At 45.1% G+C, this 72,089-nt stretch overlaps 1 protein-coding gene across 1 annotated transcript; it reads left to right on the forward strand.

Moving 5' to 3' along the window:
* The first annotated feature begins 24,324 nt into the window (after positions 1 to 24,324).
* NT5C1B (5'-nucleotidase, cytosolic IB) lies at positions 24,325 to 59,232 on the forward strand. Its single transcript, XM_088468153.1, has 6 exons — positions 24,325 to 24,596; positions 24,682 to 24,849; positions 45,740 to 45,869; positions 50,820 to 50,942; positions 54,744 to 54,928; positions 56,380 to 59,232. The coding sequence occupies exons 1-6, from the start codon at positions 24,456 to 24,458 to the stop codon at positions 56,842 to 56,844; spliced, it is 1,212 nt and encodes a 403-aa protein (XP_088324279.1). The 5' UTR covers positions 24,325 to 24,455; the 3' UTR covers positions 56,845 to 59,232.
* The last annotated feature ends 12,857 nt before the right edge of the window (positions 59,233 to 72,089 follow it).

Consider the following 72,089-nt stretch of genomic DNA (forward strand, 5'->3'; position numbering starts at 1 on the left):
CTGGTGACTACGACAGGCCTTAAAGCATTTATTGAACTCCAGGAAAAGTGGTCAATACCTCAGTCTGACTTCTCTAAGTATCCACAGGTTCACCATTTCCTGTCCTCCGCGAGTAGACTGAAAATTTCCAGTAGAGATCTCACTGCATTTGAAAAACTTTGTATCTCACCAACTCACCCCTCCCACACAATTTGTGCCATATACCAGATACTCTTAACCAACCCTTCCCCTTCCATACCTCCTTGGGCAAAAAAATGGGAATTAGATTTGGGTATTTCCCTCACAGAGCAAGAATGGCAAACTGTATTTCTCAAGACACACTGTAGCTCGGCTTGCACAACCATCAAGGAAACTCAATATAAGATTTTAATGAGATGGTAAAGGCACCCTACTCTACTCCATGCCAAGTTCCCAACAAAATCCGGCTCTTGCTGGAGATGCCTCAAAGCCCCAGGATCATTACGGTATATATGGTGGGATTGTCCCCAGTTATCTAAATTCTGGTCAGATATCTCCATCTCACAACAAATTTTAGGCACTCCTGTCCCTATTGATCCAGCATTCTGGTTACTTAACTATTCACATTCTTCATTGGGATGCTACAAGAAATCCTTACTGCGCCTTTTAAGTAATGCAGCTAGGGCCGTCATTCCAACTTTTTGGAACTCCTGCAAACCACCCACCCATATAGATTGGTTCCAGAGACTCGATTACTATATGTCAATGGAGGACCTTTTAATTCTTTCCACCAATAGACCTTCAACTTTCACTAATACCTGGTTTCCATGGCTAGAGTACAAAACCTCTGAGGGGTATAAAAACTATATGTATCCAACCGTTCTTATCCTTTGAATAGGTAACATAACCTTACTACTCCTAACAACATCGTATTTGAAGTTTTAAAGACACCCATGAGGTTTACTGTAAGAATGACAGATCCACTTTGAAAGGTGATGTCATTGGTGACTGTAACAAAGTAAACACACAAAATCTCCCAGAAAGCAGCTGTAAGCCAGAAAAAGAAACCTAATTAAAACTGCACTGCCTCCTATATACAAAATAATGCAGAAGTCTTAGTTATACAAGACAACAGCATCCCGATGCTCAGGATCCTGACAAGGGTCGGGTAAGTATAGTAACCCTCCCCCCTTCTACCCCTAAACCTAACGCTCTGTTCCTACATCCAAACACTAGCCCTCCCCCCACCCCATCCTAACCTTCCCCGTTAATCTCTAAACCTAACCCTCCCCCCTTAGTGCCTAATCCTAACCCAACTCCCAGTGGTGCCTAACTCTAACCCACCCCTGGGGGTACCTAACCCTAACCACCCCCTTCCCTAGCCTAACCCTAACCTCCCCCCCATGAGGACTAAACCCGCAGCTAAGTCTTAACTAGCCCCGCTATACTTACGTTCGGCATCCCAGCTGTCGGGATTCCGGCGTCGGTATACATCCTGTTGGCATTCCGGTGCTGGTATTCAGGCTGGAAGTGGCATTCCGCATACTTGCCAAAATTCAACTCCCTCCTTCCGGGAGGGAGCTGAATGTCTGCATACAGCGGGGGCGTGGCCGGGTGATGATAAATTAATGGCATTGTGAAGCAGGGGGCGGGGTCCATGATGACGTGATTCAGCGCGAATCACATCACTGCACCCATCAATACTGCGGGGGGGCGCGGCGGGAGGCTTGCCTGCCATATCGGGGTTCCGGGAGCGGCCAAATCGGGAGGGTAGGCAAGCCTGGCATTCCGGTGCCGGGATGCCAGTTGTAGGTATATTAACTACATCTCGTTTTGAAATTGAGAGCGAACGTAAAAGGCATTCTGAAGTCTTCAAATAAGCAGGCACTGTAATGACAGGCACTCATTGGGCCTGGTTCCGAGATTGGAATAAGCAACTGTGCACTTTGGTAAAACCATGTTGCAGTGCAGGTGGGGCAGATTTAATATGTGCAGAGCGATTTAGGAGGCCCATACATCAGCAATCACAATTGAAAAAAAACAATTGACAGATTCTGAATTTTTTTCCCCCCAATTTAACATTTCTCCAATCCACCAATATGTGCCTACACATTGCCAATATTTTTCAGTGATTAGAAGGTAACTTTTACCAAAGATCTGATCTGCCAACCATGAAAGGCTCATCATTTTACTTATAATGGTCTGCAAAATGGCTGATTGGTACCATTCACTAGCAATCTACAGGCCAGATTTGTCGGTGAAATCCAACATGTTGGACAACCTGATTTACCGGTTACGATCACTTTTTGGACAGAATCGGCAGTCAGTGAACCCCATACACAATCATCTGCAAAATCACTATTCTTGATTTGACTTGAAGAATTTTAATTATTTGGACGAAACGCGTCAATGCTATTGTCACTTATTAGTCCAACAAGAGGGAGAACCTTGCGTGTATTCCCTGACAACTTTAAAGTGCACATCATTAGCAGCCTATTGAACGGTGGCTGCAGGGATACTTACATTGATCACAGTCCACCCTAGTTGTAAGACTTGTGTTTGCTTGTAATTGTGCATTATGCTTTCCAAAACAAAAGCCTCTAAGGATCCTTAGTTATTATCTCTGGCCAAGGACTACAAGTGATTGACAGCTGTGGAATTCTATTTACATTGCTAAACTTACTATGCATAAGAACCTTGTCAGAGGCTAGAACCATGGCTGGTTCTCTGCGTCCATGACATGGGCATTCCTGGGTGTCAACTGGCCTGCCTTGTTGCTGACAACCGTTTGTGAGAGGGTCATGGTAGATTTGGGAGCGTAAGTTCTTTGCTCTTCTGAGTCACGTGTATGGTGAAGGGACACATGCAGGGGCGGATTGGGCCTCCGGGAAACCAGGCCCGTTCCCACTGGGCCGGTCCCCTTAGTGGCGGGCGGCTAGCCAGCACTTGCCCACCCCCCGCTGCCGCGATCGGAGCTACTTCTGCAGCACATGCGCAAATGCTGCTGAAAAAAAAGGCTGATGAGGGAGCCGCAGCAGCTCCTCCCACAAGCATTTGCAGAGCCTGTAACTCATCACCACTGATGGCTCCGCCTCCATTCAGCCCCTCTGCGGCCCGGCCCAGCTCCCCACATCCAGGCAGCAGCCTGCACACAGTGACGTTGCGCGACTGAGACAAGCAGCGGGCAGACAGAGGAGCTGTAAGTAAGTGGTGGCGGCGACTGCACAGGGGAAATGGGGGGTCAAGGTTAAGAGAAACACTGGGGCTGTTGGGAATGAGCCTGACACACGGGCTGGGGCACACAGGGGCTGCTGAGACACACATGGGCTGGGGGGAATGAGACAGACACAATGGAGCTCACACACACTGGGGCGGAGGAAATGAGGCTGACACACTGGGGCTGGGGGAAATGAGGCTGACACACTGGGGCTGGGGGAAATGAGGCTGACACACACTGGGGCTGGGGGAAATGAGGCTGACACACACACTGGGGATGAGACACACACTGGCGCTGGGGAATGGGGCTGAGACACACACTGGGACTGGGGAGAACGAGGCTGACACACACTGGGATTGGGGAATGGGGTTGAGACACACTGGGGCTGGGGGAATGAGGCTGAGAGCTACAGGTGGGCCTGGGTATGGAGAGGCGCAGGGGGTCCTGAGAGACATGGAGGCCTGGAGATGGAGAGACACAGAGAGCCTGGAGAACCACAGGGGGGCCTGAGGATGGAGAGACATGAGGGGGTCTGGAGTAACACTGGGGCCTGGAAAGACACAGTAATAGTTTGATCAGGGAAATTCATATTTTGCCCTGCACAAACACTTCTGTTACTATACATTATCTGGTTATGATGATGCAACCCAGAAGTTAGGACAAACGGGGCCCTAACCAGTACTAGAAAGTGTGTGTGTGTGCGTGTGTAAAGCACTGCGGAATATGTGTGCGCTATATAAATGACTGGTAAAAAAAATGGTATATAGTGACAAAAACATTGGAAAAGTTGTCAAGGGGAGATATAAATTATCCAGGATTTTAGCTTCTGTCTGGTAGACAGGAGTTGATTAGCAGCCTTGATTGCCAGACCACCTGTGAGAGGCTGATAAAGGGTGTGTCAGTGTCTGTAGTCAGTCTCTCACTGCCAAGGGAACAGGTCAGGGGCCTGTTGAGAGACACTGTGTTTACTGAATCTAAGAGCTGCCCTAAAGACTTCTGTTTTGTGAGAGGTCCCTCTATTCTGAGACAAAGTATCATTTTGTTTAATTACAACCGGACAGGCCAGGATATACTTTTGCTTATTTTTGTGCTGCTAATAAAACTACTGTAGCTCCCGTTACCCCAGAAGAGATGACAATTACTCTGATATAGCCCCCCCCATCCTCAAAGATCTTGTGTTTGGGCCAGGAATAATTATATTTGTCTTCTAGACCATTGTACATGCAGTGAAAGTGAAAGCATTGTGTTTCTACGTCATGTGTTAGAGCATACCCAACAGGGAAACAGCAAAGACCTAAACCAGTGTGAAACTAAACTCCTACTATTCTTTCAAACCATATATCTACATTAGATCTTCGCATTCCTGTAATCATGAAAATAACCAATTACATTTTGGGTAATTTTATGCGATTATGGTAATTGTGGGAAAGCTGTAGCAAAATTCTAAAACAAGTGTATCTCCATTAATTTTGCCTATTTTTCCATGCATTTTGCAAATTAAATTAATATATATTTAGTCATATAGGCTACCAACAGAAATTCCTATCTGGTCCTCCTACAACCACAAAAAAAAATAAAAAATAGAACAATTATTCCCAGTGAACCCGGCACATTGCTAATTCATGAAAATTGGTCTGCTCATTGCGGTACAAAAAAAAGTAATTACAGCGCTAACGATGTCATAAAAGACTAGTAAAAATAAATTCAAGAAATTCAGATCCTAATGTTTTCTTGTAACCAAATTACCCTTCTCTTTGACTCTTGCAGCCAGGAATGAGAACACAGTAAAACCTGCTTAAATTAAACAAATATAGCATATGACAATGTTTATATGAATCATACATAGAACAGTTCTATTCTATTTCACACATTGTGTTTACAAAAATATTATTTAAATACAGTAGGTGCTTAATGAATTTTATTTCAACTTCTTTTTTTTTTTTTTTTACTTTTAGGTATGACATGAGCCAGAGCCTAAACTTAAACTCTTATGATGAAAGCTTTCTTAAAGGAGGGGAAAAGAAGGAGTAATGATGTAGAAAGAGGGGGAAAAAAAGATTATTTTACATACATCAGCGAAGGACAAAGTAATAAAGGTCGGGTCTGGAACTTTTCTCTCTTTGACGATGGACTTATCAGCAATTGTCATTGAAACAAATCTGGAAATTACATAATTGCCAAAAAAACTGCAGCTATTTAGCTTGGCAGTCTCAGAGGTAGAGGTGATTTATTTTTTAAAGCATTGAGCTTTGTAAAGATGAAGGCTTGTTTAATGGTAGAATGGCTATGGAAACAAGCAGTGGTCCACATCTGAAAGGCTATATGTAACTAAATTGTCATTATGGTGGTAACGCAAATAAACCTTAGTGGCGCATACTGTTTTCATTTACACGGCTGCTTGTTCTTCAGCTGTCATATCGGGGGCTCTCCGCTTACTTCCAAAACTTCTCTCTCCATAATGAATGTTTTTACTATGATTTACTCACTAAAAAACTTTTTCACCTCCTTTATACATGTTGCAACTATTCCAGCATGTCATGATACTGTAGCTTATATTTTCAAGTTAAGATTGTTTGGGGAATTGGATCATTAAGCCTGAAGTGTTTGTTGTATTATGTATCATTTGGCCTATGAAGCCAAGCAATTACAGAGAATGAGCTGAATGATGATTATATGAAATTAAGGGGAATAAGGTATGTGAAATCGTTCCACGTAAAAATCAATCTGATTTTCCTTGTTATTATTATTTTTTTTTTGCATCGTTCCTACTAGAGATATTTATGAGCTCTTCACGTTGAGATTCTAAATATGCAGTGTAGTAAATTTGGCCGTGTTTTTTAAGGCACCCCAACTAAAATGTAAAAAAAAAAAAAAATGTTTTTAAATCTTCGTAGAACCACTTCCCAGCTTTCCTTTCCCACAAAACTGACCACATGTCAGACAGTTTGGTCATTTTTAACAACCTTGCACAGAAATTGCTTAGGCAGCCAAAACAACCTATAATTCCGAACTAAATCTTTGAGCAATTTAATTTTTTTATTTTTTATTAGACGTGCTGGGAAATCAGACTGACAGGTGACGGCAGCCTGCAGTCTGCGTGGAGCAGTTGTGCAGGAACGTACCTGTCTCTCACATCACCTGAGGCAGCTAATGATTACTTGTTGCTCCCCCTTTTTTCTACACAATCCGGTCTTTACTTAGCTCATGCTGGAAATATTTTCCCCCTTAGGGCCGGATTCAATTATCCACGAAAAAACGTGTTTTTTTACGCAGGTGTGAACTTTTTGCACAAAAAATGTGTATCGTGCAATCCTATTGCCAAATCCTATTGTGTGAAAACTCCATAGACAAAAACCGGCAAACTGTTTTCACCATCTCAGAGCAGGTGAAAACTCCCTGTTTTTGGCTAAAAATGTGGGGACTTGGGAGCTCATTCAGACCCGAATGCTAAGCTGCGCTCTCTCACAGCTAAAAGGGGCCGAGTTTGCAAATTCCGCGATCGCAGTGTCTGATGTAAGGACGCCCTCTATGTCAGAGTGAAGGCACGGCGGTATAAAGACGCCCACTTTTCTCTCTTAGCACACATCATCTCCAGGAAGTGCATGAACATCGAGAGCCATCAGAGCTGCACGCAGACCTTGAGGTAGACCCTACCCCACCACAAGCACCGCGATCACTGTAGGCTGAAATACAACGAAGTGACGTGTACTATGTCGCATCTTTGCTAATTATGCACACCCATAAAACTCCGTTTTGACGGCCAGACACGCCTGCGTTTGCAGCACCACTATCCCATTCACAAGCTCCTTCCACCGTTACCACCCACAGACGGGGCTGTCACTCAAAACAGCGTTCAGTCTGTGTACTACGAGCGCACGATCCCCGGACGCAGTGACTGATTCGCGCATGCGTACTTTGACGCATACGCAAACATACGATAATCGCCCATAGCGCGCGTCTGCAGCTTAGCGAACGGGTCTGAATCGGGCCCTTGGTTCAGAACCATTTATATCCCCCCCCAGTGACTAAGTAGGCAAAAATAACAATTTATTTAACTTAATTCCCCCTAATAATCACATGTAATTTTTGGGGTCAAAATGTAAAAAGTGTTGGAGAATGGGTTTAAAGTACTGGGTCAGGTATTTTGATGGGTCGTATGGATGGGACAGGTGCTTTTTTAAACATTGCAGGTGGCTGCAGCAGGTGTATTCTTAAATATTTTTAAAAGTGGACTTTTAAGACACAAAAACATACATTTAATGTACCCCCAATTTAACTGCAGCAACAATTTTCTCCAAAAAATATTGTTTTAGCATTTTTACACACAGGTGGGACACCCCCAGGTAGTTGCACGTGTGGGTTTGGGCCGCACGCCGGGACCTGCAGGCAGCCACCTGCAGCCCGGTCTTGAGAGCCATCAGCCTAATGTGACACCGGTCACAAGCCAATCAGAGCTTGCGGACCGGCAGCCAAGCAGCAGTGGCTGCCGGTCCCCGAGCTCCAATTGGTTCGCGACCGGCGCCACATTAGAATGAGTGGCGCTGACCAATCCCTGGCATGTGGCATCTCCGTCCAGTCCCGCCCGAGCTCACCCACCACGCAGCCCTGGCAGTTAAGAGGAGGGAGCTGGCTTACTGGGAGGTCCTATTTTAATGTGAAAGTCCGATTTTAATAGTGTTTCATCTGTCAGATTTGGAGGGTATTACTGTGGCATAATGTGTAGTAAGGGGCATTACTGTGGCATAATGTGTTGCAAGGGGCATTACTGTGGCATAATGTGCTGTAAGGGGCATTAATGTGTCACAAAACCACACATCCTGTTTGTGCTCTATGTTGTTTTTTTATTTTTTAATTGTGGGGGGGGGGGTCAAATTACTGTCTTGTGCCGGGTGACAGAAATATTAGTTTCGGCCCTGCATTTGCGACGTGTGAAAAATAAAGACCGTTTTCAGTCTGTGCCCTTCCTCAGCAAGACTTCCTTCTGGTCTCCAAACCTTCATTCTTTCCCTGAAAACTCACCTCTTCAGACGGGATGTAGGTCTCAATACTGACATCGGAATCCCAACAAGGGACTTAAGATAGGTGTTGAAACACTGACGCCTATCTTATTCCCGATGCCGGAACATCGAAGGTCGCCAGCCCGAAATAGGTATGTCCGGGGCGCCCTTAGCGTTAGCTGCAGAGGGGGGGGTTAGGTTTAGGGAGTGTAGCAGGGTTAAGTTTTTGGGGGGTTAGGAACCCCTAGGGGGGAAGGGTAGGCACCACTGGGGAGGTTAGGGTTAGGCACTAAGGTTGGAGACTTAGGTTTAGGCACTAACGGAGAGTATTATGGTGCGGGGTGGGGAGGGTTAGGCTACAAAAAGGGAGTGTCAGGGTTAGGAGGTAAGGGGGAGAGTAAGTATACTTACCCAACCCCTGTCGGGATACCACCCATCGGGATGCCGCTGTCAGTATTCTGAAAGGAGGCATCCCGACAGCCGGCATTCCATACCCATTCCTCTTCAGACAGCTGATCAAATTTCAGAACACCCACATAACTTCCGTAAGCTATCCTACCCAATTACCTCCCCTCTACACATTCCACACATAACTTTACATATTTTCTCTTCTATACTCACAGATCCCGGTGACCCCAGGCCAGCATTCCTGTGTGACTGGATCATACAGCCCACCAAGTACAGTACCTCTGCAATCTGGCTGGACCAATATGCAATGTGTAGCACCTATCCTTGTCTATCAAATGCCTAGAGTGTAAGATTGCAAGCAGGACCCTCTTACCTCTCTGGCTGTCTGTATTACCCAGCCTTGTTTTATTAGTATTCTATTACTGTTTTATTGCCACCTGTAAAGAGCAACATAGTATTTGCATTATATCAGTAATTGTTTTGAAATAATAACTAAATACATACATAGGGTTGCCATATTTCAAAAAGAAAAATCTGGGACACATTTGTACGATGCAGCAATAAATGCATCAATAGAAATCAACAAAACCCAGATATGGGAAATTGTGGATTATTGCAATGCAGTTAATATGTACTTACTGACATGTGCCCGGCAGTGTAATGTCCACAGTCCATGGTACAGGAGCTGGTGTGCTCAGAAGTATTCAGCGTTGTCCTGTTGATTGGTGAGCCTTACTATGGGAGAATACAGCTAGTGGGGCATGTCTGCTGCAGTGTAATGGGGAAAACGCTTTTCTACCCAATCCCCAATGTAGTTGGTCCTCATGTTAGGGTCTCTGGTTGGTAGGTAGGAGTAGTGGTAGTGATGCCGCTGAAAGCTCCAGCCACTGCACCCCGCTCTCCCTGACCGGAGGTATGTGGTTGGGTCCTGTCCATGAGTAAGGTGAGCCCTATTTCCAATCTGGCCCATACTGCGTGTCTTTGGGAGAATGCAGAAATGTTCAGGTGTACTTGAAACATTTTGTGTAATGGTGGGGTGGGACATCCAGGTAATAATTAGACACATAAGGAGAGGACCTCTAGTCCCATTGCATCACAGTAACAAATAACAAAATGAATTAGTCTATCACTGTAAAAAAGAAAGCTTATGTGGACTATAGTTTTATTGTCAATTTTACTTTTAACATAAATGTAACATGTGAAATGTAGATTTTATATATATATGAAATGAAAAACAAAAATAATTGGTGCGCAAGTCAGTGCATCAACAATACAAAGACATATACAGTCTTTCAGTCCAGTTGAAAATGGACCTTTAAACAAATGTAAAGTCTGTATCTCTAAAGACCAGACAAATGCACTGGCCACAAATCCAAAACAGTCGGCGTCTTCCCTTCAGATGCACCCGGATCCAAACGGATAATGATTTATCTAGAATAAAGAACAAAGGAGAAGGGGCGCCACATAGTGCATTAAAACATAAAGGTGAATATTACACAACAGCTGACAATATAGTGGGTATGCGTACCACAATAAGTGGTCAAATACCACCGCAAGTAGAAAAAAAAATAAACAAAAGATCAATTGGCCAAGGTATCACCCAGACGTCTCCGGGTTGTCCGTCAGCAACGGAATTAGTCTCTCAGTGCAATGCCAAACCACGTCCCAACGCGTTTCGTCATCGACTTCGTCAGGAGGCTGGTTGGCAAGATGATCGGCATCCTCTTTAAACAAAACCTCATTCTTTCAACTCAGGTTCAGCAAATTAAAACAGGTGATCTCAATAACATTTAACACACTACTCATAGGATATACAATTTCCCACACATGTAATATGCACCTATTAAACATACAAACAGTACATCTTTACGTGTAATAACACACAATAAAAAATTTTTTTAATACATTATACAAATTCAAAAATCAAGACACATAAAACTTCAAAGCAAGAAACAAAAAACAATATACTGAGTACCGTTAATCCTTTAAGAAGGGTGTGATATCATAGCCCTCATTTAACCCTTTTGGCTGTAAGGTATTCAAAGTAATGATCCAGTATGATTCTCTTCTAGCTAACACATTCTCTCTATTGCCCCCTTTTTTCTCAATTGGGACATATTCTAGTCCCATATACTGTATATATTGTAATATGATCGGGGTAGGGGTTCCTCTCCTGGGGTAGACGGACGCCTCCTTACACACAGCAGCCAGGAAACAGCGGTAGTCGTGGGTTTTCGTGCAAGCTGGTCGGCACCAGTTTTTATTGTGTGACACCAATAATCAAACAAACAAAACATAAAAATAAACCCTAGCCCGTCTGGGCTCTAACTAGACAGGTAACTCCCTCTCTACATGTGGCAGGGCCTATTGCCTTACCACAAACATAGTACATACCAATGTCACAGTGTCACAGAATAAAACCTCAATGTCTGTTCTCCCCAGGGTGTGTGAGATACTGCATCAAAACTCTACACAGCTCTTATGAGCCACTTCCAGGTGTAATCATTAATTAACCTGGTCTCAGGCTGAAAAGCCCAACACCTGAAGTGGCCCTGTGGATGGAGCCCTCCCTTCTCTCTCACACCCACACCCCCAGGACCCATTATCCGGCTTTTACCAAAAGCCGACACTCAAATCTGCTTAGTAAAACAGACTTTTCCTGGGGGTTTAAAATACATATGACAGGAATCTGGGACACACATACATGTCATCCCCAACTTCTCCAGTGCCTCTTTATTTATATATATATATATATATATATATATGTATATATATACACACACACACACACAATTCATTCTACTTTTTGGTTGAATTATTTTTCTAATCTTGTTTATAGCACAGTAATTGCTCTCATATATAGGGCTCGATCCAATTAGCCGCCATGATCCCGTGGGTGCGAGTCATCGTGGCAATAGCCGCACTTTAAGGCAGCCTGAACTCGCATAAAAGTGCTCACAGCGAATAAAATTGTGCCAATTCAGGCTTGGAAATGGCCGCTAGGGGAGCGAGATGAGGTGCCGTTGCTGGTGTTTTAACGCCGTAGCAACTCGCACCCTTCGTGGCTAATTGGATTGACCCCATAGAGGCACCTACACACAGAATGTAATAGTAACTACTGTATGATCAGTACAAATGTATAGCTTTGCAAATGTTTGGGGTGTATAACACATTTATGAGCCCCATGCTAGGTGCAAGAGACCCAGCATAAACAGACTTCCATTCATTATAGGTACCACACAAAATAGACGGAGATATGCCTGCGCTATGTACAAAAAACTCGCCATGTACGACTGTGAACAAACATCCTTCCAACTCAACATTCAGGCCCACTACAGTATGTCAGACCTATCCTGCCAGACGGAGACACGGGCAGCACTGAACGAGGCCACAGCTGTATGCGAGCACCAAGACTTTGCTTAACTTGGAGAATAGTAGGATCCACAACAAAATATTTTTATTGGAAAGGGGGAGGTTTAGTAGAGTTTCAATAATCGAAAAAAAAAAAAAAAAGACCTTCCCACAATGCAGTCACATGGGGATGAGAGTCCGATGGACAGGGAAAAAATAATGTAAATAATCATATAATAGTAACAGGAGGCATACTTGATTACTGTATGTTGAGTAAAATCCTCTGTGTCCAGACTAATCTGTTTCATATATCAGAAAATCAGGGTTGCTTTTATAATGATAATACATAGCTGCAAAAAAAAAATTATAATAATGTTCAACGTTTTTAAGATATATTAGCTTACATCATAAAATTTAGAACAGAGACCATTAGTTTTGGCACTTTTAAACAAAACAAAACACTTGAGAATGAATGCAAGTCAAACACGACCCCAAGGAATACATTGTATCATAAATCACAATTTCTTAACTATGGGCCTGATTCTGTGTTGGGAATGAAGCAAGAAAGAGCAAGTACAGTAATTGTCCAACTTGGTAAAACCATCTTGTACCGCAGGTCGGGCAGATTTAAAATGTGCAGAGACTTATTTGTGAGAGGGGCATATCCAAACTTGAATCAAAGTTGCAGTGTAAAAATAAGTATCTCCAGCATTTGGGGGCTACATGTGTTGGCAGTGAATGCTGAGGCGAGGGTGTGTGTCTGAGTGCTTCTAGTGTATTTGTAATGAACGCAGGGGAGAAGATGTGTGCCTGGGCACTGCTGGGTTGTTTAGTCAGTGAATACAAGGAGTGTGTGTCTGGGTGCTGCTGCAGTGTTGCCAGTGAATGCAGGAGGAGGAAAATGTGTATCTGGGTGCTGCTGGGCTGTTGGCAGTGAATGACCGGGGTAGGGGTCCCTCTCCTGGCTAAAGCTGTAAATTCAAAATTCCTCCCATGCGAAGCCAGGGTGGATTGCTCGTATTAATCTAAATAGACAAAAGAGAAAACTTAATATTTTTTATTTTATGTCTTTCCCATCCTAATTATGAGTTTGACTACTGAGACAGTGAGAGTCATAGTTTTGGGTCAGCATGTGCGGTTATGACAGCCAGAAATGGGCCTTGGGATTACAACTAGCCAACCTGTGATAGGAAAATAACATTGGGGTATTACTACAGTATCAATAAATTCTGTCTGAGATTGTGTGTCTGTGTTCTACTGGGGTGTTTCAGTGAATCCAGAGGGAGGAAAGTGTGTGCCTGGGTGCTGCTAGGGTATTGGCAGTGAATGCTGGGGGGGAGGTGTTTGGGTGCTGCTAAGATGTTAGTAGTGAATGCGAGGGGGAGTGGGTCTGAGTGCTGCTGTAGTGTTGGCAGTGAATGCAAGGAGGGAGGGTGTGTGGGTGCTTCTAGGTTATTAGTAGTGAATGCAGGGGAAGGGTGTGTCTGGGTACTTCTGGGGTATTGGCAGTGAATGCCGGATGGAGAGTTTATGTCTGGGTGCTACTGGGGTGTTGGAAGTGAATGCAGGGGGAGGAGAGTGTGTGACTGAGTGTTGCTAGAGTGCTGGTAGTGAATGTAGTTTAGGAGGAGTGTGCATGAGTGTTGCTGGCACTGTGGTGTTGGTAGTGAATGTGAGTGGAGGGGGGGCACAAACAGCTATGGGCTCCTGGCATGAACTTACGCCCCTGCATCGCCTTGATTAGCCCAGCACTTATAATCAGAATATTGTACAAGCCACAGATCAACATCAGTATTTAAGTAATTGTCTTTCAGTGAAACATAATGTACTGTAGAACAGGTTTGTTCAGCTTCCCAATATAACTTATTGCATGAAGACAGTGAGCAGACCTGCTTTTAAAGAGAAGCCAAGGGAGTGTCTATAATGATGCAGCTTATTACCATGCCTATGTAATACATGCCGTATTAGGAGGTTTATTAAGGCATTGTATACATAAATAGTATAAAATAAAGTCCCTGGTAGGCGTATGTCTGTGTGTGCGGGCTAATCTCGAGAACCACTGGACGGATTTTGATGCAGTTTCACTATTCTATAGAGTATTTGTCGAGGAAGGTTTAGGTGTATGACACATTAATGTATGACAAAAGGGAGCTGAGCAGTGACCATTTTAGTGAAGTAAGTCAATGAAAAATGGAAGTCTGAGCACTTTCTAGGCTTACGCTGCGTAAACCATTCCAGATATATCACAACGTTACAGATATATCACAACGACGGACTTTACCATACCATGTACAGATTGATACTTATTGTCCAGTTTCTCCAGAAAAAATTATGTAAGCCCTGTTTACTGATACATTTAAGTTTGTCCCCTTTTTTACCGTTCCTATTTCATTTATGTGAAAAGCGACTCTTTAAATTCAAACGAATCCAATTCCCTTTTAGAGTCTGCTTTGGCGTGACAATAAAGCACAAGGACAGACACTCAAGGCAGGATGTACTAAGTTTGCAGTGTACATTCCGTCAGTCACCGCAACCTTACTAATCGCATATGTACTAACACATGCGATTAGTATCGCAAAGGACAGCTCTTGCGATAAGAGCTCCCCTTTGCGAAGCAGCCGACGCCATGTGAGGGGGTCTCCGTGGGACTCTGCCCCCTCCGAGCCCCGGGAGATTCCTGCAGGTGACCTGTGCAGGAAGTCCTGGGCTCCTCCTCCCTGCACCCAGAAGATTAGGAGCAGAAGGAGGCGGTGGACCCAGGAGGAGCACGGGCCGGCGACCAGGAGACTAAGGTGAGTGGGGGCCAGTGCTGGGCGTCTGCGGGGAGGCAAAGCCTCGGGTGCGGGATGCAGTAAGAAGCCCATAGGCTTCTATAGGGTAATGCCAGATTTTTATGGCGTTACCCTCTGCACCAATAATAGGGCGATCGGGGCTTAGTACATACAAAAATGCGGTAAAACCCCCGAAAGCAGGGTTTTTTGCTGCATTTTTCCTTTAGTACATCCCGGGCCTTAACGTGGCTGGAGTTGACCTGAGTGGAGACTGTTTTTCTGATGGACAATTTTTCGTGGCCCTTTTCCGTGTCATGTTAAATCTTTTGAAGTTAACATCAGGAGGAAAAATGATTAATGTCGTATACAAAGCAATCTTATACTGTAAGACCTCGGTAAATAAGGCTAAAGCTGTAAATTCAAAATTCCTCCCGTGCGAAGCCAGGGTGGATTGCTCGTATTAATCTAAATAGACAAAAGAGAAAACTTAATATTTTTTATTTTATGTCTTTCCCATCCTAATTATGAGTTTGACTACTGAGACAGTGAGAGTCATAGTTTTGGGTCAGCATGTGCGGTTATGACAGCCAGAAATGGGCCTTGGGATTACAACTAGCCAACCTGTGATAGGAAAATAACATTGGGGTATTACTACAGTATCAATAAATTCTGTCTGTACAGCACTGCATATCTTATGAACATCATATAAAGAGTATATGAGAGTAAATGGGATTTTGGTACCTACCGGTAAATCCTTTTCTCTGATTCCACAGGGGACACTGGAGGTGCTTACGCTGGGGTATAGAGGCGTGGATAGCTGGAGCCGGCACTTTAAATAATTTAGAAGTGTAAAGCTCCTCCCCCTCTATGCCCCATCAGCCCTCAGTTTAGAAAATGAAGACCGAGAGGAGATGGAGAACAAGCGGAGTAGAAGGGAGAGAAGAACACACAATAACTGAATCATATAGCATACGGAACAAGCCGAACAGGCAGGCTAAGAGCGCTGAGGTGGGCGTCCAGTGTCCCCTGTGGAATCAGAGAAAAGGATTTACTGGTAGGTACCAAAATCCCATTTTCTCTTTCATCCACTAGGGGACACTGGAGGTGCTTACGCTGGGGATGTCCCAAAGTTTTCCCCACGGGCGGGAGCGCTCTGCGGCGCCTGCAGAATAAGGCGGCCAAAACGGGATGCCGAAGTAGCGAATGTATCAAATTTGTAAAATCTGACAAACGTGTGAACTGAAGACCAAGTGGCCACACGGCACAATTGTGACGTGGAGGCTCCTCTACCGGCCGCCAATGACGCACCCACAGAACGTGTGGAATGAGCCGAAATGGACGAAAGAGTCCGACGGTCGGTACTAACATAAGCCTGATGAATAGTCAGCCAGATCCAACCTGTCAAAGTCTGCTTAGACGCTGGCCATCCCCTCTGAACAGCATCATTGAGGACAAAAGGCAACCCAGACTTACGGATGGACGCTGTCCTGGCAATATAGATGCGGAGAGCCCTAATCACATGCAAGGTAGAAGAACCTAGAAGATTGTGTCAGAGTCCTCCACCAACGATGGTAACACAATAGGCTGATTGATATGGAAAACCGACACAACTTTGTGAAGGAAAGCGGCTACCGTACGGAGTTCCGCCCTATCAGAATGAAACACAAGGTAAGGTGGCTTATAGGACAGAGCACCCAATTCCAAAACTCTATGAGCCGAAGCGAGAGCCAGGAGGAGGACCGTCTTCCCAGACAACCTCCTCCAAAAGGTTCAAACATGGGCGACTGAAGAAACAGAAGCACTAAGTTTAGGTCCCAGGGAGCTATTGGAGGTACAAAAGGAGGCTGCACGTGCAAGACCCCTTGAAGAAACATCTGCACCTCAGGAATGAGGGCCAATTCCTTTGAAAGAAAATGGAAAGGGCAGAAAACCTGCACCTTTAAAGGTTCCCAGGCGAAGGCCAGAATCCAGACCCGTCTGAAGGAAAAACCGAAACCGGGACAAACGAAAAGTCCTAGACGGAAGACCCCGACTGGAACACCATGAAATATACACACGCCAGATGCGATGATAATTCACAGCCGAAATTGGCTTCCTGGTGCGTAGCATGGTGGGAATAACAGTGTCTGGGATTCCATTGCGTTTTAGGATATCTGTTTCAAGAGCCACCCCATTAAACTATGAAAGGGCCCTGCTGTACAAGCTCCAGGCGCAGGGAAAGGGGCCACGGATCATCTGACAATAGGAACCGAAGGTCCGAGAACCAACTTCTCCGAGGCCAGTTCAGAGCCACGAGAATTACAGAGTCTGACTCTTGTTTCAGCCTTTTTAGAAGATAAGGAAGAAGCGGAATCGGAGGAAAAAAGGTAATCGAAGTCGTAGACCCACGGACTTGTCAGAGCATCTACTGCTTCCGCCTGCGGATCTTGAGTTCTTGACACGTATACTGGGAACTGACGATTCAATCATGATGCCATGAGGTCCACCTGAGGACATCCCCATCAACGTATCAGCGTGTTGAACACGTCTGGATGAAGCTTCCATTCCCCGGGATGGATATCCTGTCGATTTAGGTAATCTGCTTCCCAGTTGTCCACTCCAGGGATGAATAACGCCGACAGGATTATTGGTTCTCGGCCCACCGGAGGATCCGAGTTACTTCTCGCATAGCCATGCGACTCAGAGTCCCTCCTTGGCGATTGATGTAAGTGAAGGCCATTGTGTTGTCGGACTGAACTCTTACCGGATGAGCCTTTAGAAACTCTGTTGCCTTTATAAGAGCATTGTAAATCGCTCTGAGGTCCAACACCTTTATGGGCCACTTCTGTTTTAGAAGGGACCATCGACCCTGAAAATGATAATCGAGGACTACTGCTCCCCATCCTCGAAGGCTGGCATCCGTTGTTATGATGATCCAGTCCCACACTCCGAAACTTCTGCCCGCTAACAGATTGTGTCCACCAAAGAAGGGCCACTCTGGCAACCGGGCTCAGACGGATCTGTCGATGTAGAAGCAGATGGGACCCTGACCCCTGTGCTAGCAGGTCCAGCTGAAACACCCTGGAGTGGAACCGGCCAAACTGTAGTGCCTCGAAAGCAGCTACCATCATCCCCAAGAGACGCAGACAAAGAAGCATTGATACCTTCTTTGGTCAAAGGACCAGCTGAACTAACAACCGGATATCCCTGGCCTTGTCTGTTAGAAGAAAAATCCTCTGTGATTCTGTATCCAATATCATGCCCAGAAACAGAAGTTTCTGGAACGTATTGAGATTCGGCTTCTTGAAGTTGAATATCCAACTGTTTTGGATTAGAGTGTGATATGTCAGTAAGGCATGATGTAAGAGAAGAGATACCGATGGAGCCTTGAGTAACAGGTCGTCCAAATAAGGGGTTATGTTCACTCCTGATGACCGAAGGAGGGCGATCATGACTGACATGAGTCTGGTGAAGATGCAGGGAGCCGAGGATAACCCGAAAGGCAATGCCCGAAACTGATAATGATCTTTCAATATGGCGAAGTGCAGAAAGGCCTGGTGTGGTTCCCAAATGGGAACATGGAGATAGGCATCCTTGATATCCAGGATAGTAGGAACTCCCCTGGTTCCAAGCTCGCTACGACTAACTGCAGAGTCTCCATTTTTGAAACAATACATCTTCAGATACAGAATCAAGGACTCGAGGTTTAAGATGTGCCTGACCGAACCATCCGGTTGGGCACTACAAACAGGTTTGAGTAAAATCCCATACCTCGTTGATGCTCCAGACCTAACACATATGATACTATTAGAGACTGGATTGACTCCTGTAGAACCCTCTTGTCTGCAGGTACTGGCAGACTCATAGTGAAGAACTGAGGTGGAGGGGGGACCTCGAAGTCTATTTGGTACTCCAGGGAAATTAGTCTCCACGGTTCTAAAGAGGTCTGGTTCCGAACTTGTTGAAATTTCTGCAAGCGGGCTCCCACCGCAGGGGACCCCAGGTGGGACGGAAGACAGTCATGCCACCTGTTTCTCAGCTGGTTTAGGCTCCTGTCGACAAGCAACAGTGTGTGGTCGACCTCTACCTCTGCCGCTTCTTGCTTGCGTGGGAGCACCTCTGGCTCTACCACAAGGGGAATGTGGCGCACGAATGAAATGAAGGTCCCGTGTAAGATCTTCTGGGAGCTGGAGCACTAGACGGGAGGAAAGAAAACTTACCCCCCCCGTGTCCAATTTCCGGGCCAAAAAGCAAGTCACCAATGAATGGTGAACACTCCACCGCTCACTTGGATTCTGCATCTGCTTGCCAAGCGCGCAACCAGAGGGCTCTGCGGGCTGTCCCTAGAGGCTTCTCCCAGGTAAACTGCAGACTCACGTATGTGTGCTAGTAGACGTAATTCTGCTCTGGAAGGACTTGGGTCCAAACCTGTATCAACTGGTCAGCCCGGCAAACCACAGCCCTGTTAACCCAGGCGGTAACAAGGGTAAGTTGATCTTCCACTGCAGTATAGTCTTTTAGTACAGTAGCTCCTGTACTAGAAGTGCTGTTTTCTTAGAGACGGGAGATTGACGCATCTACATGAAGAGACGTTTCCCACTTTTCCAACATGGACGATGGAAAATGATAGCTAGCCGGAAACAGACGTGGAATTTTGAACCGCTTATTCGGCTGTTTCTAGGTCACAGAAAGCTGCTGTGACAACGGAAAAACAGCCGGGTACATGAACTAATTCACACTCTGGGACGCAGGAATCATATCTTTAGGTAAATTGAGTATATAACTGACTGCCAAAATTAGAGATTCCACCCCGGGAGAGGCGGACTCTAACTCCCGTTAATGGTGAGAATTGGAGGGTACAGCACCGCTGTACCCATAACCTGTACCACGGTGTCTAGAGATCTGTTTAACCCAGCCACCCAGGGAGGAAATAGTAGACGCAGATATGCGTGTACTGATACCAATATTGAGACCTGCGTGCCTCAGCTAACTGTGACGTTAAGTCCGTCATAACTCCTACCATGTCAGCGGCCCATGGAGGTGAGTTAGTAACAGCCATAGATGGCTCCATTGTTATACAAGGGTCACATAACGTGGACCCAGCAGCATACGTGTTACACTTTTGAGAAGCCTTTGTTCTGCTTGACATTGATACACACAGTCACTCAGAAGGACACACTGAAACCATAAGGCTGGTCTGGGACACAGAGGAGGAGATACACCCCACTCCCCTCCCACAGATTAGACTCCCTGCACTTTCTCACAGCCTTCTGTACCAGGGATGTAGGGCTAATGGTTGTGCAGGAGTCCAGCCTTCTGTAGCCATGCAGCTGCACTCTGCCTTCAGGAAGGAGAGAATGCAGGCATTAAGTCTTTGCAAAATATGGCAGGCACGCTGTTTGTAACAGCTCTGTGCCTGAGCAGTGTGAGAGAGACCACGCTGGGTAGCTCCGCCCCCGTCCTTATCAAGTCTGTCTGCAGTCTAAAATGGCTGCCCCGTCTAACGGAGGAGCTCATTGTGCAGGACAGACTCAGTGGAGTCTGGAGTGTTCAGCCCCGCAACGCATGCCCCCTCCGTCCCTCTGCAGCCCTTAGCGGCGAGCAGGGACTGATTTCAGCTTATCCGGCAGTATGCCCCCGCCTGGAGCAGCACAGCAGCGCTATACTGGGTGGCGAGCGGGTGGTCGGCAGGCGACGTGCGGCGGGGGGGTGCAGGTCGGAGTTCAGCCCCGCAATGCAGGCCCCCTCCGTCCCTCTGCAGCCCTTAGCAGCGAGCAGGGACTGATTACAGCCTATCCGGCTGTCTGAATGCCCCCGCCTGAAGCAGCGCAGCAGCGCTATGTACACACTGGGCGGCGGGCGGGCGGGCGGCAGGCGGCGTGCGCCGGGGAGGTGTAGGTCGGAGCGGGGAATGCGCAGCAATACTCACTGCGCTCCCCGGAGGCTCTCACAGCATGCAGCACACTTTTAGAGCTGTGCTGTGGCGATAAGGAGCTGCCAGTGCTTTTGTAAGAAGCGCTGTGCACTCCTTCCTGTTCTACTAAGAACAGGGCGCCAGGTGCCCAGACCCCACCTTTAGAGAGGTGGCAAAAGGTACCTAATACAGTGTAAAAAGATGTAGAAAATAAATAAACCTAAATAAAAGAAAATAATAAACATATATGTGCTGCTGGATCACAGCAGATTGTGACCAGCTCCATGAAGCACATTTTCTAAACTGAGGGCTGATGGGGCATAGAGGGGGAGGAGCTTCACACTTCTAAATTATTTAAAGTGCCGGCTCCAGCTATCCACGCCTCTATACACCAGCGTAAGCACCTCCAGTGTCCCCTAGTGGATGAAAGAGAAAGAATAATTTGTGAACTGGGAGTAGCGTGGTAACAAATAGGTGTTATTGCGCTCAAGGCAGGTTATATATCGGGATATGTGATTGGGAGCTGCTATCCCTGGAAAGAAGTCCAATGTTTCAATGTTTGGCGGTATACAAATTGATTAGGTGAATCAATTTCTTTACCAAGTGAGAGTAGTGGTCTTAGTGTCAGCTGAGATCTTTTATAAAGTTGAAGTTGTCTGATGCAAAAACAGCTTAGGGGGGAATTCAATTATTCCAAAAGAGTCCAAAAGTAATGGGCGCCCAACAGAGTTTTTCAATTGTTGTTCCGGCTGGTGCCTATTACTTATTGCACTTGTCACACCCAAGTGCTCAGGATTTAGCCGCATAGAGCGTCTAAACATGTCTTAACTGTTGTCCGTAGTGCCCAATAAACAATCTAATCTCACCCGAAAAGCCTCAATTAGCGAAAGTGTGCCTAGATTTCCCCCGAGACTTATTGGATTTATGGAGCATGATGGTGGCCATTTTAATAGCTGAACTGAGTAGTATTTCAGGAGGTTTATTGGTAGGATCAGGACTCTGATGTGGCATTAATACTTGGCATGACATGCTTCCAGCCTCTACACGTGCCTGAGCCCATGTCTTGGTTGCAGAGGTGTCTCCCAAGAGTAGAGGGGTAGTGTGTACCTTTATGTGCGCTGGCCGTTACATCCAGATGCACCTTTACAAAAACTAGGCATTTTGCAACCAGCATTCAACAACTGACCGATACAAACAGGTTCACAAATTAATATATATATATAATTACACGCATTAGACAGCAACATACAGAAAACAAAAGGGGAGCGCCCTGCCTGCAAGAGATTACATTGGTAAAGGGGAATGCTCAGACACTGATATGGAGAAAGGAATAGCAGTGGAGTGCAGAGACTGAAGAGTTAGGGGAAGGGGATATTAGGCATCAGTGCAAGGTGATTTGTGTAAAGGCTGGGGGCTAGGTGAAGGTCAGATTGAGTGTGGGAGAGCATCCCGTGGTTAGGAGCAGCTAACGGCATCAGAAGATGGTGTTAGCCCATTGTAGCCAACAGGCTACACATCGCAAAACTTACCAGGTTTGATAAGAACCCGCCCTCGGCAGTGGCAGCCACGTATGTGCGGTCAGTGGGACAGTGCACGTGCAGTAGCCCCGACAGCAATTTAGGCACATCTCTGGGACGGGAGCAGGAGCCCCTGTCCCTGCGAGTGCCAGAAGATACATCCCAGCGCTATGATTGCATTTTGCAATGCGATCATAGGCGGTGATGTCATGCCCAGATCACATTGCAAATGCCATCATTCATATGTACCAAACCAGTTACCGCTAAAATTCATTAATTTGAATCCCTCCTTCTAGGTGAAAGGATAAAGTGATCCTTACACGATCGCCCATGTTGGTAGCGTATTGCTCCTGCCTTAGGCTTTACAGGAGTGACCATGTGAAAGTATAACGCACATGCGCAGAACAGAGCCTGTTCGCAGAACAGAACAGAGCCTGTTCGCCTGTGCGCAGAACAGACTTATTATTAGTAAATCTCCATATTGGGCATGTGAGAGACGAGAAGGCCGAAATCATTGATCTCTTTGTGGGTATCCTGTGTATAAGTTGCATGAAGCGGTGGTAAAATGACAGAAAAAGGGACTATCACTGCCTTATAGAGCCCAGAGTTGTCAGTGTGGACAGTGGGCCTGATTCAGACCCGAACGCTATCCGCAGTGCGCTCGCTATTGCTGATGGTTGCTAATTTACACAGTGCGTTCGCAGATCCCTTGCTCGCCCAGCAAAGACAGCCCAGCAGAGTGAGTGACAGGAGAGGCCGTTTGTGGGTGGTAACGGGCAGTCCAGTAAAAACGGGGGAGTGGAGGTGCGAACGCAGGCATGCCTGAGTGTTTCAACGCCGTTTTAAAGGCGTGGATAATCAACAGGCAGCGTCATAGTACAAGTCTCTAGCCATTTTTTTACTCTGTTTTCCTCGCAATGCTTGCGGTAGAAAAAAGCTACCGCAAGCACTGCGTTCACATCTGATAGTGGTCGATGTACCAATGTTTTCATAAACTTCCAGGAGATGACATGGGGCAGTGGGCGTCTCTGCATTCACTAAGGGGAGTCTGCATACACAAAGCGACCGCTCGTACAGGTAAGATGGGCGTGCTTATGCCTTGGCGAGCGATCGCTCCCCGCCGCGTCACTTTCAAATATTTGCGTACGCTCATAGCGATCAGGTCTGAATCAGGGCCTGTGTACATTAATTGAGTTTCTAATGTGTGTTAGAAGCATATTCACTACAGAACGCAACTGCGAATGCAACAGCGATTACGCACGCAGTTCAACTGTGATAGTATGCTAATCCATTGCGATCACAATGCCGCCGCTGCACTACATAAGGATGCCCACTTTACCGCATACACACATCCGTAATCCTTAGCAAGACTGCAAAACCATCGGTAACATCGAGTACCATCGCAGCCTCACGCACACTTTTACAAGCGCTGACCTTACTCAGAAATTGCTAACTTCATCACATGCTACCAGGCCTCAGGCTTTGTAGGGTAACGCAGTGGATAATTTATGCACGCCCCTGCAATGGCGTTCAAACGCACTGGCACGCCTGCGTTTCCCCGACCACGCCGTCACCACCCACAAGGGCACTTCCATTCACAATCACTCTGCGATGGGTTTGCGTAGTCACTGCGCTCGTAGTCCCGATCGCGGTGGCCGTCTCGCGCACTGCGATGCATACGCAGAAAGCAACAATCGGCCGATTGCGCGCATATTCGCAGCTGCGATCCTTGCTGTATCAGGCCCTATGATAATTAAACTACAAAACACAACATTTCAGCTGCAGGACAGCAGCAAAGTGAGGGGATAATGTGCGAGAGACAGTGAGTGCACCCCTCCACCTCAATGTACAGTAGATGATTGACTGAAGGCTGCATCCCTCCCAACAGTCCCGATTTTAGTTTGCTTGCTCCCCCTGAATATTGGGACACATAACATATAAGCCTGAGCTGTGTCACGCCTTTCTGTCCAGCCTCCCATCATGACTACTATCATTCTTATAATGTAATAAACGTCACACGCTATCTCTGCCCCCGGTGAGTCAGTCAGTGAGCAGTGCAGAGGGCGTTGGTTCAGCAGCAGCTTCCGATCCCCCTGTCTTGTCTCTGGTAACAAGGAAGTGTCCCTGTCCCGGCTCTGCACTGTATGCTGTATGTACTATGTAGTATTGCACTTCCAGCTACAGTAACTGAGGCTGTCACTGTGCATAGTGCATTGCAGCACAGAGGCCATAGAGAAGTGCAGCACATCCACAGAGACCAGGCGACAGCAGCAGCAGAGCTAGGAGAGGGCTGCAGAACCTCAGGCACCAGGAGTCAGCGGAGCGCAGGAACAGCGTAGCGCAATGAGCGCAGCCAAAGTGCCCTCCGTAGCGGACAGTGCACAGCCTGCACCGGCAGCCAAGCCCGCAGAGACCGGGGAAGACCCGCACATCTCCGCCAAGGCCCACTATGACAGCCTGGCACCCACCAAGAAGCCCAAGATAGTAAGTACAGCAGCAGCCTCCCACCGGCCTCTGCACATAGCTCTGCCAGGGAGTCACATAGTGATTGTCAGCTCTGTCTCCACAGCCCAAGCCCCAGAATGCCGTCACCATCGCAGTGTCCTCCCGAGTTCTCTTCAACATGGTGGAGGAGAGGAAGATGTACGAGGAGGAGGGGGTGGAGAAGTATGTGCTGTACCAGCAGGAGCAGGAGGAGATCCCACTGAAACCAGGCCCTGCATTCCCCTTTGTCAAGGTACTGTACATAGTGATACTATACACACCCTGCATAATTCAGTGTTACCTACAGTAGCTGTGCATGCTACCCCAGGTACATAGTGATACTGTACACACCCTGCATAATTCAGTGTTACCTAGCTGTACATGTTGACCCAGGTACATAGTGATACTGTACACACCCTGCATAATTCAGTGTTACCTACAGTAGCTGTGCATGCTGCCCCAGGTACATAGTGATACTGTGCGCACCCTGCATAATACAGTGTTACCTACAGTAGCTGTGCATGCTGCACCAGGTACATAGTGATACTGTACACACCCTGCATAATTCAGTGCTACCTAGCTATACATGCTGCACCAGGTACATAGTGATACTGTACACACCCTGCATAATACAGTGTTACCTAGCTATACATGCTGCACCAGGTACATAGTGATACTGTACACACCCTGCATAATTCAGTGTTACCTACCTGTACATGCTGCACCAGGTACATAGTGATACTGTACACACCCTGCATAATTCAGTGTTACCTACCTGTACATGCTGCACCAGGTACATAGTGATACTGTACACACCCTGCATAATTCAGTGTTACCTACAGTAGCTGTGCATGCTGCACCAGGTACATAGTGATACTGTACACACCCTGCATAATACAGTGTTACCTAGCTGTACATGATGCACCAGGTACATAGTGATACTGTACACACCTTGCATAACACAGTGTTACCTAGCTATGCATGCTGCACCAGGTACATAGTGATACTGTACACACCCTGCATAATTCAGTGTTACCTACAGTAGCTGTGCATCCTGCACCAGGTACATAGTGATACTGTACACACCCTGCATAATACAGTGTTACCTACAGTAGCTCTGCATCCCACACCAGGTACATAGTGGTACTGTACACACCCTGCATAATACAGTGTTACCTACAGTAGCTGTGCATCCTGCACCAGGTACATGGTGATACTGTACACACCCTGCATAATTCAGTGTTACCTAGCTATGCATGCTGCACCAGGTACATAGTGATACTGTGCACATCCTGCATAATACAGTGTTACCTACAGTAGCTGTGCATCCCGCACCAGGTACATAGTGATACTGTGCGCACCCTGCATAATACAGTGTTACCTACAGTAGCTGTGCATGCTGCACCAGGTACATAGTGAATCTGTACACACCCTGCATAATTCAGTGTTACCTAGCTGTACATGCTGCACCAGGTATATAGTGATACTGTACACACCCTGCATAATTCAGTGTTACCTAGCTGTACATGCTGCACCAGGTATATAGTGATACTGTACACACCCTGCATAATTCAGTGTTACCTACAGTAGCTGTGCATGCTGCACCAGGTACATAGTGATACTGTACACACCCTGCATAATTCAGTGTTACCTAGCTGTACATGCTGCACCAGGTACATAGTGATACTGTACACACCCTGCATAATTCAGTGTTACCTAGCTGTACATGCTGCACCAGCTACATAGTGATACTGTACACACCCTGCATAATTCAGTGTTACCTACAGTAGCTGTGCATGCTGCACCAGGTACATAGTGATACTGTACACACCCTGCATAATTCAGTGCTACCTAGCTATACATGCTGCACCAGGTACATAGTGATACTGTACACACCCTGCATAATACAGTGTTACCTAGCTGTACATGCTGCACCAGGTACATAGTGATACTGTACACACCCTGCATAATACAGTGTTACCTAGCTATGCATGCTGCACCAGGTACATAGTGATACTGTACACACCCTGCATAATTCAGTGTTACCTACAGTAGCTGTGCATCCTGCACCAGGTACATAGTGATACTGTACACACCCTGCATAATATAGTGTTACCTACAGTAGCTGTGCATCCCGCACCAGGTACATAGTGATACTGTGCACACCCTGCATAATACAGTGTTAACCTACAGTAGCTCTGCATCCCACACCAGGTACATAGTGGTACTGTACACACCCTGCATAATACAGTGTTACCTACAGTAGCTGTGCATCCTGCACCAGGTACATAGTGATACTGTACACACCCTGCATAATTCAGTGTTACCTAGCTATGTATGCTGCACCAGGTACATCGTGATACTGTGCACATCCTGCATAATACAGTGTTACCTACAGTAGCTGTGCATCCCGCACCAGGTACATAGTGATACTGTGCGCACCCTGCATAATACAGTGTTACCTACAGTAGCTGTGCATGCTGTACCAGGTACATAGTGATACTGTACACACCCTGCATAATTCAGTGCTACCTAGCTGTACATGCTGCTCCAGGTACATAGTGATACTGTACACACCCTGCATAATACAGTGTTACCTAGCTGTACATGTTGACCCAGGTACATAGTGATACTGTACACACCCTGCATAATTCAGTGTTACCTACAGTAGCTGTGCATGCTGCCCCAGGTACATAGTGATACTGTGCGCACCCTGCATAATACAGTGTTACCTACAGTAGCTGTGCATGCTGCACCAGGTACATAGTGATACTGTACACACCCTGCATAATTCAGTGCTACCTAGCTATACATGCTGCACCAGGTACATAGTGATACTGTACACACCCTGCATAATACAGTGTTACCTAGCTATACATGCTGCACCAGGTACATAGTGATACTGTACACACCCTGCATAATTCAGTGTTACCTACCTGTACATGCTGCACCAGGTACATAGTGATACTGTACACACCCTGCATAATTCAGTGTTACCTACCTGTACATGCTGCACCAGGTACATAGTGATACTGTACACACCCTGCATAATTCAGTGTTACCTACAGTAGCTGTGCATGCTGCACCAGGTACATAGTGATACTGTACACACCCTGCATAATACAGTGTTACCTAGCTGTACATGATGCACCAGGTACATAGTGATACTGTACACACCTTGCATAACACAGTGTTACCTAGCTATGCATGCTGCACCAGGTACATAGTGATACTGTACACACCCTGCATAATTCAGTGTTACCTACAGTAGCTGTGCATCCTGCACCAGGTACATAGTGATACTGTACACACCCTGCATAATACAGTGTTACCTACAGTAGCTCTGCATCCCACACCAGGTACATAGTGGTACTGTACACACCCTGCATAATACAGTGTTACCTACAGTAGCTGTGCATCCTGCACCAGGTACATGGTGATACTGTACACACCCTGCATAATTCAGTGTTACCTAGCTATGCATGCTGCACCAGGTACATAGTGATACTGTGCACATCCTGCATAATACAGTGTTACCTACAGTAGCTGTGCATCCCGCACCAGGTACATAGTGATACTGTGCGCACCCTGCATAATACAGTGTTACCTACAGTAGCTGTGCATGCTGCACCAGGTACATAGTGAATCTGTACACACCCTGCATAATTCAGTGTTACCTAGCTGTACATGCTGCACCAGGTATATAGTGATACTGTACACACCCTGCATAATTCAGTGTTACCTAGCTGTACATGCTGCACCAGGTATATAGTGATACTGTACACACCCTGCATAATTCAGTGTTACCTACAGTAGCTGTGCATGCTGCACCAGGTACATAGTGATACTGTACACACCCTGCATAATTCAGTGTTACCTAGCTGTACATGCTGCACCAGGTACATAGTGATACTGTACACACCCTGCATAATTCAGTGTTACCTAGCTGTACATGCTGCACCAGCTACATAGTGATACTGTACACACCCTGCATAATTCAGTGTTACCTACAGTAGCTGTGCATGCTGCACCAGGTACATAGTGATACTGTACACACCCTGCATAATTCAGTGCTACCTAGCTATACATGCTGCACCAGGTACATAGTGATACTGTACACACCCTGCATAATACAGTGTTACCTAGCTGTACATGCTGCACCAGGTACATAGTGATACTGTACACACCCTGCATAATACAGTGTTACCTAGCTATGCATGCTGCACCAGGTACATAGTGATACTGTACACACCCTGCATAATTCAGTGTTACCTACAGTAGCTGTGCATCCTGCACCAGGTACATAGTGATACTGTACACACCCTGCATAATATAGTGTTACCTACAGTAGCTGTGCATCCCGCACCAGGTACATAGTGATACTGTGCACACCCTGCATAATACAGTGTTAACCTACAGTAGCTCTGCATCCCACACCAGGTACATAGTGGTACTGTACACACCCTGCATAATACAGTGTTACCTACAGTAGCTGTGCATCCTGCACCAGGTACATAGTGATACTGTACACACCCTGCATAATTCAGTGTTACCTAGCTATGTATGCTGCACCAGGTACATCGTGATACTGTGCACATCCTGCATAATACAGTGTTACCTACAGTAGCTGTGCATCCCGCACCAGGTACATAGTGATACTGTGCGCACCCTGCATAATACAGTGTTACCTACAGTAGCTGTGCATGCTGTACCAGGTACATAGTGATACTGTACACACCCTGCATAATTCAGTGCTACCTAGCTGTACATGCTGCTCCAGGTACATAGTGATACTGTACACACCCTGCATAATACAGTGTTACCTAGCTGTACATGTTGACCCAGGTACATAGTGATACTGTACACACCCTGCATAATTCAGTGTTACCTACAGTAGCTGTGCATGCTGCCCCAGGTACATAGTGATACTGTGCGCACCCTGCATAATACAGTGTTACCTACAGTAGCTGTGCATGCTGCACCAGGTACATAGTGATACTGTACACACCCTGCATAATTCAGTGCTACCTAGCTATACATGCTGCACCAGGTACATAGTGATACTGTACACACCCTGCATAATACAGTGTTACCTAGCTATACATGCTGCACCAGGTACATAGTGATACTGTACACACCCTGCATAATTCAGTGTTACCTACCTGTACATGCTGCACCAGGTACATAGTGATACTGTACACACCCTGCATAATTCAGTGTTACCTACCTGTACATGCTGCACCAGGTACATAGTGATACTGTACACACCCTGCATAATTCAGTGTTACCTACAGTAGCTGTGCATGCTGCACCAGGTACATAGTGATACTGTACACACCCTGCATAATACAGTGTTACCTAGCTGTACATGATGCACCAGGTACATAGTGATACTGTACACACCTTGCATAACACAGTGTTACCTAGCTATGCATGCTGCACCAGGTACATAGTGATACTGTACACACCCTGCATAATTCAGTGTTACCTACAGTAGCTGTGCATCCTGCACCAGGTACATAGTGATACTGTACACACCCTGCATAATACAGTGTTACCTACAGTAGCTCTGCATCCCACACCAGGTACATAGTGGTACTGTACACACCCTGCATAATACAGTGTTACCTACAGTAGCTGTGCATCCTGCACCAGGTACATGGTGATACTGTACACACCCTGCATAATTCAGTGTTACCTAGCTATGCATGCTGCACCAGGTACATAGTGATACTGTGCACATCCTGCATAATACAGTGTTACCTACAGTAGCTGTGCATCCCGCACCAGGTACATAGTGATACTGTGCGCACCCTGCATAATACAGTGTTACCTACAGTAGCTGTGCATGCTGCACCAGGTACATAGTGAATCTGTACACACCCTGCATAATTCAGTGTTACCTAGCTGTACATGCTGCACCAGGTATATAGTGATACTGTACACACCCTGCATAATTCAGTGTTACCTAGCTGTACATGCTGCACCAGGTATATAGTGATACTGTACACACCCTGCATAATTCAGTGTTACCTACAGTAGCTGTGCATGCTGCACCAGGTACATAGTGATACTGTACACACCCTGCATAATTCAGTGTTACCTAGCTGTACATGCTGCACCAGGTACATAGTGATACTGTACACACCCTGCATAATTCAGTGTTACCTAGCTGTACATGCTGCACCAGCTACATAGTGATACTGTACACACCCTGCATAATTCAGTGTTACCTACAGTAGCTGTGCATGCTGCACCAGGTACATAGTGATACTGTACACACCCTGCATAATTCAGTGCTACCTAGCTATACATGCTGCACCAGGTACATAGTGATACTGTACACACCCTGCATAATACAGTGTTACCTAGCTGTACATGCTGCACCAGGTACATAGTGATACTGTACACACCCTGCATAATACAGTGTTACCTAGCTATGCATGCTGCACCAGGTACATAGTGATACTGTACACACCCTGCATAATTCAGTGTTACCTACAGTAGCTGTGCATCCTGCACCAGGTACATAGTGATACTGTACACACCCTGCATAATATAGTGTTACCTACAGTAGCTGTGCATCCCGCACCAGGTACATAGTGATACTGTGCACACCCTGCATAATACAGTGTTAACCTACAGTAGCTCTGCATCCCACACCAGGTACATAGTGGTACTGTACACACCCTGCATAATACAGTGTTACCTACAGTAGCTGTGCATCCTGCACCAGGTACATAGTGATACTGTACACACCCTGCATAATTCAGTGTTACCTAGCTATGTATGCTGCACCAGGTACATCGTGATACTGTGCACATCCTGCATAATACAGTGTTACCTACAGTAGCTGTGCATCCCGCACCAGGTACATAGTGATACTGTGCGCACCCTGCATAATACAGTGTTACCTACAGTAGCTGTGCATGCTGTACCAGGTACATAGTGATACTGTACACACCCTGCATAATTCAGTGCTACCTAGCTGTACATGCTGCTCCAGGTACATAGTGATACTGTACACACCCTGCATAATACAGTGTTACCTAGCTCTACATGCTGCACCAGGTACATAGTGATACTGTACACACCCTGCATAATACAGTGTTACCTAGCTGTACATGCTGCACCAGGTACATAGTGATACTGTACACACCCTGCATAATTCAGTGTTACCTACAGTAGCTGTGCATGCTGCACCAGGTACATATTGATACTGTACACACCCTGGCCCTGCATAATTCAGTGTTACCTTGCTGTACATGCTGCACCAGGTACATAGTGATACTGTACACACCCTGCATAATACAGTGTTACCTAGCTATGCATGCTGCACCAGGTACATAGTGATACTGTACACACACTGCATAATTCAGTGTTACCTACAGTAGCTGTGCATCCTGCACCAGGTACATAGTGATACTGTACACACCCTGCATAATATAGTGTTACCTACAGTAGCTGTGCATCCCGCACCAGGTACATAGTGATACTGTGCACACCCTGCATAATACAGTGTTAACCTACAGTAGCTCTGCATCCCACACCAGGTACATAGTGATACTGTGCACACCCTGCATAATACAGTGTTACCTACAGTAGCTGTGCATCCTGCACCAGGTACATAGTGATACTGTACACACCCTGCATAATTCAGTGTTACCTAGCTATGTATGCTGCACCACGTACATCGTGATACTGTGCACATCCTGCATAATACAGTGTTACCTACAGTAGCTGTGCATCCCGCACCAGGTACATAGTGATACTGTGCGCACCCTGCATAATACAGTGTTACCTACAGTAGCTGTGCATGCTGTACCAGGTACATAGTGATACTGTACACACCCTGCATAATTCAGTGCTACCTAGCTGTACATGCTGCACCAGGTACATAGTGATACTGTACACACCCTGCATAATACAGTGTTACCTAGCTCTACATGCTGCACCAGGTACATAGTGATACTGTACACACCCTGCATAATACAGTGTTACCTAGCTGTACATGCTGCACCAGGTACATAGTGATACTGTACACACCCTGCATAATTCAGTGTTACCTACAGTAGCTGTGCATGCTGCACCAGGTACATATTGATACTGTACACTCCCTGGCCCTGCATAATTCAGTGTTACCTAGCTGTACATGCTGCACCAGGTACATAGTGATACTGTACACACCCTGCATAATACAGTGTTACCTAGCTGTACATGCTGCACCAGGTACATAGTGATACTGTACACACCCTGCATAATTCAGTGTTACCTAGCTGTACATGCTGCACCAGGTACATAGTGATACTGTACACACCCTGCATAATTCAGTGTTACCTAGCTGTACTTGCTGCACCAGGTACATAGTGATACTGTACACACCCTTCATAATTCAGTGTTACCTACAGTAGCTGTGCATGCTGCACCAGGTACATAGTGATACTGTACACACCCTGCATAATTCAGTGCTACATAGCTATACATGCTGCACCAGGTACATAGTGATACTGTACACACCCTGCATAATACAGTGTTACCTAGCTGTACATGCTGCACCAGGTACATAGTGATACTGTACACACCCTGCATAATACAGTGTTACATAGCTGTACATGCTGCACCAGGTACATAGTGATACTGTACACACCCTGCATAATACAGTGTTACCTAGCTGTACATGCTGCACCAGGTAAATAGTGATACTGTACACACCCTGCATAATACAGTGTTACCTAGCTATGCATGCTGCACCAGGTACATAGTGATACTGTACACACCCTGCATAATTCAGTGTTACCTACAGTAGCTGTGCATCCTGCACCAGGTACATAGTGTTACTGTACACACCCTGCATAATACTGTGTTACCTACAGTAGCTGTGCATCCCACACCAGGTACATAGTGATACTGTGCACACCCTGCATAATACAGTGTTACCTACAGTAGCTCTGCATCCCACACCAGGTACATAGTGGTACTGTACACACCCTGCATAATACAGTGTTACCTACAGTAGCTGTGCATCCTGCACCAGGTACATAGTGATACTGTGCACATCCTGCATAATTCAGTGTTACCTACAGTAGCTGTGCATCCCGCACCAGGTACATAGTGATACTGGGCGTACCCTGCATAATACAGTGTTACCTACAGTAGCTGTGCATCCTGCACCAGGTACATAGTGATACTGTACACACCCTGCATAATACAGTGTTACCTAGCTATACATGCTGCACCAGGTACTTAGTGATACTGTACACACCCTGCATAATTCAGTGCTACCTAGCTGTACATGCTGCACCAGGTACATAGTGATACTGTACACACCCTGCATAATACAGTGTTACCTAGCTATACATGCTGCACCAGGTACATAGTGATACTGTACACACCCTGCATAATACAGTGTTACCTAGCTGTACATGCTGCACCAGGTACATAGTGATACTGTACACACCCTGCATAATTCAGTGTTACCTACAGTAGCTGTGCATCCTGCACCAGGTACATAGTGATACTGTACACACCCTGCATAATACAGTGTTACCTACAGTAGCTGTGCATCCCGCACCAGGTACTTAGTGATACTGTGCACACCCTGCATAATACAGTGTTACCTACAGTAGCTTTGCATCCTGCACCAGGTACATAGTGATACTGTACACACCCTGCATAATTCAGTGTTACCTAGCTATGCATGCTGCACCAGGTACATCGTGATACTGTGCACATCCTGCATAATACAGTGTTACCTACAGTAGCTGCGCATTCCGCACCAGGTACATAGTGATACTGTATACACCCTGCATAATTCAGTGCTACCTAGCTGTACATGCTGCACCAGGTACATAGTGATACTGTACACACCCTGCATAATACAATGTTACCTAGCTATACATGCTGCACCAGGTACATAGTGATACTGTACACACCCTGCATAATACAGTGTTACCTAGCTGTACATGCTGCACCAGGTACATAGTGATACTGTACACACCCTGCATAATACAGTGTTAGCTAGCTATGCATGCTGCACCAGGTACATAGTGATACTGTACACACCCTGCATAATTCAGTGTTACCTACAGTAGCTGTGCATCCTGCACCAGGTACATAGTGATACTGTACACACCCTGCATAATACAGTGTTACCTACAGTAGCTGTGCATCCCGCACCAGGTACTTAGTGATACTGTGCACACCCTGCATAATACAGTGTTAACCTACAGTAGCTGTGCATCCCATACCAGGTACATAGTGGTACTGTACACACCCTGCATAATACAGTGTTACCTACAGTAGCTGTGCATCCTGCACCAGTTACATAGTGATACTGTACACACCCTGCATAATTCAGTGTTACCTAGCTATGCATGCTGCACCAGGTACATCGTGATACTGTGCACATCCTGCATAATACAGTGTTACCTACAGTAGCTGCGCATCCCGCACCAGGTACATAGTGATACTGTGCACACCCTGCATAATACAGTGTTACCTACAGTAGCTGTGCATCCCTCACCAGGTACATAGTGATACTGTACACACCCTGCATAATACAGTGTTACCTACAGTAGCTCTGCATCCAGCACCAGGTACATAGTGATACTGTACACACCATGCATAATACAGTGTTACTTACAGTAGCTGTGCATCCCACACCAGGTACATAGTGATACTGTTCACACCCTGCATAATACAGTGTATAATACAGTGTTACCTACAGTTGCTGTGCATCCCACACCAGGTACATAGTGATACTGTGCAAACCCTGCATAATACAGTGTTACCTACAGTAGCTCTGCATCCCGCACCAGGTACATATTGATACTGTACACACCCTGCATAATACAGTGTTACCTACAGTAGCTGTGCATCCCTCACCAGGTACATAGTGATACTGTACACACCCTGCATAATACAGTATTACCTACAGTAGCTGTGCATCCCACACCAGGTACATAGTGATACTGTGCACACCCTGCATAATACAGTGTTACCTACAGTAGCTCTGCATCCCGCACCAGGTACATAGTGATACTGTACACACCCTGCATAATACAGTATTACCTAGCTGTACATGTTGCACCATAGTGATACTGTACACACCCTGCATAATACAGTGTTACCTAGCTATGCATGCTGCACCATAGTGATACTGTACACACCCTGCATAATACAGTGTTACCTACAGTAGCTGTGCATCCCACACCAGGTACATAGTGATACTGTACACACCCTGCATAATACAGTGTTACCTACAGTAGCTCTGCATCCCGCACCTGGTACATAGTGATACTGTACACACCCTTCATAATACAGTGTTACCTACAGTAGCTGTGCATCCCGCACCAGGTACATAGTGATACTGTACACACCCTGCATAATACAGTGTTACCTACAGTAGCTCTGCATCCCGCACCAGGTACATAGTGATACTGTGCTCACCCTGCATAATACAGTATTACCTAGCTGTACATGTTGCACCATAGTGATACTGTACACACCCTGCATAATACAGTGTTACCTAGCTGTACATGTTACACATTGTATTAATGATCTTGCACTAACTGCAGTCCATTCTGTCTCACTATTCCTGTACATTCTGCATTATACAGTGTTACCTAGCTGTACATGCTGTCTTGGTACATTTCATAATGTTACATTGTACAATAATCTCCCCATTCTGTCTCACTATTCCTGTGCACCCTGCATTATACAGTGTTACCTAGCTGTACATGCTGTCTTGGTACATTGCATAATGTTACATTGTACAATAATCTCCCCATTATGTCTCACTATTCCTGTGAACCCTGCATTATACAGTGTTACCTAGCTGTACATGCTGTCTTGGTACATTGCATAATGTTACATTGTACAATAATCTCCCCATTATGTCTCACTAGCCCTGTACATCCTACATTATACAGTGTTACCTAGCTGTACATGCTGTCTTGGTAGATTGCATAATGTTACATTGTACAATAATCTCCCTATTATGTCTCACTAGCCCTGTACATCCTGCATTATACAGTGTTACCTAGCTGTACATGCTGTCTTGGTACATTGCATAATGTTACATTGTACAATAATCTCCCCATTATGTCTCACTAGCCCTGTACATCCTGCATTATACAGTGTTACCTAGCTGTACATGCTGTCTTGGTACATTGCATAATGTTACATTGTACAATAATCTCCCCATTATGTCTCACTAGTCCTGTACATCCTACATTATACAGTGTTACCTAGCTGTGCATGCTGTCTTGGTACATTGCATAATGTTACATTGTACAATAATCTCCCCATTATGTCTCACTAGCCCTGTACATCCTACATTCCCCTTCAGCCTCACAGCTGATGATGTGTCACATTCCTGTACCACTGATAACATAAGCACCAGGAATGTCTCTATCTCATTATTCCTGCACACTTTGCATTTCTCCTCACCTGCAGAAAATACATGTCCAAACTTCTGCTCTGTTTTGGTGAGGTGGCAGATTTTCCCTTCCGTAAGGATGTATGTTACCTAGGGGCGTTAATAATTCATAATTTCACCCCACGCGTGCACTGAGAACGCAGCAGTACGCGGAGAACCTGCATGTGTAAGCCAGCCCTGACACAATCTGACATTCATCCCCTCTCCACCATCCCTGTACCCCCAACATTCCCTCTGGGCTGATCACAGCGTCGCACATGACAGGACTAACCCAAGCTGTCATGAGGTGTTACTGTCTACGCTGACAGGAGCATGTGATGGATCTGTAGCCTCTGAGACACTAAAGAAAAGAAGATTAATATTCCGCACGTCTATCATAACTTTAACCCTTCCTCTGCCCAGTAAAAAATAAAAGGAGTAGGGTATGGTTGAATGTTTGGGTAACAATCATGGTGACCTTTCTCACCAGGACCTGCTCAAACCTAATAAATTAGGATTTATTTGTTTCATTATAGGTTTGATATATTAAAAGCTATATTTGGCCATTTAGATATTTATGTTGAGATGTATTAATTATTGGAGTTTTAATGTGATCATTAACTATGTAATGTGCATACACTGTCACGGGCTACACAGGAAGTAGTGGCCCTAATCAGGGAGGGATCCGTCAGATCCCTCTCTGGGCCACTAAGAAGCTATTAGCTAATGATGGCGCCACTTACCGGGACTTCATGCAAGCGGCCATATCTCTGAACCATTGAAACCTATGGGGAGTGCTGTGCCGCGGAACAGTGGCAGATATTTTCGATATTTGCTCCAGACTCTTTTCGTGTATATGGGGAGACTACAGTATATACAAGGTGGTAGGGCCTCAGAAAATCCCTGTCCTCACTAACAAATCACTCATCTCCTGATATACTCTGTGCTTCTGGGTACCCTGCTTCTTCCACTATATAACTCTCAGGGCCATGTTCAATTTGAGGCGAAAAGTCAGAGGTCGGACTTTTCGCCCTCATCGCTGTTTTTTTCAGGGATAAAGTATCGGGCGCGTGCCCCCTTATCCCCATATTCAATTAGGATCCGGCGAAAACAGGGCCCGGCGGAAAGGTAAGTATCGAAAAGTCCTGTCAGTTTTTGGGGAAATCATGCTGTCATCCCCCAAAAGATGTCCTGACATGGGTGATCACTATGGGTACCCCCGATTTGGCTTGCTGAAGGTAGTCGGGGATTTAAATAGCTGCGGCAGGTGCATAAATGCGGTTTTACAAGAAGTGGTGTAGAATAGCACTTAGGGTTTTTTTGTGGGAAAAATAACTAGTCCCATCAAATTTGGGGTACATGAAAATGGGTGTAAGCATATTTTGAAGTCCCTAAAGTCATTTTTAAAAATTCTTAAAAAATCCCCTAAATCCCAATTCTGCACTTTTTTGCCATGTTTTTACAAAGACTTTTCGCACCTGCGATACATTATCGCCGATAACGGACTTTTCGTCTCTAATTGAACATGGCCCTCAGTCTGTGGCTTTCTGCTGCCTCCACTCCCCTTCTCACATCATGTCACTGCCCCTGTCACATGTAGCCCTGTCCTAGCTAACACATCACTCCCCTCTTATATACTCTGTGCTGCTGAGGACACTAATCCTTCCAGTATATAACTTTCAGTCTGTGGCTTCCTGCTGCCTCCATTCCCCTTCTCACATCACGTCACTGCCCCTGTCACATGCTGCCCAGTCCTCACTAACACATCACCTAATATACTCTGTGCTTCTGGGGATCCTGCTCCTTCCATTATATACAGATGCGTTCTCATACACTGGGCTTCTTTACGCCATACGACGCGAGAAACGCCCGGCGTGACTGAGATGCTCTGAGAGGACTAGCGCACCATCATTTTCTTTACATTTTGCGTCTTAGTCACTATGAATACGCAGCGAAAAGCCACTCACAGTGTACTAGAGATCGTGCCCACCATCGTCCCTTGCACCAGCCAGGCAGGTGCAACATCTCCTCCTGAGCTCTGGCTAAACATGGTCTCTGTGGCTGCCGCTCTGCGTCTGAGAACACAGCCGCGTCCACTGACAGACCTGTGACACTCCCATAACACACCCCTGATATTGCCTTTTTCTTGTGCACACTTCAGGCCGCCTCCATGGAAGGCCCGTGATCTTGCGCCATCAGTACTAAAGGCAGCAATCCCATACACAACAGCCGGTTTCTGCGTACACTCAGGGGGCCGTTTCCAGGACTTTCCGCACATGCTCAGTATCAAATAATCACTCCACTGCACAAACATCGCCATTACGTCCAGCTCTGAATCAGTCCAACACAGATGCACAGATGTTGTATTTACAGCGATGAAGAAGCCTGCACGGCCATTTTGCTCTGGCCCTGGCACACCGAGAGGGGTTATTTGGCGCGACTGCAGCCACAGTGAAAAAAGAACGCATCTGTAACTCTCAGGGGCATATTTACTAAAGTGACAGTTTTTAGAAGTGGAGATGTTGCCCATAGCAACCCATCAGATTCTAGCTATTATCTTCTAGAAGGTGCTAGTTAAATGTTAAGTAGAATCTGATTGGTTGCTATGGGCAACAACTCAATTTCTAAAAACTCTCACTTTAGTAAATATACCCACTCCTCAGTCTGTGACATTGCCACTTCCAATCATGCGCCTGCCCCTGTCACATGCAGCCCAGTCCTCACTAACATAATGACACAAACTTACACTTCATCATTTCAAGAAGATCCTGAAATACTATTGGCCAAAGTGAACATTCTAATGGTCTGATTGGCTACAGGTTGTTTATTCTCACCCAGATTAAAACTGAGAAATCACAGATGTGCAGAACTTTTTTTTTTTCATTTCGTGTTTTAAAGATGATGGTAATTTTAATGGAGTGTGCAGTAATGATACAACGACTGCAACATCTAGTGTATGTGTAGGCAAAGTATTACATTATAAAACATTACTTGCTATAGTAATTACATTATTTGCTATAGTGACATCCTAGAGGTAGTGCCTACTCTTCACTCTTAGCCGATGCCTCTACAGACTAGGGGGTATATTTACTAAAGTGCGCGTTTATAGAAGTGGAGATGTTGCCCATAGCAACCAATCAGATTTTACTTATCATTTATCTAGCACCTTTTAGAAGATAATAGCTAGAATCAACATCTCCACTTCTATAAACCCACACTTAAGTAAATATACCCCTAGGAGGGGCATTTCAGTCCTCGGCAATGTGCACGGATTGTTGCTGGAACCATATCTTTGCACATTTCTCCTTGCACCCATGGTGGTGCACATGAAAATGAGCAAAGTTTGCCTCACATATTAAATGTTACTTTGTGCAGCCCAACATTATTCGGAATTGAATTTCCCCCACAAAACTTAAAGAGGTGGACTGAACAAAAGTCACAAAACTAAAAGATACGAGTGCTAGTGTATTAAAATAATGTGGTAGTATGAAAGTAATGTTTCATATATTAAACTACTGTATCTGTGTGGCAAACTGTGCACATAAAACATATATATTTAAAACATATAAGGCAAAAAATACATATGTAAAACTGTGTTTTATATATATTACATAAGCGGTGTTCCGCTAAAGAGAATGTTTATAGCTCTCCTTTGGGACAATTTTAGAGTCTTTGCGGTCCGTAGCAGCAGCGGGTAAATGCCGCGATGAAGCCTGTTGTTGGAGGTATTCGTTTCCCCTATCTTAGCTCTTGGCATCCGAGACGGTTCGGCAGGTCTTCTCCGTCCTTTGCTGCTGCCATTTATTGTGAGCATCAGAACCAGCTGAAGGTTACCGGCAGGGTGGTGACGTCACTAGCTCTTCGGACCGCAGCTCTCTTCTGTTTGGCAGTGTTCAGCTTTTTCCAACGCATTTTGTACCCTACTGGGTACATTTTCAAGGATGTGGTTCATTTGCGGAAGGCTTAGAACCTTATCAGCCCAGCCGTGACAACATCTCTCTCCACTGCACTCCTAGATAGAATATAGGGCCTCATTTATCAATGAGTTTTAACACTTACAACGAGTGATAAAACTAATTGTGTATGATAAATGGTGCTCCAGCCAATCAGCTCCCAACTGTCATTTTTCAAACAGGTGACAGTTGGGAGCTGATTGGCTGGAGCACCATTTATCATACGCAATGAGTTTTATCACTCGTAAGTGATAAAACTCATTGATAAATTAGCCCCTTAATCTTTTAGTTTTGTGATATTGGATACAGGTACTGAGCTGCTTCGTACAATAAACCGCAGAATATTTACTTATTCCACAAGTATTTCTCCAATTTTGTACTTTTAAATAGGCGACTCACCGGCTCTCTGGGGGAGGGAATTAAATTAAATGTGATGTTGAATAACACCGGTAATGAATGCCCAGAGCTATTCAATTGTCTGCATCATTCCCGGCACTTAAGTCGGGAGGTACAGGCACCTAATGACGGTTTATTCGCGGTAAACGGCAGACGTTATCCAGTTCCGCGCACACAATGCTGGAGCAATTATTTTGGACTTGGATGCAGACCTGCATATGCAGCTCTGCATGTCAGGAGAGCACCCAAGGCTACGGCAGATCGCACCTGCCACACGGGTAAGATGGCTACCGATGTGCTTCGATGTTACTGATATTTACGCAGGTATGCGTCGTCGAATGCAGGTAAAAAGACAGCAGTGGGCATCTTTATTCTCGGGTGATCTTTGCTAACATTAGCATATTTTCGCAGCTGCGTTCCGTATGAAATTGCAGCTGCGATCGCATTAGCGTCCTTTTCTGAAACAGGCCCTTATGGAGTATACACACGGTCAGATTTGTCAGATGAACGATTTGAACAATTTTACCAAAGATTTGAACGATTTGAACAATTTTACGAAAGATTTGAACGATTTGAATGATTTTACCAAAGATTTGAACGATTTGAACAATTTTACCAAAGATTTGAACGATTTGAATGATTTTACCAAAGATTTGAACGATTTGAACAATTTTACCAAAGATTTGAACGATTTGAATGATTTTTGACTGCATTAAAATGAATGGAAAAGTCTGACTGCAAACACATCAGATGTCAGATATCGTTACCTGACCATCTGACAGATATGTCAGATTTTCCTTCAGATATGAACGATTGAACAATTCTTGAAATCGTTATCGTTCAGATCTGAAGAAAAATCTGACCGTGTGTATGCTCCATTAGATTGTAAGCTCCACTGGGACATAAACTGATGTGATTGGTTACATATCCCCTGTAAAGCACAGTAGAATATGCAGGATACTGTACATATCGGCTAATAAATGATGAATACTGGAAGTGTGTTTTCTTTTGCGACTGAGTTTGTGGTTATTTGATAGACAGCCTTTTTGTCATTTTTGTAATATGGCAATATTTTTTTACCACAAACCATAGAATCTCTCTTTATTCATGTTTCACTGTAAAATTGCTTTTAAGCTTTAGTAAGTAATTTACTGATAGACTGCTTCATCCAGGGCTTAGAGAGGATAGAGCAAAGATTAATATAGATGGATTTCATGGGGATTCCCATCCAGTGTGTGTCAGGATCTGTTGAATAAACCGGGTCCAGCAGTGTGGATTATTCCGTACGATAGGTTTTCTCTAGTTACCTAATTGTCAGGGTCTGTTTGTAATCCTGACAGACATTTAGCTGTTATATCATTTATGTGCGTCAGAGCCGTAACTAGACTCTTTGGTACCCTGTGCCAGAAAGAGCATTGGCGCCCCCCTCAATTTTCAAAGGGACATAATGCACCCAAAAAAGGGCCATGGCTTCATGGGGAAGGGCCAGGGAAGAGATAGGAGAGGCCAGGAGATGCTGGGGATGAAATAAGAGGAAACTACAAGCAAAAATGATAATAAACAGAAATTTGACAGGCCCAAACAGCGCCCCCTGCCCTGCGGTGCCCTGTGCAATGGCACCAGCCACACTACCCTAGCTACGGCCCTGATGTACGTACATATGTATGTATTTTTATTTATTTAACATCTTTATAGACTGTTATATGTTTAGCAGTGTAAGTAGATGTTTCACATGCAAATGTCACAATGTACAATTAGGCTACTTCTGGTAAATTGGATTATACAGTATCACAGAGAAATATAAGAGATTTTACAGGAGTTTATTAATATGACGGAAGATTTGCCAGCAATAAAATATTTGATGTGCCCTCAGAAATTCAAAACATTGCTGCTCGGAGGACTTAGGGCCTGATTTATGAACTATCGCAACTGCAACAGCGCACGCAGTTGGCTAATTGTTGCCTACTGCACATGCGTATGTATCGCAGTGTATCACAGTGTGTGTGCGCGAAGGACACACTGCGATTACGCAGAACACGGGAAGCCATCGCAGAGTGAGCGACAGACAGTGAGCGCTTGGGGGTGGTCAGAGAAACGCAGCCATGTCTAACTGTTTGAACGCCGTTGCGTTAGCGTGCATAAATTAGCCAGTGCGATGGCATACGCAGCTTGAGTACTCACTTCGTGCAACGAGCTTAGCAATGTCTGAGTAAGGTCAGGGCTGCTGTGAGGAGCCGATGGTACTCGATGTTACCGATGTTTATGAAGGTTTGCAAGGTGTTGCGGATCTGAGATAGCGGCAGTGGGCGTCTCTATGCCGGCAGGACGACGGCATTGCGATTGCAGACATTACCATATTTTCGCAGCAGACCTGCGTGCGATTATGGAGCTGCGATCGCAATACCCATCCTTAATGAATCAGGCCCTTATTTTTTAATTGATGTCATGCAATTACTTTACTGTAATCCTGTTTAAATACTTCTGATTTAAATAGGATTTTTCTGAGAGATTTTGTGAGAGTCCCAGTTGTTTTAACCGCGATATCTGATTTGGTAGCGGGAAAAGGTCCTAATTTGTAGAAACCTTTGTACAAATATTTCAGTTGTAGATCACACCTTGCGGCAAGCCCTGACATGCGATCTTAGATTAGATAACGTATACTGCCTTCCCTATATTCTTGTAATGTTAAATGGTATTGCATCCTGCATCATGCTTTGGAATTCTATTAAAAGCTATGATCAAAACGTATTTGTAATGTCTGCAGCGTGTATTGCCAGCATTAGAAAGCAACATCTCCAAGATTAGTTCACTTGAATGAGACACTACAGATTTTCCCTTCTATACTGCATTATAAACCTGCAGAAATGGCAAAAGCTTGTCAGGCTGTAGTACGGAAATGTGAGAACATTTTGTAGCATTTACTCATGTATGAAAAATATTGGACATTTATTATTTATTACCAGTTATTTATATAGCGCACACATATTCCACAGTGCTTTACAGAGCATATCTTACCATTCACATCTGTCCCTGCCCCAGTGGAGCTTACAATCTATATTCCCTACCACATGCTCACAAACATACACACTATGATCAATTTTGAGGGAAGCTAATTAACCTATCAGTATTTTGTGTGTGGGAGGAAACCGGAGTACCCAGAGAACACCCACGCAAGCACAGCACGCCCCCTTTGGTGCGAGACCCGGAGCGATGGAAAGCCCGTCGCTCCTCGGGTCTCGCGCATGCGCACGACGGAGCTCACTCAACATCGACAGCACACCCCCTTTGGTACGAGACCCGGAGCTACGGATTGCCCGTCGCTATCCGGGTCTTGCGCATGCGCACTGGGCCACCATCAACCCGCTTGTGAGCACATAGCGCTCACGAGCGGGTCTGAATCAGGCCCAGAGTAAGAACAGGAACTATTCTGCAGTTGTCAGAATCCATTCTTACATATGTAGCATTGCATGCAGAATTAGAGAAGTTGCACTCTGCAGTTGTCCACACATATATAGTAAGAATAAATTCTGAGCATTGCATACAGAATTAGCGAAGTTGCACTCTGCATTTGTCCACACATATGGAGTAAGAACAGATACTGAGCATTGCATTCAGTGTACAGAAGCGAAGTTGTACTCTGCAGTTGTCCACAAATGTATAGTAAGAATGGATTCTGTGCATTGCTTACAGAATTAGAGTAGTTGTACTCTGCGGTTTTCCAGGTACAGTATATACTGTAGCCTAAGTACATATTCTGAGCATTGCATACAGAATTAGAGAAGTTGTACTCTGCAGTTGTCCACAAATGTATAGTAAGAATGGATTCTGTGCATTGCTTACAGAATTAGAGTAGTTGTACTCTGCGGTTTTCCAGGTAAAGTATATACTGTAGCCTAAGTACATATTCTGAGCATTGCATACAGAATTAGAGTAGTTGTACTCTGCGGTTTTCCAGGTACAGTATATACTGTAGCCTAAGTACATATTCTGAGCATTGCATACAGAATTAGAGAAGTTGTACTCTGCAGTTGTCCACAAATGTATAGTAAGAATGGATTCTGTGCATTGCTTACAGAATTAGAGTAGTTGTACTCTGCGGTTTTCCAGGTACAGTATATACTGTAGCCTAAGTACATATTCTGAGCATTGCATACAGAATTAGAGTAGTTGTACTCTGCGGTTTTCCAGGTACAGTATATACTGTAGCCTAAGTACATATTCTGAGCATTGCATACAGAATTAGAGAAGTTGTACTCTGCAGTTGGCCACACATATAGAGTAAGAACAGATGTTTATCATTGCATCCAGCTAACAGAACAACGTTTTCCTTATGTATACTCTTATTTACCATATATGTTTGTCTCTCACTTATACAGGCGGTGGAAGAGGTTAACAAGCAGCTGCGGTTACTTTACCCAGACAGTGAACAACTGTTTGACATCGTGCTGATGACCAACAACCACGCCCAGGTCGGCGTACGGCTGATAAACAGCATTAATCACTATAGTAAGTAAAATAAATAACTTACTCAGATGAGCTACAGAGAGGAAGGGAAGCCTTTGCTCTGTCTGCTAGGCAGCCCCCCTAGTAATGTGGATGTGTTTATTTGCACGTGTCAGGGTATGGATGAATATGCACATTTCCCAGCTCTCCGCAGATGCTCGATTCCAGAGCAGTAGACTTAACTCATCATGTTAGAACCACTGCTCAGCAGCCTGGCTCTGTGTTACACCGCCCGCCGCCACCTCCGCTCGCGAGCCCCCATTTTAAACCTCTCATGATACAGTTGTCTTAACAGAAGGATTAGGAGCAGATCTCTCTGCCTGTGAGTAATGATGACATCTCGCCTCTGCTGCTGGGATGTGTGAGAAGTTAAAAGAGAGAAACGCGACAGGCGGCGGAGGAAGGTCAGCAGATAATGCTTAGGATGGAGTTAATCAGGAAATGTGGCTGCCCTGGGGTGGTCTTGATGAAGACTTCCATTACGACACCCATGTCAAGAACTGAAGAATAACAAACCCAAGTGTTTCTATTTCAAGTTAGACAGAAAGTAAACTGGGCCCCTTCTGCTTGATGAGGACAATAGGGGTCCTGATGTTTCACATCAATTGTTCAAAGTGCAGCATATTTCCTTATACCCGATTCCTCATCTTTCTGGAGCACAAATAACTATTTCTCAGAAGCTTCCCTGAATCCGTTCTCAATGCTAAAAACATCCTGTTATATATTATTAAGAATGATCTACAGTATGGAAGTCATGTCCGAGCTCTAACAGTAGAAACACCTGTGAACGCCTTATAGTGCTACTAAGCTAGGATTATTTGTGATTTATTATAGAGACAGGAATTGCAGTCACATTATTCCAAATCCAGATACAAGGAAAGGATCGTCGTGTGTGACGGTGTACATATCTAGTACAAAATTCCTCAATATAACCATATATCACCAGCATTATAGAGGATAATCGCTTCTCAGTGGGGCAATTCACTTAGCAGTGACATAACAATGGGTGTTAAGGAGAACGCAAGACGCAATATCTATCGTGCCAAGCTCTAGTCTACTTCAAATTAATTATTTAGGAAACCTTGTGCTCTTTTGTGCTTTTATCTCCTATTCCTCTATTGATCTGCTCTCCTTTATACCATGTAGAGGTAAATGTTGTGTCATATATGTGTCACATAGATGTTTCCACTTTTAAAGTGCAAATTTGATATCTGAAAACCTGGTAGGGACAGCGGCCACAATATAGATTTTCTTCCTTCTTCTGAGTGATCCATAGTCACTTTGGGTCTGATTTAGAGGTGCATGCAATGTTTGCGCAGTTAGCCAATGTTGTATGTACTGCGCTAGCATCGGAGTCGCACTATGCATGTACAGACAGCATTCGTAGTGAGTCTTTGGACGCAGAGTGATTAACAGTCGGGTATATTTACTAAAGTGCGGGTTAGAAGTGAAGTTGTTGCCCATAGCAGCCAATCAGATTCTACCTATCATTTATATAGCACCTTCTAGAAGATAATAGCTAGAATCTGATTGGTCGCTAAGGCCAACAACTCCTCTTTTAAAAACCCGCACTCTAGTAAATATACCCCTCAGTGTGCAGTTTTGGTAGGTAACGGGGGGCGGCTAGTCCATACCTTCCAACATGACCCTCTCCAGGAGGAACACAATGCTCTGGTCCTGGACTTCCCTGGTAATTTATGATTGGTGGAGGCTCCAGAGGTGAGGCTACAGTACAGTCCAAAATTCAAATAGGGGAGTCACACCAACTGCCAGTGAGTCCCAGCCAGTGATGTTTGGCAGTGTGTGAAATGACAGTTGGTGTGACTCCCCTGTTTGAATTTGAACTGTGCTGCAGCCCCGCCTCTTACCAGGGAAGTCCAGGACTAGAGTATTGTGTCCCTCCTGGAGGGGGTCATGTTGGGAGGTATGCTAGTCAAATGCAGACGTGTGGCAACCATTTTGTGGGAGTGTCTCAACCAGCAACTGCATTTTCCAACGGACATTCTGAGCAGCCACATGGCTTGCTCACAAGTTCAATGTGCGACAGCTGGTGCATCTTTGTATGCAATTACATATTACAGAGGCTGTGGCATTAGCATAACACCTCAGTACTGCTGGGTACAAAGTCAGTAGGAAAGACATGGCCAGCAGAGTTAGAATATATCTACCTTTAGATTGTAAGCTCTCACGAGCAGGGACCTCTTCCCTCATGTGCTTCTCCTTACACTTTCTTCTACTCCTTACTCCTCATAAGGGCACCTAACACGTCTCTGCCAACTCCCTGCTGCTCATTGTGAGTGTTTTAATCACTATTGCAGCAATGTATATAATTATTTATTTATTTATTTATTAACAGTTTCTTCTATAGCGCAGCAAATTCCGTTGCGCTTTACAATTTGAAATGTCCTTCACTGTACTGTAAGTTACTTGTTTTTTTTTTTTGTTCACTTATTAGTTTTATGTACTATGTAAGGCGCTGCGGAACACTTGTGGCGCCATATAAATAAAGGATAATAATAAAGCATTATTATTCCTATTCAAGCTTATTAAATACCCACAATGTGTGTATCACTGTATAACATGATGAAGAGAAAAATAGTTCTTTGATTTCTAACCAGTATGTCAGGGACCATTAGGCAAGTCTGAAGTGGGAGGTGGGGTGTGTGGGGGGGGGGGGCTACGCCAATAAACCACCAACAGCAAGAAGTAATGATGTAAGACTTACACAACCGGTGAGGAAAGATACTGGTGTTATTTATTGTACTTAAGTTTGAGCATAATTAGCTTTTGTGTATTGAGATATTTTAACTTTGAAACTGTAGTGTGTCAAGAAAAAGTAACTAGAATTCCGGTCTGTTGCACCACTGTCAGTATATGTCCTAGTTCATGCAAAAAGTGGACACCAACATTGTTTTTTAAGTTTGCAAAGTTGGTTATATACATAACACAGGCAGAAGTATCTGGACAACTACTCAAAAAAATCTCATTCCAAAATTATGGATACTACGGGCTCAATACAATTAGGTGCAAAGGGAGCGAGTTGCCATTGCAACGGTGTACAATTTCCCCTCCACGCAGCCTGATTTCACCCCAAACTCGCACATTTTATCACACTGCCTTATGGGGCTGCGGACAAAAGTCTGCGAGTCCGGCGGTACCGTAAGTGTGACATACACCCGCAAAGTAATATTTTCAAAAAATATTCCATATAGACAGTACTTTTATCTCCCGTGAATCACACAGATATTAATTTGGAGGGAGTGTACCAAGATATCGAGCATCTGTCTATATGGAATGTTTTAGGAAAATATGATTTTTCTTATTTGTCGTGGTATTTTTTTTTTTTAAATATGTATTTATATTTTTTTCTTCATATTTTTCTCTGTCTAAACGAAATCTATCTAGACATATATATAGGATCTACACATATCTGAGATTTGTATATTTTTAGAAAAATTATTAAAATGATATTTTATCAGATCATTTCACAGAATAATAACATATATTTTTTCAAAGTGTGCCCCCCCTTTTTTCTGCACTTTGCAGATAACAATAGTCATCTTTGAACTTTCTCCAGCAGGGATTCTAAGTAAAGCCCTGCGCAACTGGGATAGGGGGAGAAGGTGCTATTGTCACTAAGAACGGTGGTAGTACAGTATAAAAGTATAAAAGAAAAAGAAATCAGTTTGGCCAGGGTTTCCTGGTCATTGAGATGAGAATGGTGGGAGCCATAGCATTTAGGAGTGATAATGATGTAGGTTTTTTTTTTAATTCAATATTTATTTATTTATTTTTTCAATTGAGTAATTTTTTATTAGTTTTGTAGAAATACAATAACAAATAATCAAATAAATAAAGATATAAAATAATAATAATAATATACATAAATACATAATCAAATAACAGTATCTGGAATATAAAACCTAGAGCTACAAACACCAGATCCATTTCTTATATTTAAAAAAAATAATAAAAAAATTATACAATATTAATCAACATACCAAAACTATAAACATCAAAAACTTAATATATAATAAAAAAATAAAATAAAGATACCACAATATACAAATATTAGAATGGTGACAAAAGTTTCACCTGAAAAATTGGTAAAATCAACTAGTTCCTAATAAATTCTCCTATCAACTTATCACACAACATATTACCTTCAACAAAATAATCTACCACAATATTCCAGTAATACTATACCAGTCAATCATTAGGCAGTGCATGGGCATAACTGGATTTAAGCCAATTGCTCCAGATACACTCATACTTCTTCTCAGCCTTGCGACAAATAAACACATGTTTTTCATGTTGAACAGTGGTATGGACCATTGACAACCAAGCATTATAATCTGGTCCTGTAGGAGCCATCCACGACCGGGCCACACATATCTTAGCTAGTGTACACATATTAACAATGTATTGCTTAAGATATCTTTCCAATGCCTCATCGTCCACAGAGGCTAAACAACACATCAATGGCGTGGCTAAAGTGGAAGAAATTCCTGTATTGGATAAAACTCTCAGAACCTTATTCCAAAAAGCGCTAACCACCAGACAATCCCATAAAAGATGCCTGAAAGTACCGCTACTTATTTTACATTTAGGGCATATGTCAGATGCTCTCCCCCCAAACCTCAGCAAACGAACAGGAGTTAAATAGGTACGGTGTAGAATAAACAGTTGAATCTGTTGAAATCTTACAGAAGTCGTGGCGATACGAGGAGCTTCTAGAGCATTATCCCAGTCCGTATCACTTATGGGGCCAATATCTCTCTCCCACTTTGATCTAAGATGCGGTAAACTATCCTTATGGTAAGAAGACAATATATAGGAGTAGGAAAGAGCCTTCCGGCGACCTAAAGATAAAAGGAATGACTTCAAGGAGGATATTTGATTTTTTAATTCAATATTTATACATTTTCAACAAAATGATCTTTCATGTTTTAGATCTGAACATCGAACGATTCTGCATGACGGGAGGTAAAAGTCCCATCGGTTACCTGAAAGCTTACGTCACTAACCTGTATCTATCGTCAGACTCAGAGAAGGTACAAGAGGCCATTGAGGAAGGTAATGTCCGCTCACTTTGCTCTGCTTGTTAACTTTACTTTCTAAGCAGGAAAATAAATTGCCGGTGTGTGGAAAGAGCAATATCTGTAATTGAATGTTTGTATTTTTTCCCTCACCGTCATCGTGGCAGTCTGTGATAGACTCATGTTCTATACATGTCTATATTTCAGCTTCTTGTCTGGTCTGCTTTCTAGGCAGCGTGCTTACCTTCTCCACCTGAATTTACAACACCCCTATTCATTCAGTCCTCACGTATGTTACCTGTGCCTCGTATTTCATCTCTGCATCTCATTTTTCCCTGGTTATTTCCAAACCTTGCTTTCTTCTGAAATAATGGAGATAGACACCCTTCTGTGTGAGATGGGGGGTTTAATGCCATTTGTCCACAGCCTACCACCTTCTATAGCTTTGTCCACAGTCTAAATGTTTCTAGCCACAAACAATAAACCAGTAAGACAAAAATATATTAATAAAACTAAATGACACATTGGGGCTTCATAAATAAAATTTTCAAAACGTGATGTGTTATCCATTGTATCTAATCAGATATTAGCACTACTGTGCACATCCCTACACCGGTCACCCAAATCCTCCAGATTCCAATTCAGACTACTCACTCCCACCTACAAAGCTTTCAGTAACATCACCCCTTCATGCAAACCTCATTACCCACTGGTTGTACCTCTCTGCGCCTTGCCTGGTGTGTGATAACCGCCTCTGTCTCCCACCTGCAATGCTACTCACTTATAGAATGCCCTGTAATATCCCCCCCCAACCATCAGACCTTTACACATATCCTACCTTGTTATTAGGTCCCACCATTATCATGTATTTGCATGGCACCGCAAAACCTGCCAGCGCTACTCGCTATACTCACCTACATTGTTCACACTGACACAACCTCGCTACCGTCTCTGCTGTGCACACACTTACACCTGCCCTTTCCCCAATAGATTTGTAGAGGGAAGAACGCAACAGAAGAAAATGTATGTGATATTATGCAAGTACAGTACGCATGGATAACCTAAGATTGACATTACTCAGGTTGTTCGTAAACTACTTAAATGTGATATTCCCCCCCTAAATGATAGTTATCCAGGTATTTACCTTACAGCCCCATGTCCTCTGCTTGTTTGCCTAATAGCTCTGGTAGGTGCTGGCTGGGAAGCCTGCAGCATGTGTGTAAGCCGACTAACTTGGAGGCTGTCCAGCAACTGTCAATCATACATTGACGTTGTGCAATAAGTTTTACATGTGTATATTATTTTGTACATAGTATTTTTTTTTTTTAATCTGTCCTCTGGCATGACTTCACTCTTGAAGTAGCAACATATTCCACAGACAGAATGTTTCAGTGTGAAACCGGAGCGCTGTTTGGCTTCTGTTGTGTAAACTTTGTCTGTGAGGGCTACACAGGAGTTCTGTTCACTCTGTCCCCCAGCCCCAACACAGTGAGTTGTACTCTGTGAGAGGGCAGTGTCTGCAAAGACGTCCCAGTGACCAGTGGTGGCCGGTCACAGGAAGTGCTGCAGTTGTGTTCCCCTAGGTTGTTCCATTTGATCAGCATACATCATAGGTACAGTACAGTATGCTATTCTGCCATAACACAAGGGCCATATGTGTACTCGGCAAGATATCTTGTTAAGAAGCTCTTGTATCTAGTCCATATTTTGTAACAGAGGCTTGGTGTGGAGACACACCCAGGTTTTATGGCAGTATAGATACAGAGGGGTGTGTCTGTATGACAGCATCACGTCCACTCAGCACCTGCTAGGCCACGGGTCACTCCAACAGCTGCAGACACAGCCAGGTCCTTGGGATCTAGAGACCTCAGATGTCCAAGTTTATGTAGGAGAGGGCAGTTGCCCCCATATTATTGAAGGGGGAGGGGAGAGTCACCCCATATTATAAGATGGAAGAGTCGCCCCATATTAGAAGAGGGGAGAGTCCTTACTGACAATCCCCAGCAGGCAGTAAGGGGAGGTAGTTGCAGGAGGCAGCGCTCGTTACCATTTAGAGAATGGAAGATGGGAAGAGACAGAAGAAAGACGGAGCGGTAGACAGAAAGGAGAAGGAAGGGGCAAGATGAAAGAGAGAGATGGGAGGAAGAGGGGATCAGAGACATGGAGAAGGGGGAGGGATAGATAGAGGGGGAGGCATAGAGAGAGATAGGGAGGATGGGGAAAATATAGAGATGTGGTATGAGAGCGGCAGAGAGAGAGAGACTGGGGAAGAGGGGGAGGGACATGGGGAGATGGGGAAAGAGAGAGTGAAGAAAGAAAACCTGCAATGTCGGGCACAATAGCTAGCGACCTGACAAATGATGGGTCCAAAATACTGGTATGTTGCATCGTCTGGGCATTTAGGAAAAAATATGTTCTTTTCTCAAGTATGTAGGCTACTGAGCCTAGATGATTAAAAAAAAAAGTAAGTAGAGCAATTTCCTAAATTTCCCCTGCTTTTCTGTAAGTTAATTCTGAGTGTTGTGAGCTATAGCCAATCAGTCCATCCGATTGTTCATAGAAGTGCAGAGTATTTCAGGAGATGAATGTGCTGAAAACATGTCAGTAAAATGTCTTTAATGAGGGCTGCATGTGACAGGGGCAGTGACATGATGTGAGGAGGGGACTAGAGACAATGGGAAGCCACAGACTGAGAGTTATATACTGGAAGGGGATCGGGTATGATATCCGACAGTTGGATTGTCGGCTGTCAATAGACTGACAACGACATCCCGAGGCCTTCAATCCCGGCGGGAAAGGTTAGTAGTGTTCCCCTGCCCTATTCACTCCCTAACTTTGATGTGAGGAGGGGAATAAAGACAACAGGAAGCCACAGACTGAGAGTTATGTACACTAGTGGAAGGATTAGTGTCCTCAGCAGCACAGAGTATATCAGGAGATGAGTGATGTGTTAGTGAGGACAGGGCTGCATGTGACAGGGGCAGTGACATGATGTGAGGAGGAGAATGGAGGCAGCAGGAAGCCACATGCTCAGAGTTATATACTAGAAGGAACAGGGGGCCTGATTCAGAGCCGGACGCTATTTGCGCTCGCTCGTTCAGAAAAAGGGGACGGCTATTTAAATTGAACGCTCACTCTTTGCGGTCTGTTGACGCCTCTATGTCTGAGCGAGCGAACGAAACATGCGCTCGCTATTTTGTAAAGACGCCCCCTGGCCGCTCGCATCTTACGTCATCTCCGCTATTTATTTGATTAATCGAGTACATCGAAAGGCGTTTGAACTGCTCGCAGTGCTTGTGGTTGGATTTTCCTACCGCAATCATGCGAACAGTTCAGGCTAAGAAACAACCAAGTGACGTGGTCGATGACGCTGCTTTGTTAATTATGCACACCCTTAAAACACCCGTTTTGACCGTTTGGCACGCCTGCGTTCGGATCTCCACTCCTCGTTTTCAAGCACCTTCCCCTGTTACCACCCACAAACACCTCATCCTGTCACTCAAATTAGCAGGCACTCGCTATTTAGCGAGCGCTCGATTTCCGACCGCAATGACTGGTTGGCGCATGCGCATTACGACCCATACGCATGCGCAGTTGTGCGAACATCGCTCGAAGTGAACGAGCGGCTCTGAATCAGGCCCAGGGTTCCCATCCTCACAGAATAGATATGTGAAGCTCCAGTAAAGCCAGTGCTGGAGGAGTAGGTGTGAAAGACATTTGAATATGATTCTTTTTTGCTTCCTCAGTACGTTCATTTGAAGCCATTCTCTTCTTGCTGATTGCTGAGGACTGGCAGCAGCTGTTGTACTAAACTACTCTTCACTTTTGCTCATTTCAGGTATTGCAGCTGCCACTATGTTTATAGGGAAGAAAGATGTTATTCTGCCGGAAAAGGAGCTCAGAGTGGCGTTTGACGGGGATGCGGTTCTGTTCTCTGACGAGTCTGAGATCATTGTGAAGCAGGGAGGGTTGGATTCCTTTTTTGAGCATGAGAAGTTGTTTGAGGACAAGCCACTGGCACAGGTACGGGAGAGATATAATTATTCAGCTTGTTTGCCAGCAGGTGATTGTCACTATACATCTCATTACAGTCCCAATGTTCATGTGACAGTCCTGTATTTATAACATAAATAAGCAAATCTTCATTTGGGCCTGTCTCTCCCTACTTTCTCCCCCTCTCTCTGTGTAAATGCATGAATGCATATGAGTATGTGTGTGTGTGTGTATATATATATATATATATATATATATATATATATATATATATATAGTGTTCACTCTTGGTCCGGCGGCAGGCAGGGCGTCTGACCTAGAGTGCCCAAAAAGGGGGCGTGGCCAATGAAAAGGGGCATGTCTTTATGAAGCGTCCTCTTTTCGTCACTTTTGGGGGCGGGCTCGACACTTACGGAAATGCCGGACAGCCCCCAAGCTCTTCGGTCACTGTGAATGGATGCTGGGCACATGCGCCTGGCGTCCATTCACCGGCGGTGACCACTACTCTACCATTTTCCCCACCCGCGGGACACTGAGGTGCAGGCTGTTTCAGCGGGGTGCCGTGCTGGAGTACAGGGTGCTTTCTGCCATTCAGAAATAGGGCAGGGCGCGGTGCCCCGCTGAAACAGCCTAGTGGGAACGCTATATATATATATTATATATATATATATATATAATGTACCTACATACATACATTGTATTTATTTATCACTGGTCGCTTATCATTTTCTAGATAGTAATGAGTAATGAGTAATTGTGGGGATTGACAGTCCCAGCATACAAATAATATAAATGTTATAAAAATAGCTATTATGTGGACAATTTCTAATTGTGTATTATTATTTTTCTTTGTAAATCTTTCTTTTTGTACTTTTTTTTTTTTGCATTTTTTTATTTTAAGTATAAAGTCCATTTAATGATAAAGGTGTGTTGTACTTTGTAGATGTGATAAAACAGAAGTAGTTAATCCTGGCTTTGTTGTGACAACAGCTTGCTTCTATTTACTGTAGCACATCATGTAGCTAGTAGTATTACAGGAAGTCCTTGGTATTAGTTAGGAGTCTATGTACTAAGTCGTGGAGAGAGATAAAGTGGATGGAGATAAAGTACCAACCAATCAACTCCTAACTGTCACTTTACAGGTTGTGTTTGAAAAATGACAGCTTGGAGCTGATTGGTTGGTACTACAATCCACTTTATCTCTCTCCGAGGCTTTGTACATAGACCCCTTACTCTTCAGTTTAAAAACTGGACCAGAATGTTGTGTGAATTTTAAAATGTAACAGTTGGCAATGCCAAGTTTGTGCCCAATGCCAAGTGGAATGATATAATATAAGCACTAAGCTATGAAACTGGCCATATTAGCAAACAGTAACATTTTGAAATGTGAGTATTTCTTCTAATGAAATTGAGGTTTTGTCTACTTAATTAAAGTAAATTGAAGAATATCAGGAATAACATATATTTGATATATATTATAGGGGCCGTTGAAATGCTTTCTAGAAGCACTGGGGAAGCTCCAGAGGAAATTTCATGCCAAAGACCACCGTCTCAATTGCCCCATAAGGACCTACCTTGTGACCGCCAGGAGTGCTGCCAGTTCTGGGGCCCGAGCCTTGAAGACCCTGCGCGCCTGGGGTCTGGAGGTTGACGAAGCACTGTTCCTTGCAGGGGCCCCAAAGGGACCAATTTTGGACAAGATACGACCTCATCTTTTCTTCGATGACCAGATGTTTCACATAGAAGGTGCCCAAGAACTGGGAACAGTTGCAGCGCATGTGCCATACGGTATTGGCCAGAAGTATAATAAATCAGCCTTAAAGGAGGAAACTAAAAAGGAGGAAATCAAAAAGGAGGAAACTAAAAAGGAGGAAGGCAAAAAGGAAGAAAATAAGAAGGATGAAAGCAAAAAGGTGGAAAGCAAAAAGGAACCAGAAAAGAAATAAGACTATTGAATTATTCTTTTTAACTAGATTTGTATATACGCGATCTGGTATATACTGATATTAAGGATGAAAGCAGGTTATCAAGCTCAATCCCGCAAACCACCTACTGGGTTATGTAAAAATATCTACTGATTATCTATACAGTACTGGTGTGTACATGGAATGCTCTTATATTGTAATTATTGAGTACAAAAGTGCAGGCAGCCATTTTGTGGCTCATGTATCATTCATGTCATTGCTCCTGGTGAATGAGGTACACAAAATGGCAGCCTTCACTGTAAGATATTACTCAGGTGGTAGCAGCTGTAATTATAACTTGTGCCTTAACTTTTTCTTGTACTTTCCGTGCCTTTAATTAATGGGCTTGGCGTAGTATTTCATCTAAGAACTGGGATTGTGATGTATTTTATGGGGCTGCAGGGTATCGCTTGCAAATAAGAAAAACATAAGAGAGAGAGCTCCACCTTCAGAGGATTCATTTATCAAAGCTGATTTGTTTATTGGTGTTGTCTACATATACAGCGACAATCTGTACTGTGTTGGTGCACTTTACTCTATTGCGGAAACCTCAGCTTATCTGTTGTTGTAGAAAAACGCAACAAAAATACACCTGCCTGACCAACAACATATTCTGAAGGTACATTACATGAAATCGGCTTTTTCTTTCGATAAAGTGCATCACAAATTGTTTGCAGAATGAGCGGAGGGTTAGTTGTGACAATTCTAATCCATTCAGTGCACCAACAAAGTGTTTCTTAGGGCAATAAATGGAAAACACAGGTAAATGAAACTTACTAAACATCCATTACACACTAGCCTTTAAACATGAATGGTAATGTGTTGCCAATTCAGGGATTATTGCACAAGTGTCCTTATGTAACCTTACAGTCCTCGCCCCAAGAACCCAGCAATGTGTTCGCTGTCCAATTTAATCACATACAGAGTGTGGATTGTAAAAATTGGATAAGACCTTTTTACTAGTAACTCAGGTAGAGCGGCCAGATCATTTTTGGCGTCACCATTGCTTTCGTGAATGTTAGGATGGTGACCGCACAACGGCCAATAGCTGCCGTTTTACTTTACACAGCACTTATCAGCATACCCGAATGCAATCCTGTTCCGATAAGGTCATTATCAGGTACCATGGCTGTTTTTCGGACAACACTCATGAAGCCACTTGCCTGATATTGCATGAGATATCGCAATGTGTGGCCGGCATAAATCATCGGGGGTCATATACTAACATGCTGAAAGCATCATAACCCAAGAAGCCAGAAAGGTGCTTTTCCCTTACTCTGTGGTTCTCAAACCTTTTCATGTTGTGGCCTCTACCAACACTTATCTCATCTTACTGTGAATAAATGACTGTGTATTCATGAAAAAAGCAAGATACCGGGACAGGAAAGCCATTCTATTTTCATTATTTACTAAAATAGATTTGACATATTATGTATTATGAGAAAAGCTGCTCTAACTTGTGCTGGATGTATAGTTTATTATGGGTTACTACTGATTTGCAGTATGTTAGTAAATCACCCCTTTATGTTATTACAAAACAAAAAAGTTAAGTCAACTTCTAACTAGAAGTGTTGGCTTAGTGTCATTTTAATGATCATTTCTAGGGGGAGATGTATCAAACCTTCATGAGAGATAAAATGGAGCCAATCAGCTCCTAGCTATCATTTATCTAGCACAGTCTATAAAAGGACAGTTAGAAGCCGTTTGGTTGCTATGGGTAACTTTCTCTAAGGTATAACACATCTCAATCCATTATCACAGCACTACTATTAATGGGATAATTTAGCTCTTATTTTTTTATTGTTTGTTTTAGTTTACAATTCGGCATGTTTTTACTGGAGTGTGTTTTGGGTGATTTTATGTTGCCTTTTATTGTTTTATGCTATTTTGCAATGAAAAATAAGTATATACTATGCAATACCTGTATATTTGTATTACTATGAGTGCTTTATGGAAGTACAGGGAATATAGTATTTTCTACCATATTATTTCACTTGTGTGCTTTGCATGTTCTTATTATTGATACGTTGAGATAACGCAGTATCGCGCAATTGTCTCTGACCTCCATACAATGGGTATGTGAGTGCGGCATGCCTTGGTGAATGGAGCCTGGTATGTGAGTAGAACCACCTCTCGCCATTACCTTGCCCAATCTGCAGCCTGGTTTACAATATTAGCAAATGATACTATCAGTCACGGTAACCTCACATTGGTTTTCTTTGCATTGCTTAGAAAGGGTCGGCAGCAAGGGACAATATTTACACAACGAAATGCCAGTCGGTCAATTTATAATGTGTTATCTTTTATCCTTATTCTCATTTGTTTTTTACACCTGAAAATATAGAAAATAAAAACTTTTTCTACACACTATTATATTTTGTAATGTTTTATGTTAATTAAAATAAAAGTGTTTGATGTTTATTTTGTCATCATCTATGTTTCTGATAGTTGTGTCTCTAGCATATGCAATCGGGAAGCCGGCGGACGTAAGCCCGACAGCCAGCTTCCCGGCTGCTTTATCCCGGCGCGGGTTAAATGACATTTTGTCATTTTACCGACGCCGGGAGCCCGGAGCCCGGCATCCTGATCGAAGTGATGCCGGGCGCCGCTGCGGACAGCCGCAGGGGGGGAGGGTTAGGTTTAGGGCTCCCGGGGGGGACTTAGGGTTAGGCATCCCCCCGGGAGGTTAGGATTAGGCTAGGGGGGAGGTAGGGTTAGGGTTTGGCACTCCCGGGGGGGACTTAGGGTTAGGCATCCCCCCGGGAGGTTAGGATTAGGCTAGGGGGGAGGTAGGGTTAGGGTTTGGCACCCCCGGGGGGGACTTAGGGTTAGGCATCCCCCTGGGAGGTTAGGATTAGGCTAGGGGGGAGGTAGGGTTAGGGTTTGGCACCCCCGGGGGGGACTTAGGGTTAGGCATCCCCCTGGGAGGTTAGGATTAGGCTAGGGGAAGGGGGGTTAGGGTTAGGCACCCCCAGGGGGAGGTTAGGGTTAGGCATCCCCTGGGGGACAGGTGTAGGCGGCGGGTAAGGGGGGGTTATGTTTAGGCACTTAGAGGGGGGATTAGGGTTAGGCACTAGGGGAAGGTTAGGGTTAGGCACTCCTAAGGAGGGTTAGGGGGGTTATGTTAGGTTAGTTGATACTTACCTGGGGACGATCTGGATATTCAGCCGTGTCGGCCTGCCGCTGTCGGGATTTGTATTCCGTCTCAAGCTGTGGTTTTCTTGGCAACAATGACAAAATGATGCCAAACATTATATATACGTACATGTATACAGTCTTATCTGCAATAAATATTGAATTGTATGTAATAACATACTGGGACTGATGTGACAATTATAACCAGGAAAACAAAAAGATAAGCTCTCAGGGTGAATATATATTGTATAAAGAATAGAGATAGTTGCATTCGGGAAAGTTGGATATACATTTAAGAAATAAAATATATTTGGGATGAATTACATTTAAAACCGAGATAGAGTTTGTACTTGTCATGCACAGGAACAGAACAAGCCAAGTAGTACGGCTATTAGTCATCAGTAAGAGGCTGGAATATTGCTGTGAAGCACAATTTCGTGGAGGGAAAGTGGCCTACGTGTAGTTACACAATGACAGATCTGGCAAACACTTGGACTACAGTGCATATGAAACATTTGGTAACTGTTTTTCACATAGAAGTATTTGCGTGCTTAGGGCCTGATGCAGAGATGGATGGAATTGCAGAGCAGCACAAGCAGGTATGCAATTCCGTCCATCCATCCTAGTGCAATTGCAGAAGCCTTTCTGCATTTGCCAGCACCATCTCAAGCTTTGGTCAGGCTGCGGGAGCTGAAGTTTCCTGCGGCCTGACCGGATGCTGGCCACTCCAGAGGCCGGGAATCTGCGTCTGCCTCGTCCCATGCCATCCCACCCCCCCCCCCCCCCAAACGCCACAGCATTTCAATTATGCTGCGGCTTGGGGTGATCTGTGAGCGTAATTGCAGGAACCATTCTGCCCATGCGCAGAACGGGACGTGCACGGGCGCAGACCCATAGCCATCAGAGATGTATGTTCATCATCGGATGAACGTACATCTCTGAATCGGGCCTCTAGTGCACTCAGGACATGACGCCTATAGCTATGCATGGAAGCTACATGCAAGTTCTTATGCCTGTCCTGTTCTTGCCTGAGCAGCAGGTGCGTGTCCTGTCTAGCAGAGAGTTTAAACTTTCCTACTGCCCGGGATTATGACCTTGACCCTTGGACCTTTTTTGGATCACAGGTCACCTCTATTGACTACTAGAATTACTTGACATAAGTACACAACCACCTTTATGGGTATTCCACAGTGCATCTCATTGGTGAACTGCAGAGCGCCTATGAGACTCATTGGCGCTGGATTCTAAGTTACAATCCCTGTATCTTCTAGCCCATATTATGAGTCGGGCGCATCTATGCAACAGTGCCGCCCCAGCTTTCTGGCCTTGAGAGCAGCTGTCATCACTAGTAACGGCACTTACCCCTTCGCCATGCTCGGTGCACAAGATGCGAATGAAAATGGTGCACGCTTCCCAGGTTTAGGAACGGTGGGTGGAGCTACTGGGGGTGGAGCTATAGAAAAACATATATGATATATAGTACATATATATATTATTTAGAAAATAAGGAACTCAAAAGGGCCTTTAAAATAAAACTCATCTTATGGAAAGTACAGTTTGGCCCAGGACATTACGTCATAGTTAATGAGAGTTCCTGCTGAAATATAGCCCTGCACACAACTCAGAGTAGGTGAGCTACACTGGACGCTTCTCTCAGCTGTCGCCCATTAATGTGCTTTCAGCCACTGGTGAGAAGTGCCTGAGATGTATACGACTGTAAGCCGCTCATAGCCGCTGTAAGTTGTATATGCTAAACATCGCAATATTCCGCCACATCCTCAGTCCATCCGGCTGACAATAAAGTTCTATAGCAGCGGCATTCTGTCTGTCCCAGTGCCATGTAGTGGGGGAAAGGCAGCTCTTGCTGCCGGGCCCCTCCTCTATGGAAGATGCATGTTTTTTTAAACAAGTCCAAAAGTGGATAACCCCTCCTAAGTACCTCGCGGGGGGCAATTTCTGCAACCTGTCCACAAAGGACTCTTTGCTTTCATGGTATGATCTGTACTAGAGCAATGACCGGTTGATTGCTACTTGTTACAGTACTGTTTTGCAGCTACCTGTGCACCATTTGTGTTAAACATCCCATTGAAATGCTTTAATATTCAAATTCCGCGTTTGATAGGCAGGTGCATGGCTGTTGCAGCATGTACACTGACTTATCCAAGGACCCCTATTTTATTTGGCAGTGAGTAAGTTGACATGGAACAAAACTGGAATGATAAGCAAAAGGTACTTGTACATTCTATTACGTATACCTAATAAAATGTTACCTAGATTAACATTTTCACTCAAAATTTATTGGACAATCGACTTCCAAATCCTAATCAACATTCTGGATATAATCTACAACTGGGAAAGAACTAAAAGCATGCAAATATATTCATCATTTTCCATAAAACCATACTTCATGCTTAAACAATATTATTCAAATATGCATGTGAATTTTCAAAAGAAAATCCGTATTTAGACAAAAGGATTATTTTCACAATTTATTGATGCAGCTGGAGGAAGAAAATCTCATGGCTTGATGAATGCAAATGTCTTTTGCTTCTGAAAAATGTAATTGGTTTTTAAAGATGCAGTTAAAGCTAAAGGTGCATACACACACATCGATTTTTTGAACGATTATCGATAACGAAAAAAATCGTTCACTTTCTGAGTTAATACGATAAACGATTATCGTTCATGCTCGTGCACGTTTGTAGATCAGTCAGACTGACCAACTGAAGGATTTCATCTGTCTGTCTCCCCTCTTCCCTAGATTGTAAGCTCCTAGGAGCAGGGGCCTCCTCCCCACTGTCTCACAGCTTTCTTCTCTAGCACTTCTATGACAGCCTTCACCTTCCCAGATGTACTGTGTATGGAGAATTGTGTTGCTAATTGTTACTTGTGCTCTGTTTATAAATTGGTTACTGTATTGTAATATTCTGTGTACCCTTTACTGTATGTACGGCGCTGCGGACCTCTAGTGGCACCCTAAAAATAAAATGTAATAATAATATGCAAAAATCGTTTGTAGTTCAAAAAAATCGTTCAATACACTTTAAAAAATCTGACAGATAATCTGACAGAAAATCGTTGGTAACAAAATCGTTGTGTGTGTATGCAGCTTTAAAACAAATGTTACAATTTGTTCAATTGGGGGGCTGCCAGCGATGGGGGTCTTTTGAAATCCGCATGCGCGACAATCCGTCTGCGCTTGTGCATGACACGGGGACCCGTCAGTGCCTGGAAGGTTTCGCTAAAGCCAGAAAGGCAGCGCTGGGTCCCCATTGCCGGCAAAGGGGACCGCAATGCTGTGACAAATTACCGCTGTTTGTTAAATCCAGAAAGGATGTCATAACCCCTTTAGCGAGCGCGGATCCCCAATTGAACAAATAGTAGTATTTGCTTTTAGCTCCAACTGTATATGTGAAAATCAAATTGTTGTCCCATGCCTGTGATAGTTATATTGTGTAGTGTTTGTCACGCATTTTAGGTATAAAACATTATTTAATCTTACTTACTGTACTATTCCATATATGAATCGTTGAATGCCAATGTTCCACATGTGGAACGTGGGTGGTTTGGACTACTAAACAATTTTTCTTCTATTTTGTCAGAAATTGTTAATTTCTACATAGCTTGTACCCGACACCTGTTGCAAAATGCCCATGAGAAGGTGACGTACAATTGATGACGCCAATTGCTGATGGTTCAGATGTGGAAGGAGAACCTGAAACAGACATTTTGCCACCCAATGAAAGAACCGTAGCATCCAATGTTGATGACAATCAATTAGATACTGTAGGTCCAGGTGATGTATGTGGTGAGTTAGATGTAGGTTTAGATTCAAAGTCAAGTTCAGAAACAGAAGTTGAAGCATTGCATTCAGATAATAATGGTGTGGCAAGATTGCTTAGGACATGTTCAAGGAAAGTATTACTTGTGCCCAACTGGATCAAAAGGGATGAAGTCAGTGGCGTAACTACCGCAGGTGCAGGGGGTGCGGCTCCTATGGTGCCAGGCCTCAGTCTGCGGCTCCCCACATCCCCACACCCTCTTCACTGCCCCCTCGATCCCCAACTTACACTTACCTGCCTGGTGATGTATGCAGCAGCTGACCAGGGTCACAGTGCAGGAGCCCAGAGACCAGCTGACCGGAGCCCCAGAGGACCTCACCTGAGCACTGATCACCGGTCCTTGGATGCAGGTAAGGTTTTTTTTTTTTGTTTTTTTTTTTACTTTTTTTTTTTTTTAAGTGATCAGCTTGTGGTCTATTTAGACCACACAGCTGATCACAGGGCCTGGCTCCTGACTCTGCTCTGTCTGTTAGACTAATAAAATGTATTACATCTGAAAGTCAATAGGAATAGGATTTGTATATTATGTACGTGTTAAATTGTGTCATATTCCCTTCAAACAACAATATTTATCTCTAAAATGAGTTGGTTAGCGGTAAAAAAAAAAAGCAATGAAATTCCATAGACAAAAAACCTTACGTTTCCATTAAGGCTTCTTACACATGATTTGAAATTTCACAAAACCTACTGAATTTCTGCCACTCAAACTTAAAAAAGCAATGACATTCCGATCATTAAAGCTGACGTTTTAGGTTTTGTGAAATTTCAGATCATGTCTAAGCAGCCTTAATGGGACATGTGAAACCGTAAGGTTTTTTGTCTATGGAATTTCATTGCTTTTTTATAATTTATTAACCATCAGGGACGGGAGCAGCAAACCGGGCCACCTGCAGGGGAGAAGGGCAACGGAATGGTACACTAACACTGGTGGTGGAGGGGAGAGATGGCTGAGGGGGCAGACTGCAGGCATGTGGGGCAGTGGCAGCAGCGGGGCAGTGCACAATGGTAGCAGCAGGGGTGCGGAGCAATGGCTGCAGCAGGGCAGTGCACAGGGGCAGCAGCGGGGGTGCGGAGCAGTGGTAGCAGTGGGGCAGTGCACAGGGGCAGCAGCAGGGGTGCGGAGCAATGGCTGCAGCGGGGCAGTGCACAGGGGCAGCAGCGGGGGTGTGGAGCAGTGGCAGCAGCGGGGCAGTGCACAGGGGCAGCAGCGGGGGTGTGGAGCAGTGGCAGCAGTGGGGCAGTGCACAGGGGCAGCAGCGGGGGTGCGGAGCAGCGGGGCAGTGCACAGGGGCAGCAGTGGTGGTGCGGAGCAATGGTAGCAGCAGGGCAGTGCACAGGGGCAGCAGCGGGGGTGCAGAGCAGTGGTAGCAGCAGGGCAGTGCACAGGGGCAGCAGCGGGGGTGTGGAGCAGTGGCAGCAGCGGGGCAGTGCACAAGGGCAGCAGCGGGGGTGCGGAGCAATGGCTGCAGCAGGGCAGTGCACAGGGGCAGCAGCGGGGGTGTGGAGCAGTGGCAGCAGCGGGGCAGTGCACAGGGGCAGCAGTGGTGGTGCGGAGCAATGGTAGCAGCAGGGCAGTGCACAGGGGCAGCAGCTGGGGTGCGGAGCAGTGGGGCAGTGCACAGGGGCAGCAGCGGGGGTGTGGAGAAGTGGCAGCAGCGGGGCAGTGCACAAGGGCAGCAGCGGGGGTGCGGAGCAATGGCTGCAGCAGGGCAGTGCACAGGGGCAGCAACGGGGGTGCGGAGCAGTGGTAGCAGTGGGGCAGTGTACAGGGGCAGCAGCGGGGGTATGGAGCAGTGGCAGCAGCGGGGCAGTGCACAGGGGTAGCAGCGGAGAAGTGGCAGCTGCGGGGACAGAAAGGCTCCCTTGTGCTGATGGTCTCAGCCCTGAAGTGCTTCTTAAGGCCCCTACACACAGAACGATGTGCTCACAATGCGATATCCCTTGAATCCAGGACACAATATGGCACATTTTGACTTAAGAACTATTGTGCAAGAAAGATAGCTGACTGCATACATGGATCAGTGAGATCCGTGATGCAGGTATCTGTGTCATATAAGTCAGAGTCAGAGATGCATGCACGGATCAGTGCGATCCGTGTGGCTTGCATGTGAAAAAAAATCGATAAGACACAGATGCATGGACGGATCAGTGAGATCCATACATGCATCTGTGTTAAAAAAATTAATAAATGTATATATACAGTATTGAAAAAAAAACTGTGTAACCCACACACACACACACACACACACACACACAGCTCAACCAGCCTGAGCTTTGGAGAGCCAGTACTGGTTGTGCTAAGTACAGGGGACAAACAGCGTAGGGGTCCCCTGTAATAAGCACAACCAGCACCGGGCTGTTCAGAACCAGTCCTGGTTGCCAAAATACAGGGGACAAACGACATAGGGGTCACCTGTATTTAGCGCAACCAGCACTGGGCTCTGAGCCGGTCCTGTAAATTCCAGAACCAGCACTGAACTTTTTGTAGTGGGGGGAGTAATGCCACAGCCAGGGAAGCCCTTTCACCGGGTCCCCCAGCCGAAACATCACCACTGATAGCCCGGGGCTATCCCCGGCACCCCTGGCCGGTGGGTGCTGAGTTGATAGTATAGTGTGGTCAGGGCCGAAACTAGGATATCTGTCACCCGGTGCAAGGCAGTCATTTTGCGCCCCCTCCCTTACCGTATCTGGATTTTGTCCTTGCTTCTCCATAAGGCAGTGCACTAGTCAGACGTCCCTGGTATAGGGACTTACATTATTCCACACACCGTAATGCCCATTACACATTATGGCACACATTGTAATGCCTATTACCAAAGTGCCACTTACATATTTGCCCGACACCATTTTATGCCCCACAGTAAGGCATCTAATTACTTTAAAATTACCTGCTCATTGTCAGGGGTTTTATGCTCATTACCAGAGGTTCCATGCTCATTGCCAGGGGGTTACATGCTCGTTGTCAGGGGGATTCATGCTCGTTGCCAGGAGTTTTCATGCTCGTTGTTATGGGGTTTATGCTCATTGCCAGAGGTTACATGCTCGTTGCCATGGGGTTTATGCTCGTTGCCATGGGGTTTATGCCTGTGGCCAGGGGGTTTCATGCTCATTGCCAGGGGGTTTCATGCTCATTGATATGGGGTTTATTGCTCTTTGCCAGGGGGTTTCACGGGAGAAGATGCAGCTTTCAGCATCTTCTCCCAGCACTTGCGCTGGCCTAACAGACACTAGAGGTCCAGTAGGACCTCTAGTGTCTGTCTCCTCCTCGGCGGTGGCCATTTTTGGATGGCCGTTTTCAGCAGAGTCTATGCGGACAGCTAGTCCGCATGTAATCTGCTGAAAATGGCCATCCAAAAATGGCCGCCGCCAAGGAGGAGACAGACACTAGAGGTCCAATAAGGACCTCTAGCATCTGTCTCCTCCTTGGCGGCGGCCATTTTTGGATGGCAGTTTTCTGAATCTGCAGTTCCCAAGCCTCCATGAGTCAACCCTTTTTCACCCCCTGTATTATGACACCCGGTGCACGTGCACCTCTAGCCCCCCCCTAGTTGCGGCCCTGGTGTGGTGTATATGAAAGTTAAAATATTGTCTTTTGCAGTAGGACTACAGGTCCCAGTAAGCCTTTCCCACATGCTGGTACTTGGAGAACCACAAGTACCAGCAAGCGGGGGATTAAGGGCCTGCTGGTACCTAGAGTACCCCATTAAAATTAATATTAAAACAACAACACTGATTGTTTAAATATTTTATTTTTCTGAACCTTCACCTGGGGGGCAGCAGCGTTTAAGCTCTTTTACATGGCTGCCGCCTCCCCCTGGACTTCCACTGCATCTGCACCTGGAGGGCCGCCGCCTATCAAGGACTTCCCCGGCATCTTCTTTCTTCGGCAGCTCTTCACTGCTGCCTTCCCACCTTCAGACTGCCTTGCCTGACCGGGGCGATGACGTCGTGAGTTGTGATTGGCTCGCGGCGGCATCTATACATTTCAAATTTAGTGCTAAGGCACCTTTTTTTAAATTGGCACGGAAGTAACCTTAAGTTACTTTTGCGGTTCTCACCATAGAAGTCAATGTTGGGAACCGTTCATTGGCTGAGAGACGGAAGGCTTGCCTCCCTCAACCAATGAACGCTCCGCCGCCCGGGATTTCTGTAGTGAAGTCCCACTGCGTTTTTATTTTTTTTGCCAAGCCTGGGGATGCCTACATGGAATGAAGAGGACTTGATGTGGAGGAGGTGATTATGGATTTTTTATTACAGGTACCCTATGGATTCCTACTGGATAAGGGGACATGATGGCTCCAGGGCTACTATGTGAGTATTGAAAATAAAGGGAAAAGGGGAGGGAGATAAATATCACCGCACTGATCCAAGTTGGATCTTAGTAAATAAAATTAACTATATCCTGGTTGTAATGAAAATGCTATAACCACCTCCAGTGTGGGTTCTAATATAAGTAATGCCCAGTGGCGTAACTAGGGCAGGGCGAGCGGGGTTAGTGCCCTGGGCGCCATTGGACCGGCGGCGCGGGAGGGCGCCGCCGGCCACGGCACCGGCCCGCCCGCCCTAGATAGCCAGTGTAGCGCCGACCGCAACGAGTGCGGTCAGCGCTACACATTTGCACAGGACCGGCGCTAGGCTTCCAGCGCCAGTCCTGTGCTGCACGCCTGAGCCCATTCCCTCCCCCTGAGCACTTGCCCAATAGCGCCAGGAGGCGGGCTCAGGCTGTGCATAACACACGCATCGCCGCCAGCGCTGGCAGCGATGCGTGTGTTAAACAGCAGCCAATGAGAGTCAGATAGACTCTCATTGACTGCTGCAGCACCCACTGCAAGAGCCGGACTTCCGTCCGGCTCCTGCAGTGGGTAATGGGACTGACGTCATGACGTCAGTCCCATAATGCTGAGCGCGCCAGCCCGGGCGGACTGGAGGGTGGGAGCGGCATCGCAGACAGGAGCAGGAGCAGCGTGGAATCAGGTAAGTATATTTTTATGTATATTTATTTATTTTTAAACCTATCTGCACAATGGGGGAGGGGTTGGCTACTACTGGGGGGACCTCTACTGGGGGAGGTGTGGCTACTACTGGGGGTGCCATTGGGAGGACCTCTACTGGGGGGGGCTACTCTACTGGGGACTACTACTTGGGGGGGGGGACTACCACTGGGGGCATTCTAAAAGGGGCCTATTACTAGAGGCACTGCACTCGGGGGACCACTACTGGGGGCAATAATAGGAAGGGCCACTACAGGGACCACTGGATAGGGGGGGTCACTACTGGGAGCCTGCATCAGGGGGACCACTACTGGGGGCACTGCATGGGAGGGGGGACACTACTGCTGGGGGCACTATATAAGGGGCTTACTGCTAGGGGCACTGCGGGGACCACTACAGGGGGCACTAGATAGGGGGGATCACTACAGGGTGCCTGCATAAGGGACCACTACTGGGAAAACTGCATGGGGGGACTACTGCTGGGGGCACTATATAAAAGGGCACTGCATAAGGGGATACCGCTATTGGGCGCACTGCATTGTGGGGACTGCTACTGGGGGCACTGCATAAGGGGGAACACTACGTGGGGCACTGCATTTGGGGGGGCCACTACTGGGGGTACTGAGTAAGGGGAACTAATTGGGGGCTGTATAAGAGGGACCACTACTGGGGATACTGTATAAGGGGCACTACTATGGGCCTGCATGAGAGGGACCACAACTGCATACTGGGAGTACTGTATAAGGGGTACTACTGGGGTTAAGGTGCATTTGGATTCCGATAGAAAAAAGTCAAGAAGAGATTAGTTAGCATTTATGCTCTGCTGTAGCATGTCTCAATCAGACTTTCTTTAAGTTCAGAATCAGTATAGAGGCAGCCGTGGATGACGATGGCAGCCGTGTATTATAAGTACTAAGTGTGTAATAACACAAAGTGTAATTTATATAACAGTTAAAAAACAGTTGAACAACATCAACAAGATAATTACAATATCATTCTTTACCAGTAGTTTGTGTGTTGTACATTTTTAAATGTTTTCAAAAAATGTATCCGAAACTTCTATTAATGATCTCACTCCATGGAATCATCTCTAAGACTACTACATCCTTTACTCTCCCTGCAGCCCATCCTTCTGTACATATTGCTGCCTCATTACTTTTCTCTCCTCTTACAAACACACATGAGCTTTTAAATTATATATACACATTGACAATAACATCCACAACCTCTTGCCATAAAAAACATTCAGACAAACCCGACAAATATATTTATCTCTCGCTCCTGTAGCTTCTATTAGCTGGTGACATATATCCTAATCCAGGCCTAACCCACATGCCACACCCACAATGAACTATAAATCCAGCTAACCTCATTAACATTGCATGCCTCCCTTCACCCTCCAAGTCACTAAAATGTGCCATATGGAATGCACGCTCTGTCTGCAATAAGCTAACATCCATCCATGACCTCTTTATTTCAACTAACCTCAACCTTCTGGCAATAACAGAAACATGGCTTACACAATCAGACACTGTCTCCCCTGCTGCACTTTCACATGGTAACCTACACTTCTCACACACACCTCCAGGCCTAGCAATTGTAAAGGAGGTGGGGTAGGAATATTACTCTCCCAATCTTTCACATTCACAGTTCTCCAACAGGTACCTTCACATACATTTACATCATTTGAAGTACATTCTATCAGGACTTTCTCCCTTTTCTCTCTGCGAGTTGCTGCTATCTATCGCCTGTCTGGGCCACTGCAACAATTTCTGGAACATTTTTCAGCCTGGCTCCCTCACTTCCTATCCTCAGACATCTCCACCATCATTATGGGTGATTTCAATATCCCCATTGACAGTCCACAATCTCCTCATGCCTCCAAACTACTCTCTCTAACCTCCTCTCTTGGCCTCTCCCAATGGACTGACTCTTTTACTCGTAAGGAGGGCCACTGCCTTGATCTTGTATTTACCAGACTATGCTCAGTTTCTGATTTCACTAATGCTCCTTTCCCTCTCTCAGATCACAACCTTAACACCTGCACACTATCCTCCATTACATCAACCTCAATGTCAGTGAAATCAACCAAACCTCCTAAAACCCGCAGAAATATTAATGCAATTAACTTTCAACAACTATCTACCTCTCTACAACAATGACTCTCACCAATTTCTACATTCACTTCTCCTGAGACTGCTGCATCACACCTAAACCAGATTCTAGTAAAAACCCTCGATGAAGTAGCTCCAGCTACCCATCACACACACCTCGTAGACTTAGACGTCAACCGTGGCATTCTAACTTAACAAGGCATCTACAAAAACTCTCACGTAAAATAGAACATCAGTGGCAAAAGTCTCGCACTCCATGTGACTTTTTCACATATAAGACTATCTACAACTCTTATTGTACTCCTCTGGACACTGCCAAACAAACATATTTCAAATCTCTTATCTCTGCTCAAGTCTCTAACCCCAAGCGACTTTTTAATACATTTAAACTGCTTCTTACCCCTCCCTCACCCAAGCCACCTGCAACTATCTGTGCACAACATCTTGCTTCGTATTTCAAGGACAGATTGATAATATCTGAACTGAAATGGTATGTTCTTCCTCAGCTAGTGACCTACTCAATTCCCTATCTGAACCCTCTGGCTAATTCTCTTCATTTGACCCCACAAATGAAGATGAAGTATCTACACTCTTTTCATCCTCCTACTCTATTACCTCTCCTCTAGATCCTATACCCTCACAAATCAGTAAAGCTCTGTCTCCTGTGCTCATCCCAATCCTAACTAAAATCTGTAATCTCTCTCTCTCTACTGGCATCTTTCCATCACTTTTCAAGCATGCAGTAATTACTCCCATTCTGAAAAAACAAAATTCAGACCCTAACACTCTCTCAAATTACCATCCTATCTCCCAGCTCCCATGCCCCTCCAAGCTACTGGAGAGACTTGTCTACACCCGCCTCACACACTTTCTTAACACCCACAACTTATTGGGCCCACTTCAGTCTGGCTTTTGTTCCCAGCACTCCACAGAGACAGCACTGACTAAGGTAGTAAATGATCTGGTCACTGCCAAGGCTAAAGGCCATTACTCACTTCTAATTCTTCTAGATCTCTCTGCTGCATTTGACACTGTTGACCACTCTCTTCTCGTACAAACATTACAATTCCTAGGTCTTAAGTACAGAGCTCTTTCTTGGTTCTCTTCCTACCTACCTGATCACTCTTTTTCTATTCGTTTTTCTG

This window comes from Taudactylus pleione, unplaced genomic scaffold (assembly GCF_031769625.1).
Source record: "Taudactylus pleione unplaced genomic scaffold, aTauple2 ptg000081l, whole genome shotgun sequence".
In the NCBI taxonomy this organism is placed as follows: Eukaryota; Metazoa; Chordata; class Amphibia; order Anura; family Myobatrachidae; genus Taudactylus; species Taudactylus pleione.

Coding starts and splice junctions, on each gene's coding strand:
- NT5C1B (XM_088468153.1), top strand. CDS start 24,456: ATGAGCGCAGCCAAAGTGCCCTCCGTAGCGGACAGTGCACAGCCTGCA. Junction 45,870..50,819: donor AAACAGCATTAATCACTATA/GTAAGTAAAATA, acceptor TTCATGTTTTAG/ATCTGAACATCGAACGATTC. Junction 54,929..56,379: donor AGGACAAGCCACTGGCACAG/GTACGGGAGAGA, acceptor TATATATTATAG/GGGCCGTTGAAATGCTTTCT.